The sequence below is a fragment of the Stegodyphus dumicola genome, chromosome X1 (genome assembly GCF_044657685.1).
Source record: "Stegodyphus dumicola isolate Sdum_Otavi_A_Nest chromosome X1, ASM4465768v1".
In the NCBI taxonomy this organism is placed as follows: domain Eukaryota; kingdom Metazoa; phylum Arthropoda; class Arachnida; order Araneae; family Eresidae; genus Stegodyphus; species Stegodyphus dumicola.
The window spans coordinates 126250420-126311367 of NC_140780.1; the positions used below are offsets into that span (position 1 = coordinate 126250420).

General features: G+C 31.9%; 1 protein-coding gene across 2 annotated transcripts; it reads left to right on the plus strand.

The window, feature by feature from the left end:
* The first annotated feature begins 22664 nt into the window (after positions 1-22664).
* LOC146993264 (DNA repair protein XRCC2-like) lies at positions 22665-60412 on the plus strand. 2 transcript variants are annotated; one of them, XM_085807561.1, is made up of 4 exons: positions 22665-22996; positions 35030-35076; positions 54549-54620; positions 59375-60412. In XM_085807561.1, the coding sequence occupies exons 2-4, from the start codon at positions 35044-35046 to the stop codon at positions 60176-60178; spliced, it is 909 nt and encodes a 302-aa protein (XP_085663687.1). In that variant the 5' UTR covers positions 22665-22996; positions 35030-35043; the 3' UTR covers positions 60179-60412. The 2 variants fall into 2 exon arrangements, with proteins under 2 accessions (XP_085663687.1, XP_085663688.1); XM_085807562.1 differs by lacking the exon at positions 54549-54620 and having other exon boundaries at positions 22671-22996.
* Positions 60413-60948: the final 536 nt, after the last annotated feature.

Here is a 60948-nt window from a genome sequence, read left to right on the forward strand (position 1 = left end):
AAGACAAAACAGCAGTTGTAATTCTGCCCCCCTTGGAAAGACAGAAGATCCTAACACATAACTCTGAATCAATATGCATGTAGTGTGATTGATCAGAACTTTTATCTCCCTCAAATTTTAAAATCGATATACAGACAGCAATCTTCACCTGTATGGAATTCAAACTTTTTTCCAGTCTTAAAATATAAATTGTAGTTTAAAAACCAGGACAAAAAATTAGCTTTGAAGACTAACAGGTGAAACTGTGTGATATAGCAACAGGTAGGAGGAAGGTGTAAATTATATAGGTAAAGAATATCTGATAAAAATAAATCAGATGAAAAACAAAAATTACCTGCTACAGATGTCCTTTGCTTCCATACTACTTTTCTGCATTTTTAATAATCCTTTTTTCCCTCAAACTGTCATCATCACCTGAAATTCAAAATGCACGAAAATAAAAATACCAGATAACGGTAGAATAAAATACATAAATGTTAGAAGTTAAGCATCAAGAAAATAAACGTACAATCATACACAACGAGAATTCTCTAAAATGGCTTATGCACTTATAAAGCTTCAAAACAGATTTTTTTGGTTCTTTTTGGGGGGGTCAGTGAAAAAGGTTCAGGTGTGCTAGGATATTGCTAAAAGCCTAACAGATAAACATATCTGCATTCAATTAAAAAAAGCAACCAATTTAATAAGTTTCTTCCCATTTTCTTTTGGAGTCAGTATTTAAAAATATATTATGTATTTAAATAACAATGACTAAACATAATTAAAAGATAAATCTATAAGAAAAAACTAGAATCAGGATAATGTGACAGCAAAATAGCTACTGAATGAAAGAACGATAGCAAGAAATAGTTTAAACTACCGCAGCGAATATATGCAAAATTCGTATGGAGATAAACAGGAAAACCCAATTCCAGCTAAAATACAGTATTCAGATTAAATTTTAAATGAAATAAACAGTATTGAAAAGGAATTATTTACATGTACGTGTTCACTTGAAAACTGAACAGATTTTTTAAGAAAAAAAATGTAAGTAGGACTTGAAGTATCAGACACTGAATTAATTTATTTCAAAATAGAAAGGTATTGAAACAAATTTAAAGTTACAAAAAATGAAGGAAAACTATTTCTATATGATAAAACACTCCGAATTGTAAGTAACAAAATATTCAACAGAAACAAAAAGAAAGGTAAGAAGAAAAAAATTTCTGGAGAAGAGAAAACCATGCATACAAAAAAGCTTGTAAACCAACATGCAATAATGGAGAACATACACATAAAAAACAAATACAAGAATAGAAACTCTTTATGTCACACAAAACAAAAAGTAGCAATTGATTGAAAAATATGACAAGTAAAGAAAGCTAAAATACTTTTTAAAAATAAAGTTATTGTTAAAACAGGGAATAAAATGTCCAAACGAAATTTGTACGATTTGGGAAAGTGAAAATTTAATGTATTTAAACCAAAGATACACAATATTTTAACAGCAAATACAATTCCTATCTCCGATTCTTTTCACACCACAAACAACAGTAGATGTTACACCTTTTACCACTCACAAATTCAGTCCAAATCTTGCCAGAAAATGAAAATCGCTAACACACTGTCGAAGTAAAACTTTAGAAGCGGCAGTTATTACGTGAAAAAGCGAATAAAAATTACAATTAGATTAAATTATGAAGAAAAAGAAATGAAAATCTCCAAGACTAGAATCCTGGTTATTTAAATTGACCTTAAAGGAAATTAGTAGCCAAAACAAATTAAAATTTTTACTTACAGTTAATAGTGTGTGCATCACGAATAAGTTTACAGAAGCAAAGCAAGATTGATAGAAACAAAAACTTTTGACAAGACTTCCATACTTAACATATACCATTAAGACCATGTAATTTAAAATGTCAGGCATGTAATATACGACTTCAATTTTAATACTCAGAGAATGACTCATAGTTTTAACTGTCCTAATATGACCATGGTACATACAAAGAAAAACTTAAAATAGTGAGAGGACCAATCTCACCATCTAATCAAATAAGAAATCCACAGGAATATTGTAGCAATGGAAAAATGCACTAAGGAACAATTTTTAAAACAGACATGCATCGTGAAAACTCAAAGACTCAAGTCAACAATACTTAAAAGACTTGTTTGTTCTGAACGTTAAGAAATAGCAAACAATTCCCTGTTTAACAAAAGACTTATTATTCATATAATCTTAACATATAACATTACCACAATAGCTCACAGGTCTGTCTCAAAGCAAAACTTTCATACAGAGATATAATCAATATAATCATATTACTTTAAAGAAATAGAATGGTTTCTTCCAAATACGAAGGGGACGTGCAGGCTATCTGCTATCTGCCCGAGTTCTATCCCTATTCGATAAGTGTGCGGCTTTGCATCAAATATCACTGAAACCTACGCTATTTTTTAAGTGTTCACAATCCTTTCAGCCAGAATTGCCGACAACTTTCGTTAAATAAAATTAAAGGTACAGTTTCATGAAACAGTTTCGCAATTCCATGTACCATCATATTTTAACTAAAATTTACACAATCAAGTTGTTATCTTTTTTTCTACCAACCATAATGCAAGCAAGAAAATTTATTTCTCTATTAGTGGATTTTAACAAACTCTGTTAAAAATATGCTACTGATGTGAGAAAATTGAAACAAATTATTTTTACAAAATTTAAAGAATAACGTATTTTATTTCTCAGAACATGCAATAACACATTTTACTTCGCAGAACATGCAAGCCATTCTTTAGCATCAATTATAGAGGCTACATTACAGAAAACGTCACTGCTTAGAAAGGTAAGACATGTTCACTCTCCTTTCAACACGGTTTATTGCTAAGCCGTCCCCAGTTAATACTGTACTTCACAGTAAGCACAGGGTATATATTCAATCTCAGAGATATTATCAAAGAACTTTTAAAGAATGGAATGGATCCTTTCAGATACAGAAGGGTAATGCTGGCTATCTGCCCGGGCTCTTTTCCGATTCGTGGAATGTTGTGCTCTGTGTCAAATGGCATTAAAATTCACACTATTTTAAAAAAATGTTTGGAATCACTTCAGCCTGAAGTACCCTCGTGAACTTTCGCTAAATAATACTACAGGTACAGTTTCATGAAACAATTGGGCAACTGTATTTACCACATGTATTCCATCTTCATATTTCGAATAAAAATTACAGATCACAAAGTTGTCTTTCTCTCTACTAACCAAATCCATACCATAATGCAAGTTACCAAAATTTCTTTTTTTGCCTACTACTGGATTTTAAGACATTCTGTTAGAAATATGTTATCCGTGTGAGACATAATCAAAACAATTTCTTTTGCAAAAATTAAACAATAAGATATTTAACTTGTCAGAACACACAAACCTCTTCTATTTCTACAATTAGAGAAACTATATAACTTAGAAATTCATTGATTAGACAGATATTGCCGTCATACATGTTGATTCTACTGTAAACACTGCTTATGGCTAATCGGGCAACAGCAGATACAATATTTTACTATCAGCACGGAGTAGATATTTTCATTATTTTAAAATTCATCTTTATACTCTGTGTTAGTTATTATAAAAAGTGTCAGTCTACATACCACATACTTATTGATAGTCTTCTAACAATACACTTTAAAAGTTCTGTCCCCACCCCATAGAAATGGTGGGCACTTGCAACACAAAAGCGTTGGCCAGCAAAAGGCATGGAAGCGGTGATCTCCTCACAATGGAGGCAAATAACAGGTGGGCCACTGTTGCAAGCTATAAAGGGACCGGCCTGGCCTCTCTGGAATTCATAATGCGGCCCTTTCGGTATGGCAGCGAGAAAACTTAACAATTATATCATCATGGCAGCACACTTTTCTTCTTATTTAAATAACTTTTAATGCTAAAAAAATGTCCAGTTTTCTTTTACATTTCCACGTGCAATTTGAATGAATGGGGGAATTTGTTAGTGGGAAATGAATGGGGTGAACAGTCTACAAATACAAAAAACACAGAAATTTCCGTGCTGGTGTGCAAATTAAACATCAACACAAATTCACAAATTTCCCACAAAAAGACAGGATAGTCTGTGTACCTTGTATGATTTTGACATAAAATATATCCACTTTATTCTTAGCCAAAAATTTTAGATTTTTATTTCAAATTATGTGTTTTTTCTAATTTCATTCAATCCTGCAACTCTCTTGGAATTTTATACTAACATAATGAAAAGAATGAGGAGTATATCTCCTTTGTATTAAAATGATTTTAAAACTGACTAAATCAATCAAAGATTTAATTGGCATGCAATCATGCAAGACACATTTATAATCATTATTAAAAATGAATACCCATATATTAAATATTAACAGAACCTTTAATAAATGCCAATAGTAGATTAAAATACCTCACACTGAATAAAAACCTATCAGAAAAATTATGCCGAAAACAGACCGGAAACCGCACATTTTAAGTTTCATTAACAGATGAAGATTTTCCTCCATTTGGCTTTTGCATTTAAATGTTTTTCATCACAATGCCGTTTCCTTTCAAACTTGTTCATCATCAGATCTTACAAAGTGGCACATAAAATGTGTAAAACTGCAAAGCATTAAAGTGTGGCCAACATGCAATCACTATAGCCACACAGTATGTAGTGTTTAGGAACGTCACCTAGACAGCATTGGTCTGCGAAACCATCCTTGCCACCGAGATTAGAAGCGGAGGGACTGAGGAAACTTAAGAAGCCACACTTACTAAAACAGGTTGCTCGAAAATAGAAAGACAAAACAGCAGTTGTAATTCTGCCCCCCTTGGAAAGACAGAAGATCCTAACACATAACTCTGAATCAATATGCGTGTAGTGTGATTGATCAGAACTTTTATCTCCCTCAAATTTTAAAATCGATATACAGACAGCAATCTTCACCTGTATGGAATTCAAACTTTTTTCCAGTCTTAAAATATAAATTGTAGTTTAAAAACCAGGACAAAAAATTAGCTTTGAAGACTAACAGGTGAAACTGTGTGATATAGCAACAGGTAGGAGGAAGGTGTAAATTATATAGGTAAAGAATATCTGATAAAAATAAATCAGATGAAAAACAAAAATTACCTGCTACAGATGTCCTTTGCTTCCATACTACTTTTCTGCATTTTTAATAATCCTTTTTTCCCTCAAACTGTCATCATCACCTGAAATTCAAAATGCACGAAAATAAAAATACCAGATAACGGTAGAATAAAATACATAAATGTTAGAAGTTAAGCATCAAGAAAATAAACATACAATCATACACAACGAGAATTCTCTAAAAGGGCTTATGCACTTATAAAGCTTCAAAACAGATTTTTTTGGTTCTTTTTGGGGGGGTCAGTGAAAAAGGTTCAGGTGTGCTATGATATTGCTAAAAGCCTAACAGATAAACATATCTGCATTCAATTAAAAAAAGCAACCAATTTAATAAGTTTCTTCCCATTTTCTTTTGGAGTCAGTATTTAAAAATATATTATGTATTTAAATAACAATGACTAAACATAATTAAAAGATAAATATATAAGAAAAAACTAGAATCAGGATAATGTGACAGCAAAATAGCTACTGAATGAAAGAACGATAGCAAGAAATAGTTTAAACTACCGCAGCGAATATATGCAAAATTCGTATGGAGATAAACAGGAAAACCCAATTCCAGCTAAAATACAGTATTCAGATTAAATTTTAAATGAAATAAACAGTATTGAAAAGGAATTATTTACATGTACGTGTTCACTTGAAAACTGAACAGATTTTTTAAGAAAAAAAATGTAAGTAGGACTTGAAGTATCAGACACTGAATTAATTTATTTCAAAATAGAAAGGTATTGAAACAAATTTAAAGTTACAAATAATGAAGGAAAACTATTTCTATATGATAAAACACTCCGAATTGTAAGTAACAAAATATTCAACAGAAACAAAAAGAAAGGTAAGAAGAAAAAAATTTCTGGAGAAGAGAAAACCATGCATACAAAAAAGCTTGTAAACCAACATGCAATAATGGAGAACATACACATAAAAAACAAATACAAGAATAGAAACTCTTTATGTCACACAAAACAAAAAGTAGCAATTGATTGAAAAATATGACAAGTAAAGAAAGCTAAAATACTTTTTAAAAATAAAGTTATTGTTAAAACAGGGAATAAAATGTCCAAACGAAATTTGTACGATTTGGGAAAGTGAAAATTTAATGTATTTAAACCAAAGATACACAATATTTTAACAGCAAATACAATTCCTATCTCCGATTCTTTTCACACCACAAACAACAGTAGATGTTACACCTTTTACCACTCACAAATTCAGTCCAAATCTTGCCAGAAAATGAAAATCGCTAACACACTGTCGAAGTAAAACTTTAGAAGCGGCAGTTATTACGTGAAAAAGCGAATAAAAATTACAATTAGATTAAATAATGAAGAAAAAGAAATGAAAATCTCCAAGACTAGAATCCTGGTTATTTAAATTGACCTTAAAGGAAATTAGTAGCCAAAACAAATTAAAATTTTTACTTACAGTTAATAGTGTGTGCATCACGAATAAGTTTACAGAAGCAAAGCAAGATTGATAGAAACAAAAACTTTTGACAAGACTTCCATACTTAACATATACCATTAAGACCATGTAATTTAAAATGTCAGGCATGTAATATACGACTTCAATTTTAATACTCAGAGAATGACTCATAGTTTTAACTGTCCTAATATGACCATGGTACATACAAAGAAAAACTTAAAATAGTGAGAGGACCAATCTCACCATCTAATCAAATAAGAAATCCACAGGAATATTGTCACAATGGAAAAATGCACTAAGGAACAATTTTTAAAACAGACATGCATCGTGAAAACTCAAAGACTCAAGTCAACAATACTTAAAAGACTTGTTTGTTCTGAACGTTAAGAAATAGCAAACAATTCCCTGTTTAACAAAAGACTTATTATTCATATAATCTTAACATATAACATTACCACAATAGCTCACAGGTCTGTCTCAAAGCAAAACTTTCATACAGAGATATAATCATATTACTTTAAAGAAATAGAATGGTTTCTTCCAAATACAAAGGGGACGTGCAGGCTATCTGCTATCTGCCCGAGTTCTATCCCTATTCGATAAGTGTGCGGCTTTGCATCAAATATCACTGAAACCTACGCTATTTTTTAAGTGTTCACAATCCTTTCAGCCAGAATTGCCGACAACTTTCGTTAAATAAAATTAAAGGTACAGTTTCATGAAACAGTTTCGCAATTCCATGTACCATCATATTTTAACTAAAATTTACACAATCAAGTTGTTATCTTTTTTTCTACCAACCATAATGCAAGCAAGAAAATTTATTTCTCTATTAGTGGATTTTAACAAACTCTGTTAAAAATATGCTATTGATGTGAGAAAATTGAAAAAAATTATTTTTACAAAATTTAAAGAATAACGTATTTTATTTCTCAGAACATGCAATAACACATTTTACTTCGCAGAACATGCAAGCCATTCTTTAGCATCAATTATAGAGGCTACATTACAGAAAACGTCACTGCTTAGACAGGTAACACATGTTCACTCTCCTTTCAACACGGTTTATTGCTAAGCCGTCCCCAGTTAATACTGTACTTCACAGTAAGCACAGGGTATATATTCAATTTCAGAGATATTATCAAAGAACTTTTAAAGAATGGAATGGATCCTTTCAGATACAGAAGGGTAATGCTGGCTATCTGCCCGGGCTCTTTTCCGATTCGTGGAATGTTGTGCTCTGTGTCAAATGGCATTAAAATTCACACTATTTTAAAAAAATGTTTGGAATTACTTCAGCCTGAAGTACCCTCGTGAACTTTCGCTAAATAATACTACAGGTACAGTTTCATGAAACAATTGGGCAACTGTATTTACCACATGTATTCCATCTTCATATTTCGAATAAAAATTACAGATCACAAAGTTGTCTTTCTCTCTACTAACCAAATCCATACCATAATGCAAGTTACCAAAATTTCTTTTTTTGCCTACTACTGGATTTTAAGACATTCTGTTAGAAATATGTTATCCGTGTGAGACATAATCAAAACAATTTCTTTTGCAAAAATTAAACAATAAGATATTTAACTTGTCAGAACACACAAACCTCTTCTATTTCTACAATTAGAGAAACTATATAACTTAGAAATTCATTGTTTAGACAGATATTGCCGTCATACATGTTGATTCTACTGTAAACACTGCTTATGGCTAATCGGGCAACAGCAGATACAATATTTTACTATCAGCACGGAGTAGATATTTTCATTATTTTAAAATTCATCTTTATACTCTGTGTTAGTTATTATAAAAAGTGTCAGTCTACATACCACATACTTATTGATAGTCTTCTAACAATACAGTTCTGTCCCCACCCCATACAAATGGTGGGCACTTGCAACACAAAAGCGTTGGCCAGCAAAAGGCATGGAAGCGGTGATCTCCTCACAATGGAGGCAAATAACAGGTGGGCCACTGTTGCAAGCTATAAAGGGACCGGCCTGGCCTCTCTGGAATTCATAATGCGGCCCTTTTGGTATGGCAGCGAGAAAACTTAACAATTATATCATCATGGCAGCACACTTTTCTTCTTATTTAAATAACTTTTAATGCTAAAAAAATGTCCAGTTTTCGTTTACATTTCCACGTGCAATTTGAATGAATGGGGGAATTTGTTAGTGGGAAATGAATGGGGTGAACAGTCTACAAATACAAAAAACACAGAAATTTCCGTGCTGGTATGCAAATTAAACATCAACACAAATTCACAAATTTCCCACAAAAAGACAGGATAGTCTGTGTACCTTGTATGATTTTGACATAAAATATATCCACTTTATTCTTAGCCAAAAATTTTAGATTTTTATTTCAAATTATGTGTTTTTTCTAATTTCATTCAATCCTGTAACTCTCTTGGAATTTTATACTAACATAATGAAAGGAATGAGGTGTATATCTCTTTTGTATTAAAATGACTTTAAAACTGACTAAATCAATCAAATATTTAATTGGCATGCAATCATGCAAGACACATTTATAATCATTATTAAAAATGAATACCCATATATTAAATATTAACAGAACCTTTAATAAATGCCAATAGTAGATTAAAAAACGCACACTGAATAAAAACCTATCAGAAAAATTATGCTGAAAACAGACCGGAAACCGCACATTTTAAGTTTCATTTACAAATGAAGATTTTCCTCCATTTGGCTTTTGCATTTAAATGTTTTTCATCACAATGCCGTTTCCTTTCAAACTTGTTCATCATCAGATCTTACAAAGCGGCACATAAAATGTGTAAAACACTGCAAAGCATTAAAGTGTGGCCAACATGCAATCACTATAGCCACACAGTATGTAGTGTTTAGGAACGTCACCTAGACAGCATTGGTCTGCGAAACCATCCTTCCCACAGAGATTAGAAGCGGAGGGACTGAGGAAACTTAAGAAGCCACACTTACTAAAACAGGTTGCTCGAAAATAGAAAGACAAAACAGCAGTTGTAATTCTGCCCACCTTGGAAGGACAGAAGATCCTAACACATAACTCCGAATCAATATGTGTGTAGTGTGATTGATCAGAACTTTTATCTCCCTCAAATTTTAAAATCGATATACAGACAGCAATCTTTCACCTGTATGGAATTCAAACTTTTTTCCAGTCTTAAAATATAAATTGTAGTTTAAAAACCAGGACAAAAAATTAGCTTTGAAGACTAACAGGTGAAACAGTGTGATATAGCAACAGGTAGGCGGAAGGCTGAAATTATATAGGTAAAGAATATCTGATAAAAATAAATCAGATGAAAAACAAAAATTACCTGCTACAGATGTCCTTTGCTTCCATACTATTTTTCTGCATTTTGAATAATCCTTTTTTCCCTCAAACTGTCATCATCACCTGAAATTCAAAATGCATGAAAATAAAAATACCAGATAACGGTAGAATAAAATACATAAATGTTAGAAGTTAAGCATCAAGAAAATAAACGTACAATCATACACAACGAGAATTCTCTAAAAGGGCTTATGCACTTATAAAGCTTCAAAACAGATTTTTTTGGTTCTTTTTGGGGGGGTCAGTGAAAAAGGTTCAGGTGTGCTATGATATTGCTAAAAGCCTAACAGATAAACATATCTGCATTCAATTAAAAAAAGCAACCAATTTAATAAGTTTCTTCCCATTTTCTTTTGGAGTCAGTATTTAAAACTATATTATGTATTTAAATAACAATGACTAAACATAATTAAAAGATAAATATATAAGAAAAAACTAGAATCAGGATAATGTGACAGCAAAATAGCTACTGAATGAAAGAATGATAGCAAGAAATAGTTTAAACTACCGCAGCGAATATATGCAAAATTCGTATGGAGATAAACAGGAAAACCCAATTCCAGCTAAAATACAGTATTCAGATTAAATTTTAAATGAAATAAACAGTATTGAAAAGGAATTATTTACATGTACGTGTTCACTTGAAAACTGAACAGATTTTTTAAGAAAAAAAAATGTAAGTAGGACTTGAAGTATCAGACACTGAATTAATTTATTTCAAAATAGAAAGGTATTGAAACAAATTTAAAGTTACAAATAATGAAGGAAAACTATTTCTATATGATAAAACACTCCGAATTGTAAGTAACAAAATATTCAACAGAAACAAAAAGAAAGGTAAGAAGAAAAAAATTTCTGGAGAAGAGAAAACCATGCATACAAAAAAGCTTGTAAACCAACATGCAATAATGGAGAACATACACATAAAAAACAAATACAAGAATAGAAACTCTTTATGTCACACAAAACAAAAAGTAGCAATTGATTGAAAAATATGACAAGTAAAGAAAGCTAAAATACTTTTTAAAAATAAAGTTATTGTTAAAACAGGGAATAAAATGTCCAAACGAAATTTGTACGATTTGGGAAAGTGAAAATTTAATGTATTTAAACCAAAGATACACAATATTTTAACAGCAAATACAATTCCTATCTCCGATTCTTTTCACACCACAAACAACAGTAGATGTTACACCTTTTACCACTCACAAATTCAGTCCAAATCTTGCCAGAAAATGAAAATCGCTAACACACTGTCGAAGTAAAACTTTAGAAGCGGCAGTTATTACGTGAAAAAGCGAATAAAAATTACAATTAGATTAAATTATGAAGAAAAAGAAATGAAAATCTCCAAGACTAGAATCCTGGTTATTTAAATTGACCTTAAAGGAAATTAGTAGCCAAAACAAATTAAAATTTTTACTTACAGTTAATAGTGTGTGCATCACGAATAAGTTTACAGAAGCAAAGCAAGATTGATAGAAACAAAAACTTTTGACAAGACTTCCATACTTAACATATACCATTAAGACCATGTAATTTAAAATGTCAGGCATGTAATATACGACTTCAATTTTAATACTCAGAGAATGACTCATAGTTTTAACTGTCCTAATATGACCATGGTACATACAAAGAAAAACTTAAAATAGTGAGAGGACCAATCTCACCATCTAATCAAATAAGAAATCCACAGGAATATTGTAGCAATGGAAAAATGCACTAAGGAACAATTTTTAAAACAGACGTGCATCGTGAAAACTCAAAGACTCAAGTCAACAATACTTAAAAGACTTGTTTGTTCTGAACGATAAGAAATAGCAAACAATTCCGTGTTTAACAAAAGACTTATTATTCATATAATCTTAACCCAACATATAACATTACTACAACAGCTCACAGGTCTGTCTCAAAGCAAAACTTTCATGCAGAGATATAATCATATTACTTTAAAGAAATAGAATGGTTTCTTCCAAATACGAAGGGGACGTGCAGGCTATCTGCTATCTGCCCGAGTTCTATCCCTATTCAATAAGTATGCGGCTTTGCATCAAATATCACTGAAACCTACGCTATTTTTTAAGTGTTCGCAATCCTTTCAGCCTGAATTGCCGACAACTTTCGTTAAATAAAATTAAAGGTACAGTTTCATGAAACAGTTTCGCAATTCCATGTACCATCATATTTTAACTAAAATTTACACAATCAAGTTGTTATCTTTTTTTCTACCAACCATAATGCAAGCAAGAAAATTTATTTCTCTATTAGTGGATTTTAACAAATTCTGTTAAAAATATGCTATTGATGTGAGAAAATTGAAAAAAATTATTTTTACAAAATTTAAAGAATAACGTATTTTATTTCTCAGAACATGCAATAACACATTTTACTTCGCAGAACATGCAAGCCATTCTTTAGCATCAATTATAGAGGCTACATTACAGAAAACGTCACTGCTTAGACAGGTAACACATGTTCATTCTCCTTTCAACACGGTTTATTGCTAAGCCGTCCCCAGTTAATACTGTACTTCACAGTAAGCACAGGGTATATATTCAATTTCAGAGATATTATCAAAGAACTTTTAAAGAATAGAATGGATCCTTTCAGATACAGAAGGGTAATGCTGGCTATCTGCCCAGGCTCTTTTCCGATTCGTGGAATGTTGTGCTCTGTGTCAAATGGCATTAAAATTCACACTATTTTAAAAAAATGTTTGGAATCACTTCAGCCTGAAGTACCCTCGTGAACTTTCGCTAAATAATACTACAGGTACAGTTTCATGAAACAATTGGGCAACTGTATTTACCACATGTATTCCATCTTCATATTTCGAATAAAAATTACAGATCACAAAGTTGTCTTTCTCTCTACTAACCAAATCCATACCATAATGCAAGTTACCAAAATTTCTTTTTTTGCCTACTACTGGATTTTAAGGCATTCTGTTAGAAATATGTTATCCGTGTGAGACATAATCAAAACAATTTCTTTTGCAAAAATTAAACAATAAGATATTTAACTTGTCAGAACACACAAACCTCTTCTATTTCTACAATTAGAGAAACTATACAACTTAGAAATTCATTGATTAGACAGATATTGCCGTCATACATGTTGATTCTACTGTAAACACTGCTTATGGCTAATCGGGCAACAGCAGATACAATATTTTACTATCAGCACGGAGTAGATATTTTCATTATTTTAAAATTCATCTTTATACTCTGTGTTAGTTATTATAAAAAGTGTCAGTCTACATACCACATACTTATTGATAGTCTTCTAACAATACAGTTCTGTCCCCACCCCATACAAATGGTGGGCATTTGCAACACAAAAGCGTTGGCCAGCAAAAGGCATGGAAGCGGTGATCTCCTCACAATGGAGGCAAATAACAGGTGGGCCACTGTTGCAAGCTATAAAGGGACCGGCCTGGCCTCTCTGGAATTCATAATGCGGCCCTTTCGGTATGGCAGCGAGAAAACTTAACAATTATATCATCATGGCAGCACACTTTTCTTCTTATTTAAATAACCTTTAATGCTAAAAAAAGGTCCAGTTTTCGTTTACATTTCCACGTGCAATTTGAATGAATGGGGGAATTTGTTAGTGGGAAATGAATGGGGTGAACAGTCTACAAATACAAAAAACACAGAAATTTCCGTGCTGGTGTGCAAATTAAACATCAACACAAATTCACAAATTTCCCACAAAAAGACAGGATAGTCTGTGTACCTTGTATGATTTTGACATAAAATATATCCACTTTATTCTTAGCCAAAAATTTTAGATTTTTATTTCAAATTATGTGTTTTTTCTAATTTCATTCAATCCTGTAACTCTCTTGGAATTTTATACTAACATAATGAAAAGAATGAGGAGTATATCTCTTTTGTATTAAAATGATTTTAAAACTGACTAAATCAATCAGAGATTTAATTGGCATGCAATCATGCAAGACACACTTATAATCATTATTAAAAATGAATACCCACATATTAAATATTAACAGAACCTTTAATAAATGCCAATAGTAGATTAAAATACCTCACACTGAATAAAAACCTATCAGAAAAATTATGCCGAAAACAGACCGGAAACCGCACATTTTAAGTTTCATTAACAGATGAAGATTTTCCTCCACTTGGCTTTTGCATTTAAATGTTTTTCATCACAATGCCGTTTCCTTTCAAACTTGTTCATCATCAGATCTTACAAAGTGGCACATAAAATGTGTAAAACTGCAAAGCATTAAAGTGTGGCCAACATGCAATCACTATAGCCACACAGTATGTAGTATTTAGGAACGTCACCTAGACAGCATTGGTCTGTGAAACCATCCTTCCCACTGAGATTAGAAGCGGAGGGACTGAGGAAACTTAAGAAGCCACACTTACTAAAACAGGTTGCTCGAAAATAGAAACACAAAACAGCAGTTGTAATTCTGCCCACCTTGGAAAGACAGAAGATCCTAACACATAACTCCGAATCAATATGCGTGTAGTGTGATTGATCAGAACTTTTATCTCCCTCAAATTTTAAAATCGATATACAGACAGCAATCTTTCACCTGTATGGAATTCAAACTTTTTTCCAGTCTTAAAATATAAATTGTAGTTTAAAAACCAGGACAAAAAATTAGCTTTGAAGACTAACAGGTGAAACTGTGTGATATAGCAACAGGTAGGAGGAAGGTTGAAATTATATAGGTAAAGAATATCTGATAAAAATAAATAAGATGAAAAACAAAAATTACCTGCTACAGATGTCCTTTGCTTCCATACTATTTTTCTGCATTTTTAATAATCCTTTTTTCCCTCAAACTGTCATCATCACCTGAAATTCAAAATGCACGAAAATAAAAATACCAGATAACGGTAGAATAAAATACATAAATGTTAGAAGTTAAGCATCAAGAAAATAAAAGTACAATCATACACAACGAGAATTCTCTAAAATGGCTTATGCACTTATAAAGCTTCAAAACAGATTTTCTTGGTTCTTTTTGGGGGGTCAGTGAAAAAGGTTCAGGTGTGCTATGATATTGCTAAAAGCCTAACAGATAAACATATCTGCATTCAATTAAAAAAAGCAACCAATTTAATAAGTTTCTTCCCATTTTCTTTTGGAGTCAGTATTTAAAAATATATTATGTATTTAAATAACAATGACTAAACATAATTAAAAGATAAATATATAAGAAAAAACTAGAATCAGGATAATGTGACAGCAAAATAGCTACTGAATGAAAGAACGATAGCAAGAAATAGTTTAAACTACCGCAGCGCAAATACGCGAAATTCGTATGGAGATAAACAGGAAAACCCAATTACAGCACAAATACAGTATTCAGATTAAATTTTAAGTGAAATAACCACTATTGAAAAGGAATTATTTACATGTACGTGTTCACTTGGAAACTGAACACATTTTTCAAGAACAAAAATGCAAGTAGGACTTGAAATATCAGTTAATGTATTAATTTATTTCAGAACAGAAAGGTATTGAAACAAATTTAAAGTTACAAATAATGAAGGAAAACTATTTCTATATGATAAAACACTCAGAATAGTAAGTAATAAAATACTCAACAGAAAAAAAAGCAATGATAAGAAGAAATAAATTTCTGGAGAAGAGAAAACCATGCATACAAAAAAGCTTGCAAATCAACATGAAATAATGGAGAACATACACATAAAAAACAAATGCAAGAATAGAAACTCTTTATGTCACACAAAACAAAAAGTAGCAATTGACTGAAAAATATGACACAAGTAAAAAAAGCTAAAATACTTTTTAAAAATAAAGTTATTGTTAACACAGGGAATAAAATGTCCAAACGAAATTTTTATGATTCGGGAAAGTGAAAATTTAGTGCATTTTATCCAAAGATACACAACATTTTAACAGAGAATACAATTAATATCTCCGATTCCTTTCACACCAGAAACAACAGTATATGTTACACCTTTTACCATTCACAAAGTCAGTCAAAATCTTGCCAGAAAATGAAAATCGCTAAGACACTGTGGAAGTTAAAACTTTAGAAGCGGCAGTTATTATGTGAAAAAGGGAATAAAAATATAAATTAGATTAAATTATAAAGAAAAAGAAATGAAAATCTCCAACATTAGAGTCTTCGATATTTGAATTCTAAACCTTAAAGGAAATTAGCAGCAATAAGAAGTTAAAATTTGTTCCTTAGTTGCAGACTGTTAGAGCAATTTTATAAAAGTAAGCTTGAACTCTTGATTATGTCAAATAGAATTTCCGATATATATTTACTAATATGTAAAGGATCTAAAACTGAAAGTATGTTTCGAAGTCCATTAAACAAAAAGTGGAATTGCTGCAAAAAAATGGATAAAGGCATATCCTTTGTTTCTCTAACCATTCCGAAATCTGTTTATCAATTTCACAGTGCTCTGCGGCATGGAGGTAAGAAAGGAAGGAGTGGCCAACCGGCACTAGAAGTGAAGCACTGCTTCGAAGCTTCAGTCACCAGATGGGGTGTTCTTTGTTTACATTCAGAAGCTCGCTTGACAATGTTCTGATAGTATTTCAACACACAACAGTTCCATACAAATTGAAAAAGGAGCACTTTTGCATGAAAGAAACATTCATATGTGTGATGGATTATAGCAATTTGTATAGTTTAGTGACATTTATGCAAAATTCGCATCTTGGTTATTTTTTGATAACTAACAACAGCTATTTTCATTATGAATTTGTTTTATAAAATTCTATGCTGTTGAACGACAAAAATATAAATTTTAACAAAAATGTTATGCTTAAAGAATGAAAATACCTTACGGTACCTTTAAAATTGTATGCGTCTTTCAATACCCTTGATAGAGTATTCGCTACTTTTATTTTACGTCTCAAACGCCAAAATGTTTTAAATAAAATTTTTTTCACATCCATATATTATTTAACATGTACCTTTTAAAATTTTTTAGAGGAGAGGCTTGACTGTTGCTCATTTTAAACTCATCATTTTAATTTTATATATCTGAAAAATAATCCCTTTGGGCTTACACGTTTTACTTATTTGGGTTAATTAAAAATAAAATATAGTGAATGCACAGAAATTAAAGATTTGCACATGCCGGAAATGAAAAATATGAAATATGTATGGGTATTTATGCATGTGCTTGCAAAAAGCATGTATCTGCCTTTAACAAAATATATAAATATTCATTAAATTATTTATAAATGTATTTGAAATGAAGAATTTATTCATTTATAAACAACTGTGAAGAAATCTAATTATTAAATGTATCTAATTTATGATGATTATAAATGTTATCTAAATATATATTCAATATTAATACCTTAATATTGAATTGTAAACACAAATTGAAATCCTGTTGACAAATACGTTATAAAACTATTTAAGCGAGAATTGTTCGTACTGGAAAGCAATCTGTTAAAAGGCATTGTAAAGCAAATGCTATGAGATGTGCACTTAAGAAAGTAATAAAGAGTTTTGGAATATGTATTGTTGAAATTAATGGTAAAAAAAATGATAAGTATAATTAAAAGAATTATTCCCCTTGCATTTTATAATAACACAGTTACAAGTTTTAAATAATACTTTAAAAAAATCCTTTTTTTATTCCCTTTCAGAAATGTTCAGAAAAAGTTAAGTACTATTTAAAGTATTTCGCTAATTTCTAATAATTCTCTAATTTAAAATGAACCGAATAGAGCATTAATTATAAATTGACTTATATTTTTCGATTTAAAAGATGCCTCGGAAGCCAAAAAATCATGTCATATTTAAGAAGTATTTTAGGAAGAAGCTCTATAAATAGAAAAGAAATAATGCATAATTTTAATATTAATAATACAATAAACTTTGATCTTAATTTTTGTACCGAATAAAATCGAATTACCTTAAATTTTTTTTCTAATGTAATTAACGAAAACTTGTGAAAATATTTCATTCAAATTAAACCATTCTGAGAAAACTGTTCTGCGAAAAGTATAGCATTTAATTCCATTCAGAATGAAATGTTGTTTAAAAATATGTTGTTTTCATATACTTAGAACTCTGATGGTAAATGACTCAATGTTTTGGTCACCACGTAGGGATCGCTGGTGCTTCAGAGCAGGGTACACTTCAGAGCACCTGTTTAGGGCTACTCCATCTTACTTTCTACATCCATGCTCTGCGGTGGGGGGGAATGTTACTTTTTAATTAACCAAGAAAGCTTATGTTGAGTTTCAAAATAAATAGGAAAGAAAATCTTTATGAAATAAACAAATACGCCTGTGCCCCTTTAATTCACAGATGCACTTATAAAGAGGCGTGATTTCCAGTTTGTTTATTTCAATAAATCTCTCAAAACCAGAAGCACAAAACAGAAACTAATGCCAGTACAGGGAGGTCAAATGCTGTATGAATCGACCTATGTGAAAACAATTACCACTTAGCTCCATTTACTGGCTTTTAAAAATTAAAGTAAATCGTTCTGTTTCAATGTCGAGTATAGGCAACGCTGGGCTCGTAGGAACAGAATCGTTGCGTACGCGACGCTGGTCCTGAACGCGTTAAAGAGGATTGAGCCTGGTACAACTATTTATTCAGATGGCTGGAAATCTTACAAGGATTTACGTAAAAAAGATTTTGAAGATTTATTTGTGAATCACAGTATCAATTTTGAGGATAGTGAGAACCGTGAGGGCTAATCTTTGGAATATGGTAACAGGTAGTTTGGCGACATTTTGGTAAGGCGATAAAGGTTACTAGCTAGGACTTTAGCAGTTTACATGGATAAAGTCAAGAGTTTGCGCAATGCCATTTTTGGGCAATTCTGGGATATTTTTTTAAGTGAAAATACGTCGACGTGTACATGGATGCTACCGTGTATGTGCAATTGGCTGATCTTTACAATATGGTAACTGGTAGTTTGGCGACATTTTGGAGGCGATAAAGGTTACTACCTGGGACTTTGGTAATAATGTGAGCAGTACTCAGTTCCGATTACGCATTATTTTGTGCGAGGGAAATGAGAGATCATGTGATATTAACGGACGAATTACGGTTCTTTAATCGGAAAAAGGGGAAAATCGTGAAAAAATCTGGAAATTTTGTATTTTCCTTTATTCTGTGTTGTGTGAAACAGTGTTCGTTAACTTTTGGATCCCATGGCCCTAACTAAAGTGAATTCGAAATGCGTATTTAGTGGGATTGAAAGGGGTAATAAGTGTTTCTTTAAGGTTGTGCGAGATAGAAGTAAAGGTGTTTGATTAAGTTATTTATTTTACCTGGTACCTTGGTGTGAACTATAAGTATGACTTTAAAGATCCTGAAACAGAAATAAGAAAAGTTTATCGGACACGTAATCAAGATTCTGAACACGTAATCAAGAATAGGTAAGTTAGTATTTTTAATTATTTGAGGATATTATTTTTATGCATTGTTCTAAACGTAAGGTGGAAGTAAAGTAATTTGCGTAAACGTGCATGGAAATAATTTAAATATTTGACACTAAGTATTTGTAACCATTTGTAATGAAGTAAAGGTATGAATCAGTTAGTGACGTTTGTAATATAATAGATAATGTAGAGGTAAAAGTTTTTGGATATTTTATTTATTTTATACGGGGAAATGTTCATATTTGGAAAGGGTATGTACTTTTTCGCGATCAGGTAATTTCATATATGTTCTTTTTACCGGGTTTAAAGATTCAGAAAATTGTTATGCATTTTCGTGAAATTTTTCTAATTTATGAGAAAAAAGCTGTGTACATGGATATAGTAAAGAGTGTGCGCAATGCCATTTTTGTGCAATTCTGGGATATTTTTTTTAAGTAAAAATAAGTCGGCGTGTACATGGTTTATGTGTATGTGTTATTTTGAAAAACGCGTAAGGAGTATGGTATTGTGCACTTTTTCCCAATTTTGCAGTGAGTATTTGTCATGATTAAGCAGTTTTGTTAGATAAAATTTCTAGCGTAAGTGTAATTCGGCTAGCAAATTGTTGGAAGAAGTGTTCAGTAGATAAAAAGAAAAGAAACATGTCTTTACTTCGTGAAGACAAAATGGCGGCGGAAAAAAAAAATAGAGGGTTGCTGTAGGAGAGTTGGTCGGCAAATTTTCGCCAAAAATACGCCAAGTTACCATAATGTAAAGATCAACCGTGCAATTCTTAAAAACGCGGCAAGCAGTGGGTGATTCTGCACTTTCTCTCAATTTCGCACCTAATCTTCGTTAAGATTAAGCACTTTTGTTCCATAAAAGTTCTAGCATAAGCGTAATACGGCTAGCAGATTGTTGGAAAAAATGTTGAGTAAAAAAAAACAAAACATGCCTTTACTTCGTGAAAACTAAACGGCGTCCAAAACAAAACTACCAGGTTGCTGTAGCAGGGTTGGTCGCCAAATTTTTGCCAAAAAATCGCCAAGTTATCATAATCCAAAGATTAACCAGAATCAGTTTGGCTGTTATATAAATACGATAGAGGGTATGTGATGGCATGTTAAAACTATGTTGCTTACTTATGATAGAAAATGTGATTTTGAGTTTTATTTGGCAGTTTATTTTTTTCTATTACTGTTCTGAAACGAGAGAAGATCCTTTCAACAAATTTGTGGAAATTGTAAGAACTGTTGAGTGGGATAAATTGAAAATTTGTTTATAAAATATTTGATGGAAATATTTGCATTTCTTGTTTTGAATTGTTGTTTTGCTGAGGTTTAAAATTGATACTTCTGCTGTTTGAAGAAGCATTCACAATGATAAGTGCATTTTATTTTATTTTTGTTTTTATTTTGTAGAATGTTATGTTCATTGTTTTTTTGCAATGAATTTCTGTCATTATTGCTGATTTTTTTTAATTGTTTGTAATTTATTTTAGTTTATTTTGTTGATTTGTGCGCAATGCTGAGGCTGTGTGTGATGCCTAGATTGTGCAATTTGCTGATTTTTTTTCAAGTTAAAACAGAACACTGTGTACATGGTATTGTTTGAAATTTATTGTTGTTATGTTAGTTTATTTTAACAGCTCGTAAAATGGAAAAATAAAACTTCCTAGCCATCACTGTTTACCTAAGAAGGAAACAAGATTCTTGTACATAACTCAGATTTAAAAGATATATTAATCCGACTATTATCTAACTCAAATTTATAATTTAATATACAAAATAACCATTTGTGACATTACTGCATGGAATTCAAAACTTTTTTCAGGCTTCAAATATAAACATTGCTTTAAAAGTTAAGACACAAAATTAGTTATTTCTCCCATTTCTTCATAATCTCTCTTTCCTCTCAACATGCCTCCCAAATCCAAAAGTGTGCAAAAATGAAGGTGCCAAATTACCCTACTAATTAAAGGCTCAATTAGATATAAAATGAATAATTAAGCCTTATGTTTAATAATTAGAAAGTAAAAAAAAATCATACACAACAACAAGCACCTAACTTGGGTTTTTTTTTTCATTTATAACATGTCAACAATAATTTTGCCTATTTCGCAGTTTGGAGTCTAGCAATGTGGTACATTATTACTAAAACCCTAAAACTTAAAACATAGTAGCAGTGAAGAAGAAAAGAACTTTAATTCGTACCTTTTCATAATCTTATTCTACCAACACCCTCTTTTTAAACCTCAATCTACACAACAGTGTATAAAGCGACAAATCCACAAGAAAACATTGGAATCATCTTAAATGACAGCACAGAGTATGTTGAATGTAAATACGAAAACTCCATATGATTTAAAATACAGTAGAATGAAAATGGAAACCGCTTAAGGGAAAAAAGCACATCCAAATTCTAGGGATAAACAACACACATATTTCATTTAGTGCAGCAGCACAAATGGAAACAAAGAAATACACAGAGGTACATGCTTACCTGAATAAAGGATGGATTTAGAATAAAATATTCAAGTAGTGAAAAAAATTGATGCATAAAAAATTAAATTATTTCATATAAGATGGGCTTAGCAATGATAAAAAAAATTACGAATATTGAAAGAAAAGAAAATACTTCAATTAGATAAATGCTGATAGTAATAGAAACAATAAATTATTGAACGAAGAGCAGTAACAAATTAGCATAGTACAAGCAAATTAACTACTATCGAAATGACATCACAAAAAAACAGTTTAATAAAAAGGGATTAAAACACTCTGCATAATTACCTTACATTACGTTACTGGAAAAAAGGCTTAGCCAAGTTTACGTTAATGCAAAATAAGGCTTCACCAAGAAAGTTAAGTCAAGGAATTTCTGACTGAATTCAAATTAAAATGGGGAATATATTGAATTCACAACTTAAATAACATATAATAATGTCTTAAAGTTCACTTAGGCAGGAAATTTTGATTGGTTAGCTTTGGTGAAGTCAAATGACGTATTTGGAATAGCAACCACTACCAACACCGACACTACCTACCTTGGAGTAAAAATCTCAAGGAGGTTAACTAGAAAAAACAAAATCCTCAGCAAATTATTCTTTAATCAATTAACGTTTATAAAAACAGCCGTATTTTATTTTTCAGCTTCGTAAACAAGTTTGCAAAAATAGTAATTTTTATTCATTTTTTTAACTTTCCGAATAAACATTTTCTACCGCAGGAAATTTTAAATGCAATTTTCTAATATCTTACCTTCATATGTATTAAATGTCGTTTCAACAATCCTCACAAGCTCAGCATGGAAATTTGCAGATAGTAATTGGATATTTCAAATTCCGTTAAGCCACAGTCGATACTATGTGGATTTCTCGAATGTGCTCATATATAACATTTTTCCTTTTATACTTCTTGTAGTAGTACATTCATTCAAATACTGTTACCTGTTGATTAGAGTCGGTGTTGTTCGATTTTCTTTTATTTGAAATTATCATTTTATATATGATTTGGCAACACTGCCGGAGCAAGGATTCAATTGAAGGGAATTTTAAATGTTATGTTTGTGAAAATGAATCATTGGATGTTGATTATTTTGCATTGCTTTCTTTACGTTTCTATATTTACACATTTATGCCCCCTTATTTACGTTTCTTTTCATCTGCCATTCTAATCCTGCAACCGATCACATCGTTTATTCAATGTTTTAGTGAATCTGAGGTGAGTTTAATAATTTTGACTCATCGGTTGAATCAAAATATTGAATTAATGATTGTTGCTTTGCAGTTCTGTAGGAAGTAGTGTGTGTTTGTGCGCGCATTTTTAATTGGATATGTATCTTGTACTTTTTTAGTACAAAATTTGGGGAAAGTGCAGAATCACCCACTGCTTCGCGCGTTTCCCTTCGCCAACTTGAATATAACAGGTAAAAGAATTGCACAAACTCGGGATCCATGTACACATCGACCTATTTTCATTAAATACTGAATCCTATCTAAAGATCTGTATATAAATAAATTTACTGAGACTTGGTATTGAAGAAATGGAAATGAAATATTAGGGTAATATTATCCTAAGTGTTAGTACTAGAAATAATTTAAGGGATATCTAAACCCAGAACAATTACTTTTCTGTATTTCTCACACAAATTGCAAGACCTCCTTAATATTCAGCACTATTTGCAGCTAACAAAATGGGCTAATCTTTGGAATATGGTAACAGGTAGTTTGGCGACATTTTGGTAGGCGATAAAGGTTACTACCTAGGACTTTGGGAATAATGTGAGCAGTACTCAGTTCCGATTATGCATTATTTTGTGTGAGGGAAATGAGAGATCATGAGATATGTCATGTGACATTAATGGACGAATTACAGTTCTTTAATGGGAAAAGGGGGAGGGAAATCTGGAAATTTTGTATTTAGCTTCATTCTGTGTTGTGTGAAACAGTGTTGGTTAATTTTTGGATCCCATGGCCCTATCTAAAGTGAATTCGAAATGGGTATTTAGTGGGATTGAAAGGGGTAGTAAAAAGTGTTTTTTTTAAGGTTGTGCAAGATAGAAGTAAAGATTGTTTATTAAGTTTTATTAAGCAGTATATTCTACCTGGTACAATAATATCTGATTGCTGGAAGTCATATATCTGTTTGGAGGATGAAGGTTTTCAACATCTTGCTGTGAACCATAAGTATGATTTTAAAGATCCTGAAACAGGCGCACATACGATTGCTTTTTATTTAGCGGAGGAAATAAGAAAAGTTTATCCGCCACGTAATCAAGATTCTGAAGAAGATTAGGTAAGTTAGTATTTTTAATTATTTAAGGATATTATTTTTAGGCATTGTTCTAAATGTAAGGAGTAAATAAATTAATATGGTATTATTGGAAAATTGTTATTAGCAATGATTTAGTTTAAAGTAATTAGGATTGTAAGCTAATTTTTATTAATTTAATGTATGTGCTTATTTATATTTTAAGTAGTGTTTTTTAATTTAATTATATTTTAATTAAAGGATAGTTATTTTGTGAATTATATGTTTGTAGCAATTTGGTATACGTTTCAGTGGAAGTAAACGTGCATGGAAATAATTTAAATATTTGACACTAAGTATTTACAACCATTTTTAATGTTTGCGTTAAATTCGTTGGTGACGTTTATAATATATAATTTAGAGGTAAAAGTTTTTTTTTTTTTTTTTTTTTATTTTTTATTTTATACGTGGAAATGTTCATCCTTGGAAAGGGTATATACTTTTTCGCGATCAGGTAATTTCATATATGTCCTTTTGACCGAATTTAAAGATTCACAAAATTTTCATGCATTTTCGTGAAATTTTTCTAATTTATGAGAAAAAAGCAATGTAGATAGATAAAGTCAAGAGTGTGCGCAATGCCATCTTTGTGCAATTCTGGGATGTTTTTTTAAGTAAAAATAAGTCAACGTGTACATGGTTACTGTGTATGTGCGATTCTGAAAAACACGGCAAGGAGTTTGCGATTCTGCACTTTTTCCCAATTTTGCAGTTAATATTTGTCATGATTAAGCAGTTTTGTTCCATAAAATTTCTAGCATAAGTGTAATTCAGCTAGCAAATTGTTGGAAAAAGTGTTGAGTAAATAAAAAGAAAAGAAACATGTCTTTACTTCGTGAAGACAAAATGGCGGTGAAAAAAAAAATAGAGGGTTGCTGTAGCAGAGTTTGTCACCAAATTTTCGCCAAAAAATTGCCAAGTTACCATAATCCAAAGATTAACCGTAAAATGTTTTATAATTCCATATTTAACATAAATAGAAAAAAAAAAAAAAAGTGTGGTTGATTTTTACATTATGGTAACTTGGCGATTTTTTGGCGATCAACTCTCCTACAGCAACCCTCTATTTTTTTTTTCCCACCGCCATTTTGTCTTCACGAAGTAAAGACATGTTTCTTTTCTTTTTATCTACTGAACACTTCTTCCAACAATCTACTAGCCAAATTACACTTACGCTAGAAATTTTATCTAACAAAACTGCTTAATCATGACAAATATTCACTGCAAAATTGGGAAAAAGTGCATAATACCATACTCCTTACGCGTTTTTCAAAATAACACATACACATAAACCATGTACACGTCGACTTATTTTTACTTAAAAAAACATCCCAGAATTGCACAAAAATGGCATTGTGCACACTTTTCACTATATCCATGTACACTGCTTTTTTCTCATAAATTAGAAAAATTTCACGAAAATACATGACAATTTTTTTAATCTTTAAACCCGTTAAAAAGAACATATATGAAATTACCTGATCGCGAAAAAGCATATACCCTTTCCAAATATGAACATTCCCACGTATAAAATAAATAAAATATCCAAAAACTTTTACCTCTCAATTATCTATTATATTTTAAACGCCACCAACGAATTCATACCGCAAGCATTACAAATACTTAGTGTCAAATATTTAAATTATTTCCATGCACGTTTACTTCAACTAAAACATATACCAAATTCCTACAAACATAAAATTCACAAAATAACTATCATTTAATTAAAATATCACTAAACCATGTACACGTCGATTTATTTTTACTTAAAAAAACATCCCAGAATTGCACAAAAATGGCATTGCGCACACTCTTCACTATATCCATGTACACTGCTTTTTTCTCATAAATTAGAAAAATCTCACGAAAATGCATAACTATTTTCTGAATCTTTAAACCCGGTAAAAAGAACATATATGAAATTACCTGATCGCGAAAAAGTACATACCCTTTCCAAATATGAACATTTCCCCGTATAAAATAAATAAAATATCCAAAAACTTTTACCTCTACATTATCTATTATATTACAAACGTCACTAACTGATTCATACCTTTACTTCATTACAAATGGTTACAAATACTTAGTGTCAAATATTTAAATTATTTCCATGCACGTTTACGCAAATTACTTTACTTCCACCTTACATTTAGAACAATGCATAAAAATAATATCCTCAAATAATTAAAAATACTAACTTACCTAATCTTCTTCAGAATCTTGATTACGTGTCCGATAAACTTTTCTTATTTCTGTTTCAGGATCTTTAAAATCATACTTAGAGTTCACACCAAGGTACCAGGTAAAATAAATAACTTAATAAAACATCTTTACTTCTATCTCGCACAACCTTAAAGAAACACTTATTACTACCCCTTTCAGTCCCACTAAATACCCATTTCGAATTCACTTTAGTTAGGGCCATGGGATCCAAAAATTAACGAACACTGTTTCACACAACACAGAATAAAGCCAAATACAAAATTTCCAGATTTTTTCCCGATTTCCTCCCTTTTCCGATTAAAGAACCGTAATTCATCCATTAATATCACATGACATATCCCATGATCTCTCATTTCCCTCACACAAAATAATGCGTAATCGGAACTGAGTACTGCTCACATTATTACCAAAGTCCCAGGTAGTAACCTTTATCGCCTCCAAAATGTCGCCAAACTACCAGTTACCATATTCTAAAGATCAGCCAAAAGTCTTTTTGAAGTTTCTTTTTTAAAAGTAGTGCGGTTACTTTACACTAAAACCACAGTTGTGGTTAAATTAACTGCTTTGAAACTTTGAGTCCTTATTTTGCCCACACCATATTGGTCTGAAAAATGAAATTTTAAAAAAATATATTTACGAGCACCTTTTGCCGAAACTTGGCGATACATAGATACCAAGTTTGTGCAATTCTTTGAGTTGTTATTTTGGCTTATGGTGCCACTACACAAAGCCAAAATAACAAGACTTGCACAAACTCGGTATCCATGTACGCATCAACCTATTTTCACTTGAAAAAACATTAGAGAATTGCACACTCCCTTGACTTTATCCATGTAAACATCGACCTATTTTCACTTAAAAAAACATTAGAGAATTGCACACTCTTGGTGATAAATGAAACAACTTCGCGATAATATAAGAGGTACCTTTTTCTCTACTCTAACCATGAAATTTCTTGACTTTTCGTAAAATTATTCAGATATACAGCATAAATGATTTCAAAGCAAATAATGCTTTAGTTTTAGATTTACACACATCTATACCTAGAACCATGAGAGCAATTAATCTCGTTGACTTATCAATATAATATTGAAAAATGCCATTCTTTACAACATTTTTTTTTTTTTTTTTTTTTTTCCTGTTGTTGTTGAAGTGCATTATAAACAAATTGTTCTAATGTACAGGAGGACTACTGTATGTATGATTGTGATTTGTAAAACAAAATCTAAGTAAGTGGAATGTTGTTTATTTGTCATCAAAAATTGTATCATTAAGTTTTTAGAATTTAATTTACTTGAACATTGTCATTGTAGTGAACAGATTTAGTGCTTGGCATTTCTTAGCTGTAAGCTATATGGCAGTCTGAGTAAATTTTTATTTAAACACATGTTGGCGATGTAAGTTTCACATATAAAACACAAAATATATTTCAAAATTTTTGTTTTTAAATTGGCACTGAAAGAACACTATACCAATATTTAATACCTCATCTTTCATGAATTTGCCATAAGTGTTTTCAAATGTTTCAAAATAATCAGAAAAGTGAATTGAAAGCTGAAAATTATCTATTTCATTTTATTATCACCTGAAATTTATCTATTTCAGATGATAAATCTAATTATAATTTTCCTTCCTCAAAATAAATAATGTTGTGATATCTTTTTCTCAATAAAGTCTTCATATTAGTGGAAGATAATATCCACCAAATTTTCAAACTTTATTCTCTGTATTTTCACAGAATCCGAATCCTTATTACATATTAATTATGCTTTGACATTTTTATTTTAAATCACCTTTGATATTTATGAAATATAAAGGTATGCTGATGTTTTCTTATTTTTTTTCTATAAAATTAATTCATACTGAGGGGAAATATTAGTCATTTAGTGAATGACTAATATGTCCCCAAGTCCATCATTTGAACACAGAAAACAACAATGGGCCTTTTTAACAGCACTTTGTTTTTCTTGTAATGTTAATTTAGGAGCTCTTTTACAGTTCCACTATTTATGTTCCTCAGAACAAAAATATGCAGATTTTCTTATTATTTAGATTCGATGCCAAAAGTTCTGTTGCTGATGATATGCTGGGTTGAATTTTCCCTTCAGTAATCTCTTGACGGTTATTAAAATAGTTTGTCTTTTTACGCAGTCCAAAACTGTGAGTGGCAATAACAATTCTCTCCCCTTCCTTTTCAGCTTGAAGAAAACTAAGAAGACAATCTAGATCATTTGTAGGTGTAATCTTAATCAAAGAGGGCATTTCTTCGGAAGCACTTCCGCAGAGAACCCGGTAAATGTAAACATCGCCAACTTTGGCAATAAAAGTTCAAACCTGGTAACCTATCGGATTCATCGGATTCGCTTGTTTGAAGGTTGCAACCATTCCTCTTGCGTTCATTTTGTTGAATTATCACTGTCGTTGTTCACATTTGGAGATTTATATTCTTCTTCTCTTATTTATTATTATTTTTTCTGATTTTCCACGCTATTTTTCTGAATTTTTTAACAATGAATGGATAGAAATATTTTCATTATAATTAAAGAAGTTTTCGTCGATAGATGCCGGTTCACGACTCCAATTTTTATGGCGTAAAATTTTAACAAGATACTATATTGTTAATGCTTTTCTAACAATAACCTTTCCGAGGATGGCAGGTGTGACATAACTAGCTGATTAAATTGAAATAAAAAATAATATTAATTATCTAAGATGACAGAGTAGTTTGATGCATTCCCATGGTCATCAAAATTAGCAAACCACTGCTGGTGTAAGGAATACAGTTCAAATTACTCTTGAAAAATAATAAAATGTATGAAGTTCTAGTTTTGTTAACAATGCTACTGAAGAAAATTAGATTACTGTTAAAGGTTATATGTATTGTGAAATATATTATGAAAAATACAGCTTTATTTTCGTATATCACGTTTAACCGGTTAGTTTTACATCTACATGCTTATTATCTGTGAATTTTTACTACCATATGCTTAATGTTTTGTTTTGTCTGCTAATTTGAATTTACATGCACTAAAAATCACGTTTATGGCTCTGCTCATCCCTTGGCGAGTAAAAATTGAAACGGCGCCAACAAGTTCTCTGCGGATGAAAACCCGATTCTTCCTTCGCTCGCTGATGGGCGGTTCTAAAACGTTCCCATGCTTTTAAAGTTTCATCTGGAAGAGCTGACTCAACAAGAGGGTAAAGCATTGCAGATATTTGTCTTTGGTAACTCCTAAAGTCTCTAAAGCTCTAAGTTTCGTTTCCAACTGATCGTACAATTTTCGAAGTGAAGACTTTTGTGACTTATGTTTTAACAGCACAATATATAACAGATCTCGAACATAAACTTCGATGAGTAACTTCTCTTTGCCATATCATACTTGCAACTGTTTCACCACTTTTCATAGTTTTCACCACCAGGAGGAAAACTTTTAATTAGCTCATCAGCGGATGAACTCTTCTGCATAGCTTTAGCTGAATATACATATTTATCATGATTATCAAGGCTTGAATCTTTATCAATTTTTTGAAATTGTCCCCAAAAGCACAGCCAATTCTTGATATTCCCATCAAAAGTGGGTAAATTAATTTTAAGGTAATGTAATAAATTATTAGGTACAGTACTTACAACTACAGGAACAGTAGATGCAGCAGCATGTTGATTTTTTTCATTAATGATATCCTTTAATTTGTTCTCTAAAACTCTCCACTTGTCAATATAGCTCCCTGATACATCAATTGTTTCTTCGATATCTTCCTCCTTCTCTTGGGATGTAAACAAAAGTTCTCTAAATTCATATTCACACGCCACCATTAATTTTGCTTTCTCTTTAAACAAAATATATGTAAGTCTCTAATAAATCAGACTGGATCAAATGTAAAGTAATAAACAGAGGAGTGTTATTCTACACAACGTTTATTGACGAACACCAAAGACGAACTGATACATATATATAATTATGACATCACAGTTTCTTTTTACAAACACTACCGCCATCTATTGGCAATCTAAGGATAAATAAGCGTAAACTCAAGGCCTGCCAGTGTGAAAATATTCTTTTGTGTTTTCGGTTGCCTGTGTGATATTCCTACTGACCACAAGATGGCACTACAATTCTGCTACACTTTGTGATGTTTACAAAAATTGGAAGGTACAACTCTGATATACGCCCTAATTTCACCAAATGTGGCGATATGTGTTCTGCACTGGTTTTGGTGCGATTGCGTGTTGTATGGCACCCCTGTTGACATTGAAAAATCTTTCGCTGGACTTCGTTGGTTCCCGTCATGCTTTGTGTCTAGCTAGGGGGAAAAGATTTAATGGTGAAAATTGTTGAATTGAAGTTCGGCATAAGAAAATATTGTCATGGCCATCCTGTTGAGGGGCAATGGGTATTTGGAGGTGTGGAAAGAAGGTATGGGAGATTATTTTTAGTGGCTGTGCGTGATAGAAGTAGGGATTTGTGATTATTTGTTATTTTATTTATTTGTGAACCATAGTATGAATTTTCTGGATAGTGTGTCTGGCTGTCATATAAATACAATAGTGATTACATGGCGGCATGTTAAAGGCGGTATGAAATTGGTATTTCTGCTGTTCGGAAAAGCATTAATGGTAAGTGCATTTTATTTTATTCTTGTTCTTATTTTGTAGAATGTTATGTTCATTGTTTTTTTAGTATGAATTTCTTCCGTTATTGTTGTTTTTTTGAATTGTTTGAAATTTATTTTAGTTATTTTGTTGATTAGTGTGTACCGTCTAAATTGTGCAATTCGTAGATGTTTATTAAAGTTGAAACAGAATGCTGTGTACATGGTATTCTTTAAAATTTACTGTTGTTATGTTAATTTATTAAAGCGAGGTGTGCGTAGTTCGTAAATTCGTTCGTTGCCTACATGGTGCCATTCGTAGATGTTTTTTTAAGTTAAATCATGTCGCTGTGTACATGGACTCTTGTCAAATAATTTTGGTTAGAAACTTCATGGTTTTGCTATCTAAATTTTTTGTTTTTGTTTTGGATTTTTAGCTTAAATTGTGTGTTCAAAATGGGGTTTTTGGAGACATTTTATGCTTAAAGTTCGAAATGTAGACAAAAAATTTAGATAGCAATATGGCAGCGTGGAGTTTCTTGCTAAAAATATTTGGCGAGAAATTTGGCGCCTTGAGGGTGCATATCAGAGTAGTTCCAATCGGAAAAGTACCAAAAACAAATTCTGTCTTGTTATATGCAAAGTTTAAAAACGATTAATCCATAGTAGTCAGAAATTGTTGATTTTTTATTAGTAAAAATATTTCGAACTACTCCGATATGCGTCCTCAAGGCGCCAAATTTCTCGCCAAATATTTTTGGCGAGAAACTCCACGCTGCCATATTGCTATCTAAATTTTTTGTCTACATTTAAGCCTAAAATGTCTCCAAAAACCATGTTTTGAACACACAATTTAAGCTAAAAATCCAAAACAAAAACAAAAAATTTAGATAGCAAAACCATGAAGTTTCTAACCAAAATTATTTGACAAGAGTCCATGTACACAGCGATATGATTTAACTTAAAAAAACATCTACGAATGGCACCATGTAGGCAACGAACGAATTTACGAACTACGCACACCTCGCTTTAATAAATTAACATAACAACAGTAAATTTTAAAGAATACCATGTACACAGCATTCTGTTTCAACTTTAATAAACATCTACGAATTGCACAATTTAGACGGTACACACTAATCAACAAAATAACTAAAATAAATTTCAAACAATTGAAAAAAACAACAATAACGGAAGAAATTCATACTAAAAAAACAATGAACATAACATTCTACAAAATAAGAACAAGAATAAAATAAAATGCACTTACCATTAATGCTTTTCCGAACAGCAGAAATACCAATTTCATACCGCCTTTAACATGCCGCCATGTAATCACTATTGTATTTATATGACAGCCAGACACACTATCCAGAAAATTCATACTATGGTTCACAAATAAATAAAATAACAAATAATCACAAATCCCTACTTCTATCACGCACAGCCACTAAAAATTAATCTCCCTTACCTTCTTTCCACGCCTCCAAATACCCATTGCCCCTCAACAGGATGGCCACGACGATATTTTCTTATGCCGAACTTCAATTCAACAACTTTCACCATTAAATCTCCCCCTCCCTAGCTAGACACAAAGCATGACAGGAACCAACGAACTCCAGCGAAAGATTTTTCAACGTCAACAGGGTTGCCGTACAACACGCAATCGCGCCAAAAACCAGCGCAGAACACATATCGCCACATTTGGTGAAATTAGGGCATATATCAAAGTTGTACCAAATATTTTAATTAGAAGGAAAGCATGGAATTTTAAACTATCTCACCTTTTTTTTTTTTTTTTTTTTTTTTTTTATTATTTTCTACACATAAGCACCAGCTATTTGATCTCGATTTTAATTCCTGCTTTCATCTAGACATGCGCTATTCTGAATTGTACGCATTACAACTATTTATTCTAATTTAAAGGTAATTCAGAGTATACACCTTATTTTTTAATTATTTATATAGTAAGAAGTTAACAGATAGCTTCAGATCATTCACTATTTCAGTGAAAAATTTTCAAAATATTTCTGTCGGCTGTACTGGGCCAAAAAATAATTTAGTCTCCCCTATCAAAGATGTAATTAACATATTAATACACCGTGATCTAAAATTTGTATATTTGTTTCCACGGCATTGGAGTAAAAATATTACTTAAAGAGATTAAATTTTACATACTGAAGAATTTGTTTTTAATTATTAATTAACTGTTTTTAGGAAATCTTAAACAATAAAAGTTTAAATAATGCAGATTTTGATCTCTGTGCAGTATTTGCATTGCAGATATTCAAAGACATTCTAAAATTATTAGGCCAAAAAAAAGGTCTTACTGTGGCATAGATTTTGAATGAAACTCAAACCCAAAGTTGCTCTTTTGACTAATTTTAATATTACACAGGTGTGTTTCTCTTCACTTTCATTTGTATTCTAAATTTCATTGAATTTCATTAAGAAACTAGTAATTGAATTAAGTGCATTGCAGCAATTATATTTTCAGTATTAGAGAAACTTCAATTTTTCAAATGAAAATAATGAAATTTTTGATAAAGCTATTGATCAAATCAATATGTTTGTTATAAATAAAAGAGACACAGACATCATAAAATATATTTTAACAGCACACAAAAAATAATAACTCTCATAATCACAATATATACTTAAGAAAATGTTCGGTGTTCAGTTCTGTATATCAAGGATAAAATTTGAAAACTTGCAGTGGCTAAATATAAATAATATATCCATCATACATGCTCACAATGCTAAGTAGAATGAGGTAGATACACAATTTTAGATATATATGCATTTAAAGGTTAGGCAAAAAAAAACAAGCTTATTAAATGCATCACTTAAATATACAGCAGGTAGACATTTTTACACACATACAACATTTATCAGAATAACATGTGTACAAAATTTTATGGCTGGCAGTGTGAGATACTGATATAGTTCATTATCAAGAATAATGTATACATGAAATAAAATGACTGAATTTCACAAAAGAATATTATCACTATTAAGCACACACGAGTGCCATCTTGATACATTACCTACATGACATAATTTATGTGTAGCATTCCCATTCCAGATTAATCAGAAGTTCCACACAAAGTTTTGAAAGTAACAGCATTAGATGCACAAAGATTTCAGAATTAAATAAGCAGAATGAAGAATTTCAGAACTGAGTTCAATGAGGTATATACACAATTTTAAACCTATATGTATATAAAGTTAGGCAAAAAAAACAAGCTTATTAAGTATAACCCTTAAATATACAGCAGCTAGACATTTTTTACACATATACAACATTAATCAGAATGACGTGTACAAAATTTTATGGCTGGCAGCGTGAGATATTGATATAGTTCATTATCAAGAATAATGTATACATGAAATAAAATTACTGAATTTCACAAAACAATATTATCACTATTAAGCACGCATATACATGAGTGCCATCTTGATACATTACCTACATGTAACTACCTGACATAAATCCATGTGTACCATTCCCATTCCAGATTAAACAAAAGAAAGTTACAAACAAAGTTTTCAAAATAACAGCATTTGATGCACAAAGATTTCAGAATTAAATAAGCAGAATGAGGAATTTCAGAACTGAGTTCAGTAAGGTATATACACAATTTTAAACCTATATGCATATAAAGTTATGCAAAAAAACCAAGCTTGTTAAGTATAGCCCTTAAATATACAGCAGCTAGACATAAAATACCCTTTTTGTAACGAGCCACATTACAAATAGTGAGTATAGCAAAATTGTAGCAGAATGCGAGCGCCACCTAGTGATGAATTTCGCGAAAGCCACTGAAAACTGGGAACCGGAATTTCGTTCGGTCTGGCAGGCCTTGAGTATAAGTTGGCCTTGGTACACTTAACACTCTTCAATAACTTTTAATTTCGAAATTTTATCTTCCACAGATAACTCAGTTTCACTTTTATGAAAGTCATTGTAAGCAGTCATAAATAGTCTTCTGTACTGTTTTTGAGAAAGTTTTAATTTCTCCATCACGAAAATATAATTAGTTTAATAATTGTAACTTGCTCAAATCACAGTGTATTTGGCACTTTTTTATGCAAATATTTTGTAATGAACTAACACTTTTTGATTTTTAGATTTTGCTTGGACTATGGCAGCATGTTCTTGTGAAACAGGAACTGAGGTAATATATAGCATTTTATTTTAATTTTTATGAAGATTGAGTAGAAGCAAAAACTGAAGACTTTAAAAATTTGTATACCTGTATCATATATATAGTTCATTCTTTTTCATACCATCATTGTATAAACCAGGGCTGTAGAGTCGGAATCAGAGTCGGGCAGATTTTGGGGTAAAATGAGTCTGAGCTGGAGTCTCTAAAAACAGGTCGACTCCGACTCCCGTTTTTGTTGGACAGTTTGAATTTGAAATGAAATCAAAATGAATTGAAAAAAAAATTAATTACAAGCTGAGTTATTATTTTTATTTTTGGACTGTATACATTAATAAGTAGTTATTTACTATTTTATTGACATATTAATAAATAAATATAAGGGAGGAGGATAGATGTGATATTTGCTATTAGTGATTAAACTGTTTCATTTAGTTACAAATTTCACTGGTAAATTTAGGTAAGCAGCAGTAGCAGCAAGAACTCCCAAAATTGATGCCATTCTTAGGAAGTGATCAGGAAAAGGAGCAATTATTGATCAAGCAATGTGATAAGGAAGGACATATTTGATGATAAAGGGGTGGTTAGAATTAAGAACTTTTTTAGAAGATGTAGATAACCCTAATGTTTCACTAACAGAAAGACTGTGGAATGATCTTACAGAATTGGAAACTCCCATTTCTACACCATATACAGTCAAAAGTCGTTAATCCGGACTCGACGGGACTTTGGCGATTTCGGATTATAGATCATCAGTTTAAATCTGGTTAGATGGCATGCAGAAATTATAAAATTAAAAATATGAAACCGTAATTTATGAAATAAAGAGCAATTAGGATCTAAAGGGTATCAAAATTTACAAAAAAAGCAGCTTAATATTTATTTGTTTACTTTATTAAACATTTCTTTCAACCAAATATGTTAAACCGCAGACATGAAATCCTGGACTTTTATCAGCAATATCAACATCCCAATGTCACTCAACATAATCGACGATTTTTCATCTAGTTATGTGCCTGTGATTGCTCAAGTAGGAGCCAATATTTCAAAACACCTCCCTGACAAGAAAATTCCGATTGGAAGTTGTTCTGGAACCTTGCCCGCATATCCCCTCCTAATATCACTAAACTCAGTTTAAAGGATGATATTGACTTTTAAATTCATCGTCTCACCAAAAAGCTCTAAAATTTTTTGGATAACTCTACTACCAACCATAAAATCTGGTTAATATCACGGCGACCTTTCCCAGTATATCAGAAATGTTGTTAAGGAAAAAATCGCCTTTGTAAGAACTTCAATCGCACCTGGTATCCTTATTTGAAAACCAGAATTAATCAGTTAAATTGAAAAATTAATTCACTTATTAGCGAGCACAGATCCCAACTGTGGCAGCGTAAAGTCGATCAGCTTAATTTAGATGGCGATTCTTTTTGGAACTACGTCAGAAGATTGAAGATGACCAAATGTTACTCTCAGCCAATCAGAAATGAGAATACTACTGCTTGCATTGATGAAGAAAATGGCAGAGCTTTTCACCAACATTTTTGAAAATCAGTTCAAGCCAAACATTTTTTCGGCTGCCAACGCTTCAGATCAAGAAATTATGAACTTCGTGACTGATTGGATTTCCTTTCTCTCTCTGAAGAATATCATACAGTTTACCTCTCCAACCGAAATCAATGATATTAAATATTCTTCACCCAGAAAAGCACCAGGCTTAGATGGTATCACCAATAACATGCTTAAGCAACTTTCGCAGAACTATATTGCTGCACTCAGTAGCATTTTTCAATACTTGCATTTGGAACTGCTATTTTCCCGACACATGAAAACAAGTCTCCATTTTTATTATTCTCAAGCCACTGAAACCCCCTGATTCTCCAAGCAGTTACAGACCCATCAGTCTTTTGTCTACACTAGCAAAATTGCTGGAATGCATTATTTACAATGGAATAAAACCCATTCACAGGAAAGTAGCAACATCCAGTATGGATTTCTAAAAGGACTACCTACAACTAAAAAACTCATCATAACTTGTGAGTGCCTCTGTACATAACAAACTCAATATAGCAATCCTCATGCTTAACATGGCCAAAGCTTTTGACCATGTCAAGCATGAGGGCCTCATCTTTAAGCTGATTAATATAAACCTACCACGTGAAATTATCTTGCTTCTTAAATCCTTCTTGGAAAACAGGACTTTTACTTTCAGGCACTGTAATTCTTCACCTCCTCATGAGAACGTTTGTGCTCAAATTCCATAGGGGTCTATTTTAGTACTCCTTATTATCCTTTATATTATTTACATAAACAACTTTCCAAATCACTCAGGTGATTGTAACATGCTTCTCTCATGTTGCGCGACTGACACGGCTGTTCTCATCAAGTCAAGGCAGCCTAACGAAGCCATCATTCGTATTCAAAACCAGACCACTGCCATAAGAGCCTGGTGTCATACCTGGAAAATCAGTATCAACCTTGTGAAATCTGAAGTAGTTCTCATCAGTAAGTTCAAGAAACGTATCTCCGTTGTTGCTAAGATCACCCTCTTCAATATCAGTGTTCTGTTCGTCTCCACGGCTAAATACCTAGGAGTTATCCTGAATTCTAACTGCACTTGGACAAATCACATTAAAAATATTAAAGGAAAATCTCTGCAAATCATCCTGAAATTAAAATCCCTGCTCTCTAACACATCTGAACGTAGTCTAAACTGAAAACGAATAATTTATATTTCAGTTACCCCATACTTTCCTATGCTTCACCTGCATAGGCCTATGCCACAGACAGGAGCATTCAACAGCTTCAGAGTATTCAGAACAAGCTCCTGCGTTTCATCACAGGAGCTCTTTATTTTTTGTCCGGAACAATTGTCCGCATCAGGATCTGAAATTGGATTTTGTTCGAGATTATCTTAACAAGCTTAATGATATAGGTAAAAATAACATGCTGAACAAATGTTAATTTAGAAGTCAAACAACAAAAATGAGCATTATATTTTCAAATTTTCACAGGACTAGTTTTGATTTTTTTACTGAACCATCATCTTCAGCTGCCAAAGAGCAAATGAACAAGATAAGATATAGCGATAAGATAATATTAAAATGGCTGGATAGGAGTTAAGCTACTGATGTCATCTATTGATGAAACAAAGAAACTAAAACATAACCCTGTTATCCTTAAAGGCTTGAAGATGATGTGGAATTAGGGTCAACTAGAACAGAGATTTTTTTTAATGTGAAACGCCTCTAGAAATTCTGATTCACCAATGAAAGATGTTTTTTGAATAATTTTGGGTGCAGAAAAATGGGTGCCAATCTTTATTTTCAGCCTTTAAAGAAATTATGTCTTAGTATTCTTGTTTTATCAATAGATGTCATCAGTAGCTTAATTCCTGTTCAGCCATTCTTATCTTCTTATTTATCTTATCTCGTTCATTTGCTCTTTGGCAGCTGAAGATGATGGTGATGGTTCGGCAAAACTATCGGAACTAGTCCTGTGAAAATTTGCAAATATAATGCTGATTTGTATTGTTTGACTTCTGAATTGAGCTTGATGATAACTTATTCAAGAAATCATCTGCCTGCCCAACTGCAAATGTTCCTCACAATCTCCAAGCTTTACCAGAGGACTATAACATCAGACCATATGCTGCTTATCAGATTATACAAATGAATTACTTATATATTTTCACATGTTTGCTTTAATTTCCACATCTTCTCATGGAATTACAGTGAGAAATTAATTTTCTCATACCGCGGATTTGCTGACACAACTCACAAGACTTCAACCTTCCTGATTCGCCAGCCAATGATTCCAGCACTGTTCTTGCCCCTCCTGCCCCGTGATTATCTTCTCCTTTCCGACCAACAGATAGAACCACATCTGCCAGCTGCTTCCATTTCTTGCCGACATTTTCTATTTTATGGAGGATAAAGTGTCCTCGCTTGCTACCTTATTTCTGTGATTTTCCCTGGGAAATTCATTTAAGGAACTCTCACTTTCTTCATGCCCTTTGGAGACTCTCTAAGGAGCTGGAAAGAGCTACTTTAAAATAGCTGCATGCCAACATGAGAAGTTCCAAGCTCCACACTGGCCCACCAGTGGCCGAGCTGGAAAGTCACTGAACATGTGGTGATGGCGATAAGGAGCGCACCTTGCACCCTCCGATAAGTGTGGCAACCCTAGAGGAGAAATTTCTTACGAGTAGCGAGCAGAGCGAAACAGGCAGGCTGTCGGGCAGTGTGCGCGAAGTTCCGAAATAAAGCATAATTTTTATTGTGCACTATGTCTTGTTAATATTTATATTAATGCAGTAAGAACATAATCTGTGATATGGAATTCGAGGATTGGTGGTAAAAACATATAGGAAGTCACTATAAACACTGGCAGTTCGGTCTGAGGTTCGAATCCTGGGAACCGGCTGGCTGCATAGGCGTTTTCATGGTTGTCTCCATGTGTAACTTTGATATGACCCAGTTTCCCTTAAAAAGTCCTCCATAAAGGCATCCCTTCCCTAAGGCAGATAGCCCTTAAGGCTTTGCCATAATTACATAAACCAAACCAAGTTCCACAGCAACTCGTATGCAGCTTTCCAGTTATGCATCATTTAGCCTCAGTTAGCAATCGTTTTATTTATTATCTTTGCATGCTTCCAAAAAGAATTATGATTTGCATTACCTGAATGACTAATTATGGAAATTTTTTGTAAATCATGCAATTTATTTCTGTAATCATTGTTTTGTAAATCTGTCAATTCTATTTGCAAATCATCCAGAACTGTTTTGAGATCTTTGTTAAATGCCGAAGAAGAAATATTAAAACTAAGGATTCCCCCCCCCCATCTAAATATTTAAAATTTTGATTCAAATTCAGTTATTAATTTTTTTGTTTGCTGGGCATATTTTCATGTTTCTGAAAGATTTTCTTTTCTCAAATATTGAAAATATGACATAATGCTTGATGATAGATGTTTGTTCCAAATATTAAGTTTACTTTCAAAAGCTTTAATTTTGTCAAATACATTATGTATAAACTGGCTTTTTCTTTGCAGTTCCATATTTAATTTATTCAGAGGCTGAGTTATATCAACACAGAAGGCAAAATCACATATTCATTTGTCGTTGAATTAGGGAAATAGATATACATTTATTTCCGCAAGTAATTGAATTTCATTTTTGAAGTTATGTACTCTTTTTAGCACAAAACAGCTACTCAACCAGTGTACTTCTGTGTTATAAATCACATCATTATATTCATTTTTCAGATCATTTTTAAATTCTTTAAATTTGCCGTAATTTAATGCTTGAGGTTTGAAAAAATTAATGTTTTATCACAGGATGGTAAATTTTTGTGCAGAGATTCTCTAGTAGAATTATGTAATGAATAACGAATATTTCTCTCCCTGTCATGAAATAACATGCCTGTAACTCCTACATTCATGCTTGTCATTGCTCATACTCCATCAGTTGGTATGCTAACAATCTTTTCGAGTGGAATTGATAAGTTGTCCAACAGCAATTTTAGTTCTCTGTATAGGTCTTTACCTGTTGTAGTTCCTGTCATTGGCATCAATGAGCCCATTTCTTCAGTTTTATTAAAATTGAAATTAAGTCCTCCTATATATTTGATATTTGTAAGAGCTGTTTTCACAGCTCGTATTAAATATCACAGCTCATGGTTGTCTGAAATTTGACTAACAGTGTAAATAGCCTTCGCTGCCAAATCTGATGAAAAATATTGAGCTTTATACATCTTTTGTTGTTAAGCTTTTCTCCTAATTCATTCAGTTTATCTTTCTACACATGGCTTAGGACGTTTTTATAATTTGTATCATGTTTTTTCCTCAAAATGCTGTTTGATATATTCTTTTAAAATGGATATTGAATCTAAGCATAAAAGACAAACGGCTTTGTCTTTTACAAAAGTGAAGGGAAAAACCCACAGAATTTCCATTTTTCATTTAAACTTCTATTTTTATATTTTCATTTTTTTCCAACTTTTCATTTTTTTCTTTGTTTTGAGGATATTTTCTCAAACTGTAAAAAGAGGGTAAGTGTTTATAAAGAAACATTAGAAAAGTAAATTTTGGTCAATGCAATTAGTTTTTAAATTTAAATATACTACCTATCCTTTTATTATAATAAAGCACTAAAAAGTCACAAAAATAGTCAACACAAAATGCTCACAAAAATTGTCTATGATTTATGAAAAATTTTTAATTAAACTTAAGAACTATCGCCAAACAAGCAATTCATTTGATTGTGAACGACTGTCAGTATAGAGTTCATGTATCCTTGTGCCCAACTCATTGCCTGTTGAGGTAAAATAAGCGAACGAAAACGACTTAGTCTGACTGTGGTATGCATCAATAGAAAAGAAAACAGTGCTATATACTATTCTTATAATATGATAAAGCATTTTCTTTTTGCCAGCATCTGGTGATAGTCCATGTTTAAAATGCAATCATTGCCGACTTTAATGGTGGTTGTTTCAAATGCAGTTCTTGCAGGATGGCGAGCTCCCTGAGGACAATTAGCTTCCATGTTAAAGTCTAAAATCTCTTTGGATTCACCACAGGAGATGTGGAAACTATGGTTGATTGAGTCCTATGTGGCGACAGGCTGTGAGAAATCCCAAAGTTACAAAATATGACTGTACTATTAAATCAGGGTTAAAGAGAAGGGCTAGGTTATTCCTTTGTGTGACTCCTTGCCAACGCGACGCTATCCTTATAGTTGGAGTTAACAGGAAGTAGTCTGACGTCGCTATGTTGCGTTTGCTCTGACTTCGCCTGTTTAAAACTGTAGTTCCATTCTGCTGCAAAGCGATATTCTAGCAATGTGGACATCCGAAATTAATTTTAATCACATATATTGTTTTCTAGTAAAGCAGTGTTAAAATCAAACTGGCAGCCCACGGGTCACATGCGACCCTTGAAGTAATTTTATGCTGCCTGTGAATACATTTGATGTAAATTAATTAGCATTATTATGACAAGAATTTGAAGAAAAAGTTTAAGATTTTAATGGTTTAGAGTACAATTTAACGTTATTTTCATTGCCAAAAACGAACGTAACACTTTGGAAAATTTAGAATTGAAGTTATTTTACACTGTGGTACAAATCTTGTTCAGGTTTTAAGATACAAATTTGATTAACCCTTACTAGCCGTTGTCAAAAGATGAATATCCTTAGTTACCAATTTTTGCAACAAGAATGTTCGCTTTGTTTTTGAGTACAGTTTGAGTTTTGAGTACATAAGAGGAGGGGTTGGGTGGGTGTTTTTTTTTTTTTTTTTTTAATTAATAAAGTTTACAGAAAGAACCAGATTGCCACTGCGTATCTATAATTTGTGATTATACAGGGTGTTTATAAAGTCCTGAACCCATTTTGATGTTTAAAAACTCATAAAATAATGAAGTTATAAACAAACTTATGGCATTTATTGATGGAATAACTTATATATTTTCCTTTTCAGGTTTGAATATCTTTACTTTTGTAAATATCATCTGCATGTGTGGTTAATTTCAGATAATTTCATTTTCCAGTCCAAATATCTGTTCTTTTCTATCATCTGCTTATGAATTGCATTTTTCTCTCTTTTGTTTTTGGCAACTATTGCAATGTTACGGACTTTTTCCTTTCGGGATTTGTAAAGGACAATGTTTACAGGAGGAGTGTGTCGAACATTGATGACCTAAAAGCCAGAATTAAACTGCAATAGCCTCTGTGGATGCCGACATGCTTGCCGGTACCTGGTGTGAAAATGAATATAGACTTGATATTATCCGTGCGACGAAGGGGGCACACGTGGAAGTTCATTGACAAGGGTTATGAAACTTTTTGAGTCTATCTATCCATTTATGTTATTAATTTTAATATACCTTTATTATTTTATGAGTTATTAAACATCAAAATGGGTCCAAGACTTTATAAACACCCTGTACTTTCTAATAATTTTCCTCCAAGTTTGCAAACTTCATGAAAATCGAAACATAAGGTGTTGTAGCTGCAAGATGAAGTTAAAAACAAAGACGTTTACAATAATTTACATACAAATATTACTTATTTATTAATTTTTTTGTTTTGTTTTGCGTCATAGAACGTTCTTAGGAATAATAAATCAGATACGAATGGTTTTAAAATAGAACTCGTATATTGACGATGTAAATATTGCTAAACAGCCCACCAGCAGCGAGCGGTAAAGTCCCTGAACACTCTTAGTTCAGTCCGAGGTTCTAATTCTGTGAACGGGCTGGCTGCATAGGCGTCTTCATGGTTGCTCAATGCCCTAACTGTAAAAATAAACAAGAATGCATTGGTAGTTTGTAAAAAACAAAGCTAGCTCAGCATTTTAGATAATTCACAATCGTATGAAACGTCAAAATAATATCACATAAAAAGACATTCCTCCTTTGCCTCTCTTTTAAAAAATTAAGTAATTCTCTTTTGATATTGTGAGCAAAGTTATTTTGTCAAACTTAAGACAACGATCTTGTATTTATTTAAATGTAATATAGGTGTATTGATGTGAGTAGAAGTTAGAAAATTATTTAAAAGTATCTGTTGTTATATCAAGTTAGAGGAAAAACACGCCAATGTAAAATTTACAATTAAGTCAAAGAAAGAAATCTGTGTTGGATAAAACTACCGATTTCAAGGGCAGTCAAACATAAGTTCCTCTTCTTTAGCTGCAGGGGGAAAAAATTGTCATGTGTATTCAAAACTACGCCAAAGTATTTTTCTCCCTAACTTTAAAAAGCTGTTATTATTGTTATTTTAGGAAGAGTAATAGAATTCTTCCACTTAGTATGCAGATAAAGAAAAGATAATTGATGTCATAGTTTTTCTTCATGATTTAATAATAAATGAATGGGGGAACCTGCAACTTTTAAGAAAACGTAGCGTATTTTATCTATTATTTTAAAATTAATAAGTAAGTATTACAGTACAAAGTCCAAAATCCAGACGCCCATTATCCGGAATAATCTAAAATCCGGACCTCAAAACCACCAACTTTTTTCTTTTAGGCTTTACACATGCGCATTTGATTCCCTCCTCCGCGCATAATAAAGCATCTGGAGAGTCCTGATTCTTAATTTCATTTCGACATTAAGTAAAATACCTTGTCGTTGAAGAAACAATCATTTTAGCATAAATTTGTACTATCAGTAATTTGGCTCCGTTTGCTGCATATCTGCCCAACGCGCATCTCAAACTGAAACATTCCACATAGATACATTGTTGATCTGACGCCAACCTGGCAAATCATTATTTTATTTTATTTTGTTTTCATCACTGCATGTTTATCAACACAACAACTTGGATAAAGGCTCATGCAGTGATGTTTAAACATTTCTTGTATTAATAATTGAATAACAGAGTATGGCAACTTTGATGCTTGGCGATGATTACAGATTTAAGTTAAATGCCCTAAAAAAATGTTGACGAGGAAAAATTTACTAAACATTTTTTTCCATATGCTAAAAATAGATTTTGTTGATGATACTCATAGATAAGATTACATTTAGGGCTATTTGAATTAAGAATAACTGATTTGTTATTCACATAAACCCAGAACCAGCGCCAGGGCTCATACACTGTAAAAAAAAATCTGTAAGGTTACTAAGAAAACTCTTGGAAACTGGGATGCCATGGGTAACAGTAACAGGTGTATTCTTTGTAACTTTACATGAATTTTGCCTGTAATGGTTACAGATCTTTTTCTTGTAATATCACAGCATATAGTTACGTAAGTAGAACATATTTTTATGTAAAATCCCAAACGATATATCTGTAATGGTTACAGATTATTTGCATGTAATATTACAGCAAATAATTATGTAAAAAGAACATGTTTTTCTCATGTAAAATCTCATACGATATATCTGTAATGGGTACAGATTATTTGCGTGTATTATTACAGAAAAAAAATTACATAAAAAGAACATGTTTTTCTCATGTAAAATCTCAAACAATATATCTGTAGTGGTTACAGATTATTTGATTGTATTGTTACGAATTTGGTATTTAAAAAGCTAATGTTAGTTCAATTATAAATTAAATGGTTTTATTTCTCGAGCAGTGCAGCGCGTGACGAATATTAAAAGAAAGCTAAGCCGGAAAATTGAACATACAAGAGCGCGTGCATTAAATAAATAAATATCTCTTTTTGATTTCGAGAAAGTACTGGAAAATTCTAGCGCGTGATTTTAAAATCTTATAAAAGGAGGAAAACATCTCAGTTTGTAGTAGTTGCTTAGTTTGTTGTTGTTTAGAAAACTACTGTTGTTGATTGTAGCGAATTCGCGGATTAGCGTTCTTTAGCTGTTTTGAATTACGTTCTATTGGACATTTGAGTAGTTAAAAGATAAGTACTGTGAGATATTATAATACTGCATGATAATTTGAGAAAATTTAAGCATTTTTGTTGTGATAATAATAAATTTTTGTTCATTTTTCATCGGACTTGTGCATTCATTTCATAACGAACCCGTACGCACGCAACAATTTTTGGTGTCAGGAGTGGGGTTTGAATGCCAATAACAAGAGCGATGGAAGAACAATTGAGACAGCTCATTAGTGCTTTTGCTGCATTCCAAGAAAAGATGGAAGCTGGCCAAGCATCATTTAAAGAAGAAATGAAATTGGGCCAGGAATCCGTTAAGGACGAAATGAAAGCCGTTCAAGCTGGTCAAGAAGAAATGAAAAGAGAAATTACTTGCATAATAGAAAATAAATTTGAAGCTATGGAAGGCAGAATTGACGCAGTTGAAAATAAAGTTGGACATATTGAAGAAAGAGTTTCTTCGGTGAAAGAAGAAATAGAAGAAAGAGTTTCTTCTGTAAAAGAACAAATTGATGAGAGAGTTTCTGCAGTTGCCAAAGAAATGGATACTTTAAAGAAATTCGTAGCATCGGCAGGGAGCAGGAGTGATGATTTTAAATTCTTACCAATGCCTGCTCGTCCATCTCTGAAGCTATCCACATATGATGGGAAGACCTCCTGGCAGGTGTATAAGACACAATTTTCTATCGTGGCGGATGCGAATGGATGGGATTCCCAAGCTAAGGCCTGTCATCTCGCCGCTTCTCTAAGAGCCGACGCAGCGGATATCCTTCAGACTCTTCCCGAAAACAAAAGGTTAGATTTCGAAGCTCTGTCCGGCGCCTTGGAGTTGCGCTTTGGGGAGAAGTGTTTAAAAGACTACAGCAGGCTCCAATTAAAATCTCGTCAACAGAAGCCTACCGAAACACTTCAGGAGCTCGCCGCGGATGTTGAAAGGCTGTCCCATCTCGCCTTTTCGGAATGCCCGACAGAAACAAGGGAAATCCTGTCCTTGCAATACTTTATCGACGGCATCCGAGATACTGAAATACAGAAAGCTCTACGAATGGCGGATGTAAAAGATTTAAAAAGTGCTCTAGTGTACGCCATGAAATTTGAGGCAGCCCAGCAAGCCACTCGTCGAGACCGCTACCCAGTTAGAGCTGTGCGAGTCCATGAGCCAGTGGATCAACTGATGGCTCGTTTAGATGATTTAGCCAGACAAGTCGAAGATTTGATACGGAGTAGCAGTGAGAACAAAGTGGCTGTAAGATGTTGGAGATGTGGTTCTGAAGGTCACCTACGACGGCATTGCAGAACACCCCAGGGCACGGATAATGAAACGGATGAGTTGACAAGACCAGTGAATGCTTTAAGACGGAATAGTGGTGAAACAAAACCGACCCTAAAGTGCTGGAATTGCGGTGTTGAAGGCCACCTACGAAGGAACTGCAGAACTCCCCAGAGCACGGAAAATAAGGCATACGATTTAAACAGACAATTAAATGCCACGGGAAGGAAAAGGACTGACAAGAAACCAAAGTGCTGGAACTGTGGAGCTGAAGGCCACGTACGAAAGAATTGCAGAACACCCCAGGGTACGAAAATTGAGACAATTTCTGAGCAACGACGCAGGAAAGAAATTAATGACCATATCAAGGAACGGAGGTTGCCAGATAATGAAAAACCCTGTTTTAAAGCGCTTAAGATCTCTATAGTGAGTGGCAACAATAACGGACTGTCCATCAATGGGAATATCGATGGAGTTCATTGCAATATGATCATTGACACAGGAGCTAATGTTACCATCATTAGGAAAGATTTAGCTGAACAGTTTAAAGATAAACTTATTTGGACGCCATCCTGTGTTACCCTTCAGACTGCGTCTGGTGACAAGATCGACATAACTGGGAAGTTAAACGTTAACATCACGTTTGGAAGTGCCGCCTACCATCACACGGCATATGTGGCGGATATTACAGATCCATGCATACTCGGATTGGACTTTTTAAGGAAATACAATTTTTCCTTAGATTTCAAAAACAATAAGCTGCTTTCAGCATCTGATGGCATGACTATCCATCCTCAAAAGGGATCCTCGCCTGGAAATGTCGACGCCTTGTCCGAAAGATCGAGCTTGGGAAGCTGCCGAAATCATACCAGGGTCGAAAAGAAACTCAAGACTACCAGCTATTCTCCATCCCAGAAGCTCTTCGGTCGAGACCTTCGTCTGCCTTGTGACCGCCTGTTTAGTCGCCCTACGGATGCGCCTTCATCGCCTGAGGAACACATCCAAGATGCCCAGGCCCGGTTTGAGGGGATGCACCGTTCTGCACGAAAGCGAGTCAACTTGGCGACAGAGAAAATGAAGACCAGATGCAACACAAGAGCTACTAGACATAGATCCAACAAAGGAGACAAGGTATGGTTGTGGAACCCGATTCAACGAAAAGGACTGAGTCCTAAATTACAGTCACCTTCGGATGGTCCATATACAGTACTGAACACGAATGACGCCGTGGTTCGGATCCGTGAGTCTTCGAACTCTTACGACAGGTTAGCTCATTACTATGGCCATAGTACGTAATGTAAATAATTGTAAATAGTATCAGACCATGGTCCTTTTTGTTTTTAAATGTGTATTTGATTTGATTTGTATTTAGTATTTGATTTGCATTTAGTATTTTATTTGTATTTAGTATTTGTTTTGTATTTAGTATTTGATAGCATTTGATTTGTTTAAGTTAGTTATTGCATTTATTGTTTATGTTGTTTGATATTGTAATGTAATGTTTATGCCTCAGTTGCAATTATGCCACAGTTGTAAGTTTAGCTTCCTGTCCAGGGATTGTACTGCCCGGGACGTGCAGTCCTTGGGAAGGGGGCAGTGTTACGAATTTGGTATTTAAAAAGCTAATGTTAGTTCAATTATAAATTAAATGGTTTTATTTCTCGAGCAGTGCAGCGCGTGACGAATATTAAAAGAAAGCTAAGCCGGAAAATTGAACATACAAGAGCGCGTGCATTAAATAAATAAATATCTCTTTTTGATTTCGAGAAAGTACTGGAAAATTCTAGCGCATGATTTTAAAATCTTATAAAAGGAGGAAAACATCTCAGTTTTAGTAGTTGCTTAGTTTGTTGTTGTTTAGAAAACTACTGTTGTTGATTGTAGCGAATTCGCGGATTAGCGTTCTTTAGCTGTTTTGAATTACGTTCTATTGGACATTTGAGTAGTTAAAAGATAAGTACTGTGAGATATTATAATACTGCATGATAATTTGAGAAAATTTAAGCATTTTTGTTGTGATAATAATAAATTTTTGTTCATTTTTCATCGGACTTGTGCATTCATTTCATAACGAACCCGTACGCACGCAACAGTATTATTACAGTAAATAATTATGTAAAAAGAACGTGTTTTTCTCATGTAAAATCTCAACAGTATATCTGTAACCATTACATGTTATTTGCTTGTATTAATTATAGCAAGTTATTATGTGAGTAGAAGATACTTTTCTTTCGTAAAATTCTAATGGTTGTATCTGTTTCTGTATCTGTTATATCTATAGGTTTCAGATTATTTCCTTTTAATATCCCATTAAGTAATTATGTGTGTAGAATATATTTTTCATAGATGAAACACTAAAGGATATATGTCTATAAAAGTAATAGATTTTTTGTCTAAAATGATGCTTATTATTATAAAACATATTGAAATCAATATGTTTTGAGTAAAACAATGATATCTGTATGTGTATATATATATATATATATACATACATACAGATACCATTATACAGATATATGCAAGTGAAGCATAATAGTTTGGCTTTTTAAGTTAGCCAATTTGACCTCAGAATAGCAATAATTTTAAAAATGTGCTTTCAACAGCATTTAGTGTTCTTTTTCAAAAAGTAACATTATTCGGTTGCAGAGTATTTTTGCTGTATGAAGAGAAACTTATGTCTGATATTATTGAAAGGCCTTTCATATTATCATTTCGATTAATTTAAAAGTTCAAATTGATACGCTACTCCTTACATTAAATCTCATGTATATCCTTTACATAAAATAATGGAAGGCATCTGGAATTTATATTTGCCCTGTAAAATAGCTGAAAAAAAAAGTATGTTTTATTTGCATGATTTAGTGTCAATTAATAAGATATGTTCTAGAACTTTCTTTTTAGTAATTTTAGCTAAAATAGACACATGTTGCCTTAGATTTGACTTATATGAGTAAACGTGTTGCATGTTCATATGATCATATTATTACAGTAAAAGACATTTTGTGAAATATTTCTATGAAGAACTCAGAACAGCTGTTCTTCATGTTTCAAAAATATTATATTCTCTCCTTCTAAAAAATGACATTTTCAGTAAATTAAAGAATTCAGCATAGCAATGAACTTCATTTTGTTACTACAAGGATTTCAGAATTGTGTTCATACACTTGAATTACAACGTCCAACTAATCTTTTTATTCTTATCTGCACTCAGTGTTTGTCAGCAGTCTACTATTGTTTGAAATAATAGATGGTAACTGCATAACGTTTTTACTTTACTTTCAAATAATTTCCTTTGAATTAACAGATAGAAGTCTTTCATTAAAATCCCAATATCATGCTTTTTGAATAAGCATAAAACTTTACCAACTGACCTTAATTTTTAAAGCCTTGCTTCCATTAAAATTCTTGATGCTTAATACAATTATGCCTGTAACAAATTTGTTTCAAAAATTAATATTTCAGTTTAGCTTAAAATTTAATGCATTTTAATTTTACCTATAATTTTTTACAAACATGATATGTAATAAACCTAAGCTTAATATTTACCTTTTAGAAAGTGATACTAAAAAGTATTCCTAGTTATTATAAATTTTGAGATTTGCATACAAAATTGTGAAATATACATGTGACAACAGAAAACAAACTTTATGCTCTCTCTCTCTATATATATATATTACAGCATGTTAATTAATAAGTTTATTGAATTTATAATTTTATTGTGAAACATTATGAAGCAAATAATATCTAATTAAAATACAGAAGTAAAAATAATTTATTACTTAATTCATAAACTTTACATAAAACCTGAAAAAAGAATTAATTAAAAAATAACACAATATAACATTTCATAAAAATTCGTTTCGACTGCTTGGAAAAAATGAATGGTTTTCCCCCTCTTTGTAAACCATGTCTCCTAAATAAAGAAAAAAACAGTTCTTTTAAAATCATAATCATGCTCTTAAAAAGCTTATAAAAATTATTTTAATAGATGTTTTAAACATATGCTTATATAACACTTTTAATCATATTTCTTTATAATATCTTAAGTAATTAGGAACAGCTTAAATACTTTAAAAAATTGAATTACAGTGAACCGTCTCATTACGACAAGCTACCTCAGTCAATTACTTTTTAAATTTAACCAGCATTCCTCATAAAATAACTAATTAGTAAACATAACTTCTCTAAGATGCCCACTATCATTGAAGATCAAAATCTTCAGGAATCACGCATAGCTAGCTTAGAGAAGGTTCATTGTACAAAAACAGCCAATATGCAAATCTTGTCATAAAGGAAGCCACCATAGTTATTAAATATAATATACAGTATACTTATATTCAGAATTCAGAACTTGAATAAATTTCTCAAACTGTTTAAGCATTTGAAAAATATTATATTTATTACCTTAAATTTCTAAAACAATATTTCATATTGGTCCAAATGAATCACTGGGACTCGGACAACATTTTCCCCCTAGCTTTCTTTTAGCAACAGGATTCTGAAATTGTTTTAATGATTTAGGTAATGTTTGTCTTCCTTAAGGTGCTCACAAAACAAGTTACCCTAAATTTTTCGTCCACATAGTGGTCGTTTTCATCTTACTAACTGATTTGCTAGTGGGTTTTGGGTGCATGGCCTATTATTGATGAAACAATAATAGTGAACAGCTTCAAGAAAATGGGGATATCTAATGCTCTTGATGCCATATTCCCACTTATTTTTACTAATTTTATCTTCCGAAAATTAAGAGGAAAAAATTAAACGAATAATTTAATTTCCAAAGGACACAGTCACAGTAGGAATATAACAAATGAAAAGTAATTATGGATAAACTACTACTATCACAATATTATTTCTTTAAAAGAAACCTCTATTTCAATAACAATACACATAATTGCAACATCTAATAAGTTATCTTATTTCTTTATAATTTGAATTTCTCTCATTCTCATTGTTGTTCTTGCAACTCCTTAGGCCTCAAACCATACATAAATAATTAGAGGAGGTGAATATTCAGCTGATATGGCAAAATTGCACAGTGAATGGCAGTTGGTATTTGCTTTCACTATCATAGATCATTTTTTGTATTAGGCTGACATAATATTCAACAGTTAAAAGAGAAAGGTTCAACGGGGCCTTTAGTGTACAAAAGTTTGCCTTTGTTAGTATGATGAAAACAATCATTATGTCAATAAATCCCTTTTAAAATCTTGGGATATTCATTTTCTAAATGCATTAAAAGGGGGAAAATTATGCATTTTTTTTTTTTTTTTTTTTTAATTTTCAGAATATGGTTCTAAAGCTGGATGGGGTGGAATATGCACCACAATACGGTAATTCTGAAGATCATTGCTTGTGGTAGTACAAACTGAGTGGTGATAACTTGCATGCTGTAGAAGACGACACAAATTGCAGTTCCAGATGCATTAAATGCTTTGAGGGCTAGGGAATAGCAGTGGGAAATAATAAGAATGAAATTCAAGGCATAGGGAAGTAGGAATGAAAATTATTATTATCAGATACTGAAATGTTAATGTTACTAAGCATTCTTATTGGAATGTAGGTTTCTTTTATATAATAATACTATGATAGTTGCCAGTAGTTCATTCATGAATATTTTTGATTGGCTATGGTCTTACTGTAATCACATCCTTCAAAATTAAATTGATTGCTTAATTTCCCCCTTGATTTTCATACTATAATATTAGTCAAAAAGAGGAAAAAAAGTCTGCAAGTAAACATAACTCCTCTTTCTCTATATATAGAGAGGCATGTATCTTCGTGTGCAACCTAGCAAAACAAATGTGACTTTTTCTTCTTTAAAAAAATTGTGTTAATAAATAGGATGAGAATTAAGTTCATTTTAAAGACTTATGACATATGAAATATACATGATCAAAATAAATTAGAAAATTAAATTCAAATAAATTTTAAGCTAAATTACATGTTTAAGTTGCAATACTTCAGTTGTATTGGTCCAAATTAATTGTAATAATTAATACTAACAAAAACCAAACATCGTATTCCCATTCTGCACAGTATAAAAATTCTTCTGCAAAAATTACCAACACTTTGGTTTATTTGATAACTTTCAAATTCATTCCTTTGTTTGCATTTAGAATTTATAACTTTAATTTTACACAGAAATTTGCTTTTGATTTTAAAAAATTTCACTGGCATAATTTCATTCACTTCAGCATATATTAATAGATGCAGAAGGTTTTTGTACCTTACATAATTTTAAATCTTATGTAACCTAACGTAATTAATAACAAAACCAAAACATAAATCAGAAACTGCATAAAATTTAATAAATAATTTCTACTAGTGTCACACGAAATGCTATGAAATTAATCAATAAAATGAGATAAAATATATAGAATTAATATTCCACATGTGTGAAGTTGGAAGTTTTACGTTAAATACCTTTTTTTTAATTAAATATTTTTAAAAATGACCCCTTAGAGCATGGGACCTTTCGTAATTAGAACTTGCAAATCCACTTCGCTAGTCTTTCATAACATTGCTTTTCTTTTAATAACAAGGGCCCACCAGCGGCCGAGCTGAACACTGGTAGTTCGGTCCGAGGTTCGAATCCCGCGAACAGGCTGGCTGCATGGGTGTTTTCGTGGTTTCCCCCATGTGTAACGTGTATACGAGCCAGTTTCCCTTAGAAAGTCCTCCACGAAAGGCATCCCTCCCCTTAGGCAGATAGCCCTAGTGTGCTTTGCCATAATTAAATACACACCACACTTTTAATAACAAGAAATATTGCATTTAGTTATTTAATTTAAGATTTCCAAAAATAATGCTACTGAAAGGCATGAATACTTACTTAAATTTGAAATTAATTTATTTGACTTAAAATAATATTTAAAAAAATAAATCTTCATATATACGTCTAAAAATCAGACCTTATTAATTTTCTTTTATTTGAACGATATCTGAATTCTGCATTAGTTTGGACTAGTAAATCATTGGACAATTAAATGCCAAGCTATAAGAGAACTAATGTAGTTTACAAATGCACTGAATTTTATTTCCTGCATTAACTTTCAAAGAAAGTAAAATTTTCTGCATATTTGCATCATTTGGATTGATAGAATGTGGCAAAGCATGCGAAAGCTATCAGCCTAAAGGGAAGTATATATATTCATGGACGGCTTTGTAAGAAAAAGTAGCTTGCATTTCCATTTATTCATGTGTGTGTATACTATATATATATTTACAATTGTTAAGTCTAAAATCAATGCTTCATTAAAAATTTATTATTATTTTATTTTTAATACTAACATACAGATACAGAATTGTTTTAAATTCCAATAAACAATCATAATTTATTTTTAAGAAAACTTATTTTATGATTTATATATTATATTACATGAATAAGAGAAACATTTGTTAAGAAATGTATTAAACTTGTATTAGCAGATTCATGCTATCCTAGTAACAAGACTATCGTACTTCAAAACTGTATTAAAATTGGGCAAAATAAAATCAACATAAATTCTACATTAAATGTTTAAAAACTTATAAGTATGCAGTGGTAGTTATATATACAATATAATAAATTTTGTAATTTATAAAAACCCATCTGGGAAGTACACAAAAACGAAGCTATAACGAAGGTTAAGAAACTGAAACGAAAGCAGCTTAAGGGGCCCCATATTTCCCCTAGCTATAACTGCATAAACCTCTGCCCCTTTTGGAATGATTTAAACCAGAAACAATCAAGGAGGTTAGAATAGAAGGAGGGAAGGTTCAACTCAAACAGTGAGGCTTCGCGGCCATGTTCCTGTTATCGCTGTGACTTGTGCAAGGAAGTCTTGTAATTGCAATACTTTTTTTTCTTTTCTTTTTGAAGCATGTCAGCTTGTGTTGTATGTGGATGCACAAACAGATTTTTGAAAAAGATTCCTGGGATTACTTTTCACGCGTAAGTATTGATTTTCTTTTTTTATGTAATTTGATAACTATGGAAAAAAATATCACAATGTCATGTTGTTTTCTTTCCAGATGTAAAAAAAGGGACTTAATAATAATCAAAATATGTTAAATACATTTTAATGTTTCTCTTTATAGCTGGTATCTTTGTTTCTTAACATACAATGATGTATGCTAGGATTTAAACTGTATAATTTGGACGTTTTATGTAATTCGTTTGATAATTTTCATGAAAAGTAAAACACCAATTGTTACTATTTTTATGGTTTTTAAAGGTGTTAAATAAAGTAATGCTTTTCTTTATGTATTAATTATTATTCAATTTAAAGTTTTTGAACTGTTAAGAATATAATTTGTGCATTTGATCAAGATAAACTAACTTTTCTGTTGTTAAAATGTTTTTGCACAAATTTACAAATTTGCGGGCAGAATAGCGATAAAAGTAAGTAAAATATTTACACAACTGAACATGTGGAAAGATGTATCCAAAAATATAGGTATATTTCTCTAATTTAGCTTAATTCAAGGCAATTTCTTTGAGATTCGTAAATATGAAACGCGCATAAACTCAAATCACTGAATTCACATAAATCTGTTTTATTTTATTAATATTTATTTTCTTGTTGTTATAAGGTTGTTAATTGTGAAAAGAGTCTAAAACTTTCATTTAAAAAAATGCAACCTGTGAATATTTTTTTAGATAATTATCTGCTATTAATTTCAGGTTAAATATACATATTTTAAATGATTCTTTAATAAGTTACAATAGTGTGAATAAATCAGAAATATCACTTAAAGTGATATTTCTGATTGGAAAGTACAGGAAAAACTGGAAAGTACACCCAACAGGTTGCTAATAAAACCTAAACAAATTCTATTTTTAAAGGCTTTAATGTTATGCACATGCATTTAGATTTCAAACTATTTCTTAATGATTTTCTGTACGTAGTAAATTACGGGTATCATCTTTATAACTTTGAAACAAAAAACTAACATTAGCGACATATTTTTCATTATAAATTTTACATATTTTTAGTGGAAAATACATGCACGGAACAACTTAAAAACACGTACGTTTCACTGCCGTAATGCAATGTTTTGAAGTTACAAACATGGACGCCGCTTGTTCGGTGGCGTTTCATTCCCCGATAGTGGAGGAAACTGTGAACCCTCCCTCCTTATATTCTAACCTCCTTGGAAACAATATATATATATATATCTGGAAAAACAATATATTTTCTATCTCCTTTCTAAATTTAAAAGTTCAACATTTTAAATCTATTTCAGCAGAACATTTAAGGGCTGTTTAAAACCTTTGGCTCCTAGGTGTCATCATTCCTTGTATACCCCTATTTACTCCACTGTAGATGATGTGGCACTTCATTGTATACATAGCGAATTTTTAAAATTACAGCGACAATCTTGTACGAAGGCAGACATTTGAAACTATAGGCCATCACACTGAGCAGAAATTCTTAACTCTGATAATAAATGTGGCAGTTTTAAAGTGTCGCTTAATTTTTTTTAAATATAAAATCATGTGCAGGGATTTTAATTTCAAATAATCTGTACAATTTCTTTTATATTATTTATTTAATTGATTCTGATGGGTAAAAAAACACGACCGATAGACTTCGCGTGCTGCATATTACTATAGATGGCATCACAAAATATGAACAAGTTCTACATACATTCAATTATCCGGAATCGGCGAGGTACCGTTGCTGTTGGTTAAAACAAATTCTACTGTACTTGGCTCATTTCGTCCCTCGAAACTTACAACGTAATTGGTTTCTGTAATTTTCTGGTCTGTTTTTCCAGGGCCTTTTTGTTGCACTTCTAGTTTATTTTGCTTATTTAGTTAAACTAGAACTAAATCTCCTCTAGCAAATTTTCTTATCACTGAGTTCCGTTTCTGTTTTTCTTCGTTGTAAAGAAGGATAATTTTTACTTTCACATTTTTTTATTAACTAATAAATTTTTGCTGAAAAAGTCAGAAAGAAACTTAAGCATAGAAAATTAAATGCAGCTTATAGATTATACTTTTCATGAAAAATTACCAGTAAAAACTTTATAAAAAATGATTTATTAATGGCCTTTGTTAGTTAACTATGTCGGTTTAAAATTCTATTAAGTGCTATAAGTTGCATTAATTTTCTATGCTTAAGTTTCCTTCTTATTTTCTCGTGCCCACCAGCGGCCGAGCGGTAAAGTCGCTGAACACTGATAGTTCGGTCAGAGGTTCGAATCCCGCGAACGGGCTGGCTGCATGGGTGTTTTCGTGGTTTTCCCCATGTGTAACGTGTATACGAGGCAGTTTCCCTTAGAAAGTCTTCCACGAACGTATCCCTCCCCTTAGGCAGATAGCCCTAGTGTGCTTTGCCGTAATTAAATAAACCAAACCAAACCTTCTTATTTTCTCAGCAAAAATTTATTATTTAATAAAAAATATGAAAGTAAAAATCATTCTTCTTTCCATCTTGCGGTCACAAATCATTATGGAGAATATCCATTTACAGTTACTATAGCCTGAAAAAGGCATGTCTGCGATGTTATCGTCATGCGATGATTTGTAGATACTTTATTTTTTACCACGATATTTTCGATGACGGTGTTTTTAAACTGCAAAATTTTTGAACCGCTGTACCACAATGTTTCCTCCCATGATGTTTTGTAGCACGACGTTTTCACCTTGCGTTGTTTGCTCCGCGACGTTTTCGTCCGCAATGTTTTTGCCGCGATGTTTTCGGCTGTAACCCCTTTACTCAGCATGAGAGTCAGCAAAAATAAAAAATCCCTTTTCCTTATTTCGGATGAAACTTGGCATCCTGCTAATCATTGAGAATTGAGTAGCTAATTTATTTTAGGTGTGACACTTCACCTTAATCAGGTTATTGCGTAGTAATGGAAAAGGTAGAGAGTCAGTCAGTTCTTTGTAGTAGTTTTAGTGAGTGCTTCCATTTGGAGTATTACTTATTAGGCGGCAGTACTGCTATATGTCTCTAAGCTTCCTATGATCAACTGTATTCTTTGTTAGGAGTTCTGCCCATTTTAGCTTATGGACTTCTAACGGCTTCTTTAAGTGGATTGTGCTTGTGTGTGGACACTGGAAAAGATAGTGATCTGGATCACCGACTTCTCCGCATTGACACTCATCCGTGATTCTAAGACCGAATCTGTAGAGATAAGATTGGAAGGGTCCATGGCTCGAGAAGTACTGAGTTAAAAAGTTTGTGGTACTTCTTTGCTCTAGTTTTACTTTGGGAAAGAATGAGTAGATTCGGTCTCCTGTTGACCATCGTCTTTGCCAGAATACCGAAGCGTCATCAAGTGTCAACAACTTTGCACGCCAGAATACTGAAGCGTCATCAACTGTCGGCTAGCGAACTAAATTTATTGATTGCAGTGATGTGGAAAGCTTTTGCAGTTTCTCTTAATCACATGGCCTGTCATTCAAATATACCGTACAAAGACAAAATCCCCAAGCTTCACGTTTTATATCCTTTTCCTTCAACAGCAGTTGCGCACATATGTTCAGTCCATATCTCAAAGTCTCTAAAACTATAAGTATCGTATTGTTGCATGCGTATACTGGGTTCGTAACAAATAGAATGCACAAGTCCGATAAAATGTTAATAAAATTTATTCTTGTCAAAAGAAATATAATAAAATGCTGGAATTTGTCCTCAAAGATATTTGTACAATATCACAATATCATGTAATATAACCAGTAGCTATATCTTAAAGTACTAAAACTTTCAATAGAACTCAATCCACAGCGCAGAGAAAGCTAATCCGATCAACAAAAGTACAGCAGCTAAGTAAATAACTGAGCTGAGATGTTTCTGTCCGGCTTTTTTAAAGTTTTTTTATCGGTCGCGCGAGAGTTTTAGTAATTTCTTTGCTTCTGGAGATTTCTGGAAAGCAAAAGATTAGAATTACGGTTACAGCTAACACAGTAGTCAATTACATTTATTCAATTTAAATATAAATTACGAGCTATCTATTTATTAAATGTTAAACGCACGTGTTCCTGTGCTTTTACTTTTCCGGCGTAGCTTTCTCTTAAAATATGTCTAGTTAATTTTTCTTGCCATTATATCATTCACATCATAATTAGTGGAATAATATTTTACTGCTTTTTAAGCCAAATTCGAGAAAAGACTTCTGATAAAGTGTTAAAGAATTTATTTATGAAATTTATTAATATAGCTCTATTTTTATATTGAACTGTTTACAGAGTTCCTCTATATCATTGATTTAATATTAAAATATTATTGCTATTGTTGTAACCCTAATCGTATTGTATTATTGATATTTTCGTATTATTATATATATATGTAATTTTGATTGCAAAGAAATGAAAATATATATGCTGTAATATTTTGGAAAAAATTAGATATAAATTAATATTTTTAGTGTAATTAATTAATTATGAAAAACTGTAGTATAATATAATTTTAATGTAAATGCAGATAATGTAAAATTGATTAGATATAATAATGCATTATAGAATATAAATGATATGTGTGTGTGTAATTAATATCAATTAAATTATTTATGCATATGCAAACAGGAAAATGGCATCTGTATGGCGAAATATAGTTCAAACAAATTAGTGATCCTAAAAATTTTTGAAAAACTCTGCTCTAGATCATTTGTTAAAATTTAACTTGTCGCATTAAAAATTTTTGTAATTAAAAGTAATTTATTTTCAGTTTGTGTCATTAATGAATGTTATTTCAGCTTTTTTCTAGATTAGAAGTTGGTCCAAATTTTTCTTCTCTAGAAAAGCAAATATTTCCACGTTTAACTTCACAAGACATTGTTGAAATATCTGGTGAATCAGGAGCTGGAAAAACTGAACTCTTATACCATTTTATTATTTGCTGTATTTTACCGAGAAAATGGAAAGGTTTAATTCTTGGTGGATTAAATATTAAAGTTACCTTCATTGATAATGATTGCCACTTTGATCTTTTCAGATTAATTACAATATTAGAAAAGAGACTAAAATTAAAACGAGACACTTATGGTGCCTCAGTATCTGGAAACGAAATATCGTTATTTATCAAAGAAAGGTTAAATTTGCTTCAACTGATAAGATGTTCTGACTGTGATAATTTTATATTAACATTGTGTTCGATGAAAAATCTGCTATGCCTCTGTGATGGCAAAAATATTATTATGATTGATGGAATTTCTTCTTTTTATTGGTCAGATAAAATGCGAGCAGCATCTGTTCATTACCAAAAGTTGTTGGAGAAATATATTCAGATCACAACTGTTATTCGAAAAATTTCTGAAAATTGCAAAATTCCAATTTTTGTAACGAAACGAAAACTTGTGAATGATCCTGAGCGTGACAAAAAAATTCTTGGTCAGTTTTGGCGAAATTCAATTACTTGTCATCTAGAGCTGATTTATACAGGTTCTACAGAGAAAAAAACTTTGATTACTTTGATTAATGCTTCCAACTCATCTAGGAAAGCATGTGCAATATGCAGCAAAGGTTTTATCTTTGCAGAACACGAAAGGTTACATTTGTGATAAGCTGTTGTCAAAAATATTTGACATATATTTATTTATTCTTGAAATGACTTACGTATGAACAGTTGCTTGAAATGCATATCATGTGTATTTGGGTTTTAGACTTAATAATGTCTAAGAACTATTTTAATAGTACAGTACTGTAAAAGTCTAATGTTTGAGAAAATATACTTTCCAAAATGTTGAAGCATATTTGTAGGTTTTTGAGTTTTAATAAAGCATAAAAAACAAACAGTGTACAGTTTTTATAGTTTGTCAAAGAATACATGATAAAAGAAATTGCATTTCATTTTGCTTTTAGCGTAATTTCAGTAAAATGAAAGTAATCAAATCCCGCTGTATTTTACATGGTTCACGAACTTAATTCGTTCTTGAAGCTAATTCGTCATTCAAAATATTCGTGTACCGAAACAGTTTTTCTCATAAGAATTAATATAAAATGACTTAATCCGTTCCTGGATCTTTAATAATTGCTTCGAAAAGAGTACTTTGCATGGAATTTCATTGAATTTAAAATATACAATATTAATACACAACACAATACTGAAAATATAAAAAATAGGGAAAATTGAATTACATTTTATACCAGTATATATTTACTGTTATGAAACATAATTACAAAAGAGATGTTAAGTATAAAATATAGACAGGAGTTGGAGTTTACCAAAAAGAATTTAAATAAAGGAATTTTAACAAGGAGTATACTGTTGGAATATCACACCCGAAAATTTTCATGCTTATGCTTTACTTTCACTACAGGCATCAACTTA

Excerpts from the sequence above, each read along its gene's own strand:
- LOC146993264 (XM_085807561.1), top strand. The coding sequence starts at position 35,044 with ATGGCAGCATGTTCTTGTGAAACAGGAACTGAG. Across the intron at positions 35,077-54,548 it reads CTTGTGAAACAGGAACTGAG|CATGTCAGCTTGTGTTGTAT; the intron begins GTAATATATAGC and ends TTCTTTTTGAAG. Across the intron at positions 54,621-59,374 it reads CCTGGGATTACTTTTCACGC|CTTTTTTCTAGATTAGAAGT; the intron begins GTAAGTATTGAT and ends ATGTTATTTCAG.